The sequence below is a fragment of the Pinus tabuliformis genome, chromosome 7 (assembly GCF_031772625.1).
Source record: "Pinus tabuliformis cultivar Carrire ecotype Pingquan chromosome 7, CPIR1, whole genome shotgun sequence".
In the NCBI taxonomy this organism is placed as follows: domain Eukaryota; kingdom Viridiplantae; phylum Streptophyta; class Pinopsida; order Pinales; family Pinaceae; genus Pinus; species Pinus tabuliformis.
This window is the reverse complement of record NC_142293.1, coordinates 1,076,949,104-1,077,021,192: the sequence shown is the minus strand read 5'-3', so window position 1 is coordinate 1,077,021,192 and position 72,089 is coordinate 1,076,949,104.

Here is a 72,089-nt window from a genome sequence, read left to right as displayed (position 1 = left end):
AAGATGTCACTCGGAGTAAGATATACAACACATTCATGTAGGAGAATATTCCTAAGGACTTAGAAGATGTGCATGCATAAATGAACATTAAGAATTCCAGGATGCACAAGATTGCATGTAGATTCTCGGTCATGCCATGTGCAGAAGCTATTGAATGGATCATCACACATATGGATGACTCTCACCTTGTGCTTCGCAGTGAGAGTGGCAGTCATCTTGCCACCTATTATGGTGAGGATATGCAGATATATTATAATCTGATCAAGCCAAATGAATATGAAAATGACAACTTATACACAAGATGGGCTACCCTCAACACAAGAAATATTATAAAATCATGGTGTCAAGAACCTGCCAAGTTTCGCCATCACCCATCCGCACTCTATCCGACAAAGATTCTCAAAGACGTACATTAGTATTTGATAGCCATTTATTATAGGATGTTTGGGCACAAGAATGTTGAAGTGTTCCAAGATAATTGGATATATACGCTCAATGTGGTGGTGACACAAGGTAAAGCTTTCAAGTGGGCATATATATTATCATATGAATTGTAGCGTCTGGTGGGGCAGGCCAAAGCATATTTATAGGTGAACCAAGCATAATAATTTTACATGTTTACATTTCTCCTGGATGGAATCTGTGCACGACATGCATTCCCAAAATTATATTGGAACTAGACTTCTGAAGATAATTTCCCTATTTATTTCCACTGTAAGGTGTTATCAGAAGGAAGCTTCATAGGTGAATATGAAAGATTGGCCAAACACTTCTTTGTAGTCATCTTTTGTATGATATTCGAGACCAATCCACCGTACATGACAGATCAATTGAAGGAGTCACTTCAAGATATTGTGGAATGGTTTGTAGCTCCTAAGGGTACATACATCATATGATTCAAATGTCAGACAACCCCTTATATTAGGCTGCAATATGTGACAAACAAGGTGGTCATGCAGGAAGTGGAAATTCAATTGGACAAGGGATTGTCAGGACTTCTTTATAGGAGGAAGAAAGCCCCTTGGCATATCCTTCCATTGAGGGATGGATTATCTGAATTAAAGTCACAAGGTGACAATAACCGAGATAAAAGAGTTGGATCACCTACACTTCACCACCAAATATTTTCATGCATATGATCCCATGTAGATTGTGAGACAACATTTTCAAAGGATCGGTCATAACACGAGGTATTCATCAATGTCCAAAGCCAAAGATGAAAAGATAAAGAAATGGTACAACGCCATAATGAAGACAAATCCATGAAGACCAATTCACCTCATGATCCACCAGCTCAATACTTTCAGGAGGAGGAGGAGGAAACATCACCTCAAGCAATGAAGATAGCTCCCAAGAAAAGGATCAGGTATTCATTGTGCGGGAGAAGCAGAAAATGGAAGGTTGATCCTTTAAAGGCGGGAGTTATTAAAATAGAGCTGGAGAGGAAAGAAGGAGAATAAGAAGAAGAAGAAGAGAGCAGGAAGAAGGATGAGTTGCTTGAGAATCAACAGGAAGAAGAAGAAGAAGAGAGGAAACAGAAATAAGAAGAGTAGCAAAGGCAATCTCAGGAAGAGGAAGAAACACAGAGGCTAGAAGAAGAATAGTTGACTCAAGAACTAGAAGTGGAATAGTTTGAGGAAGAATAGACCATCTAACCCATGGATGATGAGCCAGTTACTCCATAATAACAACCACTCATAGGAGGTCATATTCCATTTGGAGAGATGGGGATTACACCTCCACCAGGAGATAGAGTCACAGATGTTTGCAGCGTAACATTTGATCAGCTAAAGAAGAGGATCATGTAGAAAAGGCAGATACTTTCCCAATGATCCTCAGAACTCGGTCTTAGTCGCTACAGAGAAGGTGGTAACCTCTAACACTAGAAGGAATCTAAGGGTGGTTATAGCAGAAAATATTGCATTTGTTACAACAACATAGGCTAACTCAGAGTACTTTTTGGGTGAGAATGCTAGGTTAAGAAGAGAATTGGTTGTGGTGAAGCAACAGGTAGAACATCTCGCAGTGGAGAACCAACAATTTTTATCATAGAAATCCAGTACCATAGAATGGCAATCAACCATGCTAGAAGAGTGGGGAATAATGGATGATACCATGGCACCATTTTATGATGAGATGGTACTTATACAGGAGGTCATGGCTCCTCTCATTGGCAATCAGAAGAATGTACAGTAATTGGCAAAGCTCCTAAAGATAGAAAGTAAAGCAGTTGACCATATGCGGGAGTGGGCTACCAAATATCTATATGCTTCAGAGCATTTGGAAAGGAAAGACAAGGTTTCCATCGAGATAGACAAAATTCAGTTGAGACTCCACGTACATAATTACTCTCATCTTGCAGCATAGTTGGTTAGTGTTATGGTTGTGTATAATCGGATGCATAATGAGTTTGTGTCTCTAACACATAAACATGGGATGTCTTCCATCGAAACTCTTGAAGAAATTAGAGACATGGAGGTCATGTTCCATGAGATTAGGGATACATTAAAAAAATCAAGCAAGCAACAAAATAGGAAGGCTTGGAGGTAACCAAAGACATTATTCAGCAGTATGAATTTGCACCAGTCAAAGCACACATGAAGCTTTCATGGTTGTGGAATAATGTACAGTTAAGATCTAAGAACATACTGATGAAGGCATTGGAGTTGAAGACGTGCTACAAAGGTGACTTTCCATATGAGATCGAAGACAACACAAAAGAGTTCAGAGCATTGAACACTTACATCACAAAGGAACTCCATGAAGAAGAAAATGATTTATCCATTTGATCAGTCTTTGTCCTTTTATCAGTTTTGTCTTATTAGGCCACAATCTCATTTGTAAATTGTCTTATGTAATAAATGTTATGTAATGAAGTCTAAGGACACATGTGGAATATAAAAAGCCACACATTGGAATGTAATGATTCATGCTAGAATGCAAACAATCATAGAAGTCATAGAGTCATGGGAATATCAAAGTTCATTGTGTTTGTTATAAATAGCTCCTCATAACTCAAGCAAAGGGATTTTTGGGAAGCTTGGCTTTGGCTTCTCTTGTACTAAGATTATTATTTGGAGAAGCAAGTCGTGGCTTTGTTTTCCACTATTAGATACAATTTTTCATCTGTGTAACAGTGTACTTGGGATCTTATACTTATAATAAGTAGCTCAATGAGCCAACGTTCCTTCATACATTTATCATACATGTATTTGGACTATTCTGGTTATTTTTATGTTATATGTTGCTTTATTCAAAGTCTTGGTTACCGGGTGCAAGCCCCGGAAGTGATGATTGATGCTGTGATTCATTTCATTAGTTTCAATCCCACTTCTTCACCCCTGTGAGCATCACCTGATGCAATGAGTGCTAAGTGAACTATTCAAAAATCATGAGAAATTAGTCAGTTACGACTACCTCTCATGGAAATGGTCATACGTGAATGACTTACTTAACGCAGTTGAATCCCAAAAATGATATCTAATATAATGCACTGCGTAAACCCCCTAATACTTAAATTCAAAAAGAGTGAAGGGATCTCTTCTTGAATGGTTCATGAGGCACAATACTTGCTAAGGTTTTGCAAATGGGGTAGCAAGCTAAGTGGGCTTGATTGTGGGGAAAAACTCCACAGTTAAGCGCGCTTGAGCCAGAGGCGTTCTGGGATGGGTGACCTCCCGGGAAGTCCTGGTTACCGGGTGCAAGCCCCGGAAGTGATGATTGACGCTATGTGATTCATTTCACTAGTTTCAATCCCACTTCTTCACCCCTGTGAGCATCACCCGATGCAATGAGTGCTAAGTGAACTATTCAAAAATCATTCGAAATTAGTCAGTTACGACTACCTCTCATGGAAATGGTCATACGTGAATGACTTACTTAACGCAGTTGAATCCCAAAAATGATATCTAATATAATGCACTGCGTAAACCCCCTAATACTTGAACTATTTTGTTGCTTAGCTATGGCTATAATTGAATGAATGTTGTTATGTTTTAAACGATTGTTGCTTACTATGTGGACTAATCTAAAGGTACTCCCGACAAGTCTTTCCCCTTATTTTTGGGTCCCCCTTTAGGATAGTACTATTATTTTTCTAACTGGTGGCTCATTTCCATGACCAGATGCGTAAGTCTCCCTGTATACCTTACATTGGGTGTCTCACAAAGCTCACATTATTGATGACATAAAGAAGGATTGTATTCTCTTGTGTCTAATTGTAACCAAGGCATATCCTGGAAAACCATTCCAATGGTGGTTGGATCGTATGACTGAATGGGAATCCTACACCAAATGGTGTGAGTTCTAATTGGGACTTTACATTGGGGGAGATCCCCTTACAATGTTGGCGGCATCCAACACCATCAACATTTTTGGCACTAGAAGGAGGGTCAGATTGCAATATGAGCCTGTGAAGTAGATTTGAATCTCTTACCTTCAATGGATTCATCCCAGATCATAATCATGAGGTGTTTTACAAAATCTTTAGATATTTCTATCCTGTTGTGGCCAGCAACACCCCCCCTTATTCAATTAAGTATCAACCATGATACTTAATTGATGGGGACCCTTAGTTAATTTTTAGGAAAAGCAAGAGTTTCTTTTTGAAGTTACAATCATACGCTTAGAAAAAGCCTCTTGGATATTTTAAGTCTAAGTCTATGATAAAGAGAAAACCTTTAAGGTCGCATTGCAAAAGGATAGGAAACACCTTCATTTCCCTTTTTATGCGCACCACCCTCGTGTTAATAATGACATCGCATCGCAAAATAGTAATGCTCATAAAGAAAAACTTAAAGATTCGCCGATCTGCGATAATGCCGATCGCTAGATCGCATATCGCAGAAAGGAGCCAGGCAAGATTTGATAAATATCAAATTTCTGCGATCTGCGATATTGCGATCGCTGCGATGCCACATCCATGCGATTTTCGATGATGCGATTAGCGATCGCGCGACATGCGAGATTACGTTAGCAAATCATAAATCACTTCGGTACGAATCCTTCGGGCGCGCCATTCAAAGAAAAACCACTTACTATAATCTAACCCGAAATCATGCGCTTTTAATGATAGTAAATGAATTAGTTGTCAGTTATTAAATGGATTAAAGACGCGTGCCTTGGTAGAGATTTGCTTCACGTAAGGTGGAATATTTGATTTATCTGTTGCATTTAAAACTCTCCCATCACCTTTCTGGATCAGTCATTTCCATTTCACTCGTAATCTGCAGGAACAATGTGCTAAGACGACTCAGACAGAAACGCAAAGAGAAATGGGAAAGAAAAATAAAGCTCAAAGCTCTGAAGCAAGGTAGAAGACCAAGGAGATGGTGCCCCTGTACACAGACACAACCTGTAACAGGGATGCGGGAATATCAACATGGGAAGGCATGTACAGGCTGCTAGAGGAAGAAAAGCCTAGAATAATGAAGGTGACTGCTGTCGCGGGTGCACCACGCTCTTCTGAGGCGTCCTTGGAGGACCTAGCATGTTCATTCCTTCACAGAATAACGGCAAGACCCAAAATTCTACCATACACAGATATGATCAAGTGGATACTGGATGATGAAGAATTGAAAAACAGACAATTCAAAGTTCATGGACATGGGCTCGTGGGATCGTTTGCTGCGCAAGATTTGAAGCTTATGTATCATCTTCCTGAACCGCAAGAGACCTATAATGCACAATTTGTTAAGAAGTTCGCGGCGGAGAATCCAGATCTATCAGACACCACTAAAGAATGGTCTAGAAGAGACGAGCCGCTAAAAAAGGATAAAAACGGTATGTACAGCACTGGTTCCCTCACCTCTCCATATTGTTTAGCTGCGGCCATGCTCTGTAGGTTATTTGGGATGCCGGATATCAACAAGTTTTCATCTGAATGGCTGCCATTAATTGATGCTGCCACTAACGTCGACATCCTAGATTGGGCCAAAATCCTTTCTGATACTCTATACACGGTTGTTCTCAATTACCGGTCTAAGAGATCCTTGTCTCAAAGGGTCTATCCTCCTTTTTATCTGTCTGCCTATATTATGGATTCTGTTTGTCTTGTATCTAAATTTCCTACTATGGGTTGGAAATGGACTACCCAAGACCCATTGCCCATCCATGTTTATCATAAGGTCTTATGGGATTCCCAGTTTACCCCTCACTTTTACCAGATTTGCCATGGGCTTATTTTTCCCCTATATAGAATGATATATGATAAGGACCCCCCAAGGTGCTCTCCCGAGGCCCAAATCGACATCATCCCCATCGCGAGATGTTTTGGGGAAGAATGGTTTACTTACATTAGAGTTTTTGGAAGCACTGTACCTCCACATGTCCTACCCCTATATGTCCTTGATAAACGTTTGGCCCGGGAAATCGCTTATCAAACCTGTTCTGAAGGCGGCCTGACCAAAGACCTAAAGGACAAGAAGAAGGCCATATGGCCTCAATTTCCTGTAGCTTGTGGGGCCTTCTCTTTGTTCGATGTAGGACACACTTTTGGCGAAGTGGAGAATGTGACGTGTCTTCAATTATTTAAGTTCCCAGCGAGGCCATTCGACCCAAATGATGTGGCCCAAGAATTCACAACGAACGTCAAGATAAGAGTGTTCTCTGGAAATAAGGATCCGTTTGATGATCTGTTTCAGAGTAAGAGTTCGCTCAAAGAAATTTTGCGGGAAGCTCAGTCGAGGTTGTCTCCAGATGACCTCCAAAAATTCACGTTATACAGAGAAAGAAGGCTGGCCAGTATTCCACTAGAGAGGCTGCGACTACCTACTAGAGAACCAACTCCAAGCATCAACCTCAGTGAAAACTCCAGCACTTCCAGATCTAAGTCCAATGCCGCACAAGAAGTATTTGAGCATCCTGAAGAGTCTGTTCACGACCAAGAAAAAAACGAAGAAACAACCAAAGACACAGCTCAGTCAAGTGCAATGTCTCAGCAGCAAGTTATCGCCTCACCACCAAGAGAGTGGGAAACCTTCAATGAATTGATCAATCTTGAAGGGCAAGTCCCGAAAACACCTGTGAATAATACACAAGTGGTGCAAGAAGTCGTTTCGACCATAGTCAGTAGTGCCACAGAAGGTGAACACCTTCCTATCGCTCCAACCTCAGAACTTCTACTTAACGTAGAAGAAATTCCCCCACTGGATGTATTCTATAGTCCCCAACACAAAGCAGTTGTAAGGAGACAGAGAAAGAAAAGAAAGCTTGAGAATACACTGTCTCAAGAGGCTGAACATTTGGACGTCTTATGGAAAGACCCCAATAATAATCCGACTGAAAATCTTACGAAGTTGTCTCAGATTGCAGGAGCATACGCTTCTGCAACTATTGATAAGGCCTCTGAAGTTCAGCAACTATTAGAGGAACAAGAAAATCATATACAACTGCTACAACAACAGTTGCAACAAGCCAACGCGAACACTAAAGCTTCCAGACAGCTTGAAAAGCTACAGGAAGACTTTCAACAGATGCGGATAGGCTATCAAAGGAGTCTCGAAGAAAAAGAAAAACATTTGCAGACTTTGCAAGAAACGCATAAAGATGAGCCTAAGCTGGCAGAGTTTATTTCAGAATCTATCGGCTTGAACGAGCAACTACTGCAGAAACAGGAAGAGTTGGGACGTAAAATATCACAGTGGAGTCACTATTGTGCACTGAGCGACAAAATCACCAGTCAAGTGGTGGACTTGCGGAGTGACTATGATCAGAACGACAAGAGGGTGACAGAATATTTGACTTGGCAAGATGATGAGGAAGGGAAAAGAGCAGGTGCACCCAGGATTAAAGAAAATCATAAAGAATTTCTCTTTAATAAATGGGACAATCAAATCAGGCGGGCGGAGCAAGCAAAAGAGATAGCAGCGACACAGGCAAGCATTCTTATCGACTGTGTAAATGAGAATTTACACAGGGAAAATTTAATTGCAGAGACCACCCCAGGGTACCTACCAAACAAGTTGCAACTGGAAACAGAATGCAGGCAGAAAGCACAGGCAAAAGGGAAGGCAATCCAAGCATTGGTCGGGCTGAATTGGGAATGTTACTAGACGTATTTGGTTAAATCGCACAGCCAATGGATGACGGTGAAATGCATTACAAACTCAGCCGAGAAGTTAGCGCCAGCTCTCGTAGATGCCGTTTTCGCAGCCCAGCTCAGCGCAGAAATCAGTCAGCCGACTCTTCTCAAGCCTATGCTGGACACTTGCAACTTTAAAGACCAAGCTCATAAGTGATTTCATTTAGAATGTTGTTTTTTCTCTTTTAACTAGATTAGAAAAAGGACGGTCATTTGAAAACCGTATCCTAAAATTTTGTAATGATACTATTATTAGAATTAGGAAGTACTATTTTAACCCTTCTCATTGCATTGGAGAAGGGTCCAGAAATTTGTCAAAAACTTGTCCTCGGAACATGCACTTCTGCACCCTCAGAGGAGGTTTTGATGAATGGAAGGATCGAGATTTATTTATGTTCGCATTTTTAATGTCTGCTACTGATGTTGCACTTCTGTACTCTTAGTAGATGTTAGAAGTAAGTACAGATAAATCATTATTGCTTGAGGTTTGTGAGTGAAAATCAGTCATAAATGGTACTTTTATCTCTTGACGAATTTCTTCTTATATTCTTAGAGTGATATGCAGTTTTAGTTGTTTATATGTTGATGTATGAATGTCTGGGTTACCATTTGGCACTTCTGTACGGTGGAATCATTTGTTTGTGCTTGACATATGAATGACTTATTATGCGATATGCTGTTCACAACTGTTTTGCCTAACTTTTTATGCAGAATGGTTCATCTTAATTGGTTTATATTCTTATGATAGCTGAATGATCTTTATTACCAGTTATTGTTCGAAATCTTTTTAGATCGCATAATAGAAGAGATATATCCCAGGTTAGCGTAGATTAGATGTGTTGTTTTCATTAGATTACAATAGCATAGAGTCAGTTTACAAGTTAGATTTAAATTAGCTCTAAACTACTTCTAAAATCAGCATAATCAAAATCTACACACACACACATCCTTTAGATTGGGAAGCTGGTCCCATTATCCCCAATCGGACCCGCTACACCAAACGGGCAAGGAGCCGCCAACCAGGTTCCAGACCGGGTGGGTATCCCCCTTGTTGTTGACCCGATTTCCGGGCCCTCAACATATTTGGCGCTAGAAGGAGGGCCTGAACGTAGTGTCTGTTGGAATGTTTTCCAAATTATAAAGCTTGAAACAGGATGGCTGCTCATAGAATTCCTATTTGGAGTTGCATCCATGTTCCTACCTCTTCCAACACTCCACCAGATGTGGTAAGGCTCTTGTCTCAGGTAAAATTCAACGGTAAGAATAATTCTTCTGCGTTTAATCATGCCCTTCAGTTCATTCAAAAAGTTTCAAGTTCTGATATTCAGAGAATTGATGAAGGCGTTTTGTACAGAATTTTTACTCTTACATTCACAGCGGAAGCTAGAAAATGGTGCAGAACCCTCCCAGTTGCATCAATCCACAGCTGGGACCAATTCGTCAAGACTTTCATTTTGGAATTTGATTGTAATGACTATGACCAAGTATATGATGAAATTGATTATCTACGGAAGCAAGATGAACCAGTAAGGGATTTTAATATGCGATTTCATCTTAAATGCCTAAAGTATGATCTTGAGAGTGAGCTCACGGATGAAGAATCTTCAGATTATGATGAGTATTCCCTACCTCCTATGTCTGATCAAGCAGAAATTAGTTCAACCTTTGTTTCATTTTCTTCTAATATGAATGAGCATTTCAAGTCAAATACACAAATCATCCGTAATGAAGAAAATCTGCAAAGCCTAGGAGTCATGCATGCTCTAATGCCAGAGAACAAAAATGAAAATGCTGAAAGAGAAACTACCTTGGAACCAGAAGATGACTCTGACACAAAGTCAGAAAATATCATTACGAATCAACAAATGCAGATGCCATGGTTAGAACAACGAACTATTTCTCTTTCAAAAAGTATCAGCGCACAAAGGTATGATCTAAAGCCCGATGTTTATGATGGATCTGATGAAAAAAGTTTTTTTATGATGTTTTCAAATGCATTATTCTAGATTCACATTTTTCTCTTTATCCCGATGTTTTTAGTGATGACAATTTTTCCCCTCTCAACATTAAATATATCTCAAAAAACACAGAGGTTTATTCAAACGACTCATCATTAGGTCTTCAAGATAAAGAGACAGCTTTAGCACATCCTTTGATCAATGTCAAACAAGAGCTGCTTGACCTCTCTTATCTGAAAATATATAATGAAAAAGAGGAACCTAGGGAAATCTGTAGAGTCTTTCGTGATAGTTACTTTGACAACGATGATGTTGTTGAGTTATCCCAAGTAACTCAACTAGGTTCAGATAATGAGAAACAGCTTGAATCAGAAATCATATCAAACGACCCTCATTTCAAAGTAAAAAATCATTTGGATGATTTTACTATCCAAAACAATACCTCGATCTATGATTCATATCATGAGGAAAACTCCACTCCTGTTCGCAATCATAACTTATTTCCTGATTCACAAGACCTGGCCAGTTCTTGTGAGGAGCAAGATGTTACAAGTAAGTCCCAATTGTGTTGTAACACTATTTGTACAAATAATCATTCATTTCTTTATCACTTGAACTCATTTTGTACAAAATCGGATTTCTTTTTAAATTTTCAAACTTTTGATAGATTATGTTTTAGCGATTTATATATGAGAACTTTCATTTCAAACGAAATCGCTAAAAGCCCAGTGTTAACAAACAACAGGTTACAAGCCATTGAAACTAAAAAATCATTTTCACAATCTGACTTGTTATCCTCCCTATTGCAAGATCATCAATTCATAACAGAAATTCATCCTAATTTTTATGATCCAATAGGTATCTAGTTGGAAAAAAGTTCTCATGAGAAAGGAAAATCAGACAGAATTCCAATTGAGGTTATATGTTCTTATTCCACAACCAATATTTATGATCCAAGGAAAGTTTGGTTCTTTACACTGATGTTTGGAAGTTTCATACGGCTAGGAATAAAAATGAATAGATGGTTCCATTGGAAATATCATTTCACATAGTTGATTCTCTGTATATAGTTAGAATAGGAGTAGGAGCAAGTTAGCTAGGTTATTAGGTTTGCTTTTAATAATTGATAGGCAAAGTTATTCTGTACATAACCATAGGGAATGCTTGCCTCTCATTGCGTGAAATATTTTTCTCCATAATAATGTTTGCTTTGGTTAACGGCATTTGGCATTTACTAAAGACACCTTTTCTCCGTTAAAGATTTTTTGAAACTTCTGCTTCTATAAACAACAAATCTTTTAGGAATTTGATCTTTATTATCAATAGAACTCTAACCCAGATATGATGATAGTTTCAACTGCAAAAAAATTAAAGAAAGTTATCTCAGTGAAGAATTTGTTTTAGGTCAGCACAATGAAAGGTATCAATATTAAAATAAAGATTCTCTGTAGAAACAGCCATTACCAAAACAGCCCTATCATTGTCGTCCAGAACTTTCTTAAGGAAAGAAAATTTGACTTCCTCCCTGCTAAAGGAAAACGCAGCATTCAGAGGAATAATCCAAAAAGACACTATATCTCAAAGAATAAGAGGTCTCATCGCGAGCCGGCTTATCATGATCACATATATTATAACTTGCTGACTTTGCCAAAACTGTCTACCAAAACAGGGCAATGACTCAAGATTGTTGCAATCAAAAGACAAGGGGTCTCATCACGAGCCATCTTGTTCAGCAAAAGTGTAAATCAAGTGAATGACTGTGTCATAATTTGGCCACCAAACCAAGACATTGTTCTTTAGAGAATAAAAAAGGAAAAAGTGTCAAAAAGGGATTTTCTCTGAAAAAGTTGTAAATAACCTTAAGCAGGATAAAGGATCATTGCTGGGTAATAGGTAACCCTGTCGAGGCTACGGACGCCTGCTGGCAGCAGAGGCTCTACCTGCGACAAAGGAGCATATTTAAAAAGGGCTGATACATAGGGAAGACTTTATTTTATGTTTTACAAGACCAAGTAATGACTGATTTAAATGCAGACACAAGCTGAAGACGCAAGTAATTGAAATAGAAATAGGTTGAAACGAAACATCATTGACAGTTTGAAGTATCATTTGCTTTATCTTTTTATAATAAAGTTCAATTTTTTCTTTAAGAAAATTTTCCAGGAGTTTGAAAGCGTCAATATAAAAGCAGAGATAACTGGTTCTCCCAAGTGAATCACCAATTGTTGTGGCCAGCAACACCCCCCCTTATTCAATTAAGTATCAACCATGATACTTAATTGATGGGGACCCTTAGTTAATTTTTAGGAAAAGCAAGAGTTTCTTTTTGAAGTTGCAATCATACGCTTAGAAAAAGCCTCTTGGATATTTTAAGTCTAAGTCTATGATAAAGAGAAAACCTTTAAGGTCGCATTGCAAAAGGATAGGAAACACCTTCATTTCCCTTTTTATGCGCACCACCCTCGTGTTAATAATGACATCGCATCGCAAAATAGTAATGCTCATAAAGAAAAACTTAAAGATTCGCCGATCTGCGATAACGCCGATCGCTAGATCGCATATCGCAGAAAGGAGCCAGGCAAGATTTGGTAAATATCAAATTTCTGCGATCTGCGATATTGCGATCGCTGCGATGCCACATCCACGCGATTTGCAATGATGCGATTAGCGATCGTACGACATGCGAGATTACGTCAGCGAATCATAAATCACTTCGGTACGAATCCTTCGGGCGCGCCATTCAAAGAAAAACCACTTACTATAATCTGACCCGAAATCATGCGCTTTTAATGATAGTAAATGAATTAGTTGTCAGTTATTAAATGGATTAAAGACGCGTGCCTTGGTAGAGATTTGCTTCACGTAAGGTAGCATATTTGATTTATCTGTTGCATTTAAAACTCTCCCATCACCTTTCTGGATCAGTCATTTCCATTTCACTCGTAATTTGCAGGAACAAAGTGCTAAGACGACTCAAACAGAAACACAAAGAGAAATGGGAAAGAAAAATAAAGCTCAAAGCTCCGAAGCAAGGGAGAAGACCAAGGAGATGGCGCCCCTGTACACAGACACAACCTGTAACAGGGACGCGGGAATATCAACATGGGAAGGCATGTACAGGCTGCTAGAGGAAGAAAAGCCTAGAATAATGAAGGTGACTGCTGTCGCGGGTGCACCATGCTCTTCTGAGGCGTCCTTGGAGGACCTAGCATGTTCATTCCTTCACAGAATAGCGGAAAGACCCAAAATTCTACCATACACAGATATGATCAAGTGGATACTGGATGATGCAGAATTGAAAAACAGACAATTCAAAGTTCATGGACATGGGCTCGTGGGATCGTTTGCTGCGCAAGATTTGAAGCTTATGTATCATCTTCCTGAACCGCAAGCAACCTATAATGCACAATTTGTTAAGAAGTTCGTGGCGGAGAATCCAGATCTATCAGACACCACTAAAGAATGGTCTAGAAGAGACGAGCCACTAAAAAAGGATAAAAACGGTATGTACAGCACTGGTTCCCTCACCTCTCCATATTGTTTAGCTGCGGCCATGCTCTGTAGGTTATTTGGGATGCCGGATATCAACAAGTTTTCATTTGAATGGCTGCCATTAATTGATGCTGCCACTAACGCCGACATCCTAGATTGGGCCAAAATCCTTTCTGATACTCTATACACGGTTGTTCTCAATTACCGGTCTAAGAGATCCTTGTCTCAAAGGGTCTATCCTCCTTTTTATCTGTCTGCCTATATTATGGATTCTGTTTGTCTTGTATCTGAATTTCCTACTATGGGTTGGAAATGGACTACCCAAGACCCATTGCCCATCCATGTTTATCATAAGGTCTTATGGGATTCCCAGTTTACCCCTCACTTTTACCAAATTTTCCATGGGCTTATTTTGCCCCTATATAGAATGATATATGATAAGGACCCCCCAAGGTGCTCTCCTGAGGCCCAAATCGAAATCATCCCCATTGCGAGATGGTTTGGGGAAGAATGGTTTACTTACATTAGAGTTTTTGGAAGCACTGTACCTCCACATGTCCTACCCCTATATGTCCCTGATAAACGTTTGGCCTGGGAAATCACTTATCAAACCTGTTCTGAAGGCGGCCTGACCAAAGACCTAAAGGACAAGAAAAATAACATATGGCCTCAATTTCCCGTAACTTGTGGGGCCTTCTCTTTGTTAGATGTAGGACACACTTTTGGCGAAGTGGAGAATGTGACGTGTCTTCAATTATTTAAGTTCCCAGCGAGGCCATTCGACCCAAATGATGTGGCCCAAGAATTCACAACGAACGTCAAGATAAGAGTGTTCTCTGGAAAGAAGGATCCGTTTGATGATATGTTTCAGAATAAGAGTTCGCTCAAAGAAATTTTGCGGGAAGCTCAGTCGAGGTTGTCTCCAGATGACCTCCAAAAATTCACGTTATACAGAGAAAGAAGGCTGGCCAGTATTCCACTAGAGAGGCTGCGACTACCTACTGGAGAACGAACTCCAAGCATCAGCCTCAGTGAAAACTCCAGCACTTCCAAATCTAAGTCCAACGCCGCGCAAGAAGTATCTGAGCATCCTGAAGAGTCTGTTCACGACCAAGAAAAAAATGAAGAAACAACCAAAGACACAGCTCAGTCAAGTGCAATGTTTCAGCAGCAAGTTATCGCCTCACCACCAAGAGATGTCCCCCCTCCTGTCATCGAAGCACCACTTGTCACGACAGAGCTAGATAAAGAGTGGGAAACCTTCAATGAATTGATCAATCTTGAAGGGCAAGTCCCGAAAACACCTGTGAATAATACACAGGTGGTGCAAGAAGTCATTTCGACCATAGTCAGTAGTGCCACAGAAGGTGAACACCTTCCTATCGCTCCAACCTCAGAACTTCTACTTAATGTAGAAGAAATTCCCCTACTGGATGTATTTTATAGTCCCCAACACAAAGCAGTTGTAAGGAGACAGAGAAAGAAAAGAAAGCTTGAGAATACACTGTCTCAAGAGGCTGAACATTTGGACGTCTTATGGAAAGACCCCAATAATAATCCGACTGAAAATCTTACGAAGTTGTCTCAGATTGCAGGAGCATACGCTTCTGCAACTATTGATAAGGCCTCTGAAATTCAGCAACTATTAGAGGAACAAGAAAATCATATACAACTGCTACAACAACAGTTGCAACAAGGCAACGCGAACACTGAAGCTTCCAGACAGCTTGAAAAGCTACAGGAAGACTTTCAATAGATGCGGATAGGCTATCAAAGGAGTCTCGAAGAAAAAGAAAAACAATTGCAGACTTTGCAAGAAACGCATAAAGATGAGCCTAAGCTGGCAGAGTTTATTTCAGAATCTATCGGCTTGAACGAGCAAATACTGCAGCAACAGGAAGAGTTGGGACGTAAAATATCATAGTGGAGTCACTATTGTGCGCTGAGCGACAAAATCACCAGTCAAGTGGTGGACTTGCGGAGTGACTATGATCAGAACGACAAGAGGGTGACAGAATATTTGACTTGGCAAGATGATGAGGAAGGGAAAAGAGCAGGTGCACCCAGGATTAATGAAAATCATAAAGAATTGCTCTTTAATAAATGGGACGATCAAATCAGGTGGGCGGAGCAAGCAGCAGAGACATCTGCGACACAGGCAAGCATTCTTATCAACTGTGTAAATGAGAATTTACACAGGGAAAATTTAATTGCAGAGACCACCCCGGGGTACCTACCAAACAAGTTGCAACTGGAAACAGAATGCAGGCAGAAAGCACAGGCAAAAGGGAAGGCAATCCAAGCATTGGTCGGGCTGAATTGGGAATGTTACTAGACGTATTTGGTTAAATCGCACAGCCAATGGATGACGGTGAAATGCATTACAAACTCAGCCGAGAAGTTAGCGCCAGCTCTCGTAGATGCCGTTTTCGCAGCCCAGCTCAGCGCAGAAATCAGTCAGCCGACTCTTCTCAAGCCTATGCTGGACACTTGCAACTTTAAAGACCAAGCTCATAAGTGATTTCATTTAGAATGTTGTTTTTTCTCTTTTAACTAGATTAGAAAAAGGACGGTCATTTGAAAACCGTATCCTAAAATTTTGTAATGATACTATTATTAGAATTAGGAAGTACTATTTTAACCCTTCTCATTGCATTGGAGAAGGGTCCAGAAATTTGTCAAAAACTTGTCCTCGGAACATGCACTTCTGCACCCTCAGAGGAGGTTTTGATGAATGGAAGGATCGAGATTTATTTATGTTCGCATTTTTAATGTATGCTACTGATGTTGCACTTCTGTACTCTTAGTAGATGTTAGAAGTAAGTACAGATAAATCATTATTGCTTGAGGTTTATGAGTGAAAATCAATCATAAATGGTACTTTTATCTCTTGACGAATTTCTTCTTATATTCTTAGAGTGATATGCAGTTTTAGTTGTTTATATGTTGATGTATGAATGTCTGGGTTACCATTTGGCACTTCTGTACGGTGGAATCATTTGTTTGTGCTTGACATATGAAGGACTTATTATGCGATATGCTGTTCACAACTGTTTTGCCTAACTTTTTATGCAGAATGGTTCATCTTAATTGGTTTATATTCTTATGATAGCTGAATGATATTTATTACCAGTTATTGTTCGAAATCTTTTTAGATCGCATAATAGAAGAGATATATCCCGGGTTAGCGTAGATTAGATGTGTTGTTTTCATTAGATTACAATAGCATAGAGTCAGTTTACAAGTTAGATTTAAATTAGCTCTAAAATACTTCTAGAATTAGCATAATCAAAATCTACACACACACACATCCTTTAGATTGGGAAGCTGGTCCCATTATCCCCAGTCGGACCCGCTACACCAAACGGGCAAGGAGCCGCCAACCAGGTTCCGGACCGGGTGGGTATCCCCCTTGTTGTTGACCCGATTTCCGGGCCCTCAACATATCCCCATGGACTTTTTACATAACTTTTCCCGATTTAAATTTGATGGAAAGGGTTGTTGTCTAGGTAAATCCTCTATGTAGACAGAGACGATCCCTCTAGCCTAGTGAGTGGGACTAGCAACCTACGTGACAATCTACTAGACACTTTCCTAAATTACAATCAAAATAAGAGAAGAGGAAGATGGGCTACCTCATTCTGATTCTATAACGTCCTCCTTTGTTGAAGAACTCGAATCTCTTGTGCCTTGGGCTCAGTCCTACTGCTCATAGCGTTGAATTCCTGCACAAGAGATCAAAGACACAACAAAGCATACAAGTACAAATAGCATAATCGAATGTAACCTACATAACAGATCAAGGAGCATTAAGATAAATGATGCATCAACACAAACATTTATGTAATTTGAACCAACAATTGTATATATTAATAGCAAAAAGGAGGAAGCATACAACCAATCCTTGATGTCAATAAGCTCTCCTTTATTGAATTTCGAATTCCAAGCTCAAGCTCTCCAAGCCAAATGAGTAGCATGCAGGAACAATCTCAGCATGAGGGTGCAAATAGCCAAAGATCAACCATTTGGGAATGGGAAAAGATGAATATATAGGCAGGGAAAGGGAGTTAGGATCTCTCCAAAGATATGAGAAGGCCCTCATCTCAATGAGGTAGCTCATAGGGAGAAGACCAAAGGGCCAAGTTGAGAGAACTCGACCTCATCCATGTTGAACAACCTCCAGCTCGTCTTTTCTAGAATCCTCTAGATCACGAAGCTTATTGTCCTCTTTGGGAAAAATTGCCTTTTAAGGATCATCGCAGGTATCCAAGCCAAAATCGCACTAGCAGCATGAGGCTAGTGAAGTGTAGCTAGAGACCAACATGGGTTGCCAATTTCAAGGGAGCGATGATCCTGAAATTACGGTTTTAGAGCCCTTTTCTTCAAGGGAAGCTCAAGTAATTTTTCCATCAGTGTTTTAGGGAGGATCTGAGCTGCATATATGGATAGGTACACTGCATGATTTCCATGTTTTAGGCACTTCTGGGTATTTCACAAGGAAGTGCAGAAGGTGTGACAAAATATTGTGTAACAGATGCCCCCTAAAGCATGAAGGTGGAAGAGGGAGTGATGGCTAAGATGCTTTACAATTTTTTGAAAGTATGAGAACAAACACTGTTAGGAACCCTACAAATCAAGGACGCATATACATATAAATATTTGATATCAAAACATGAATCCACATTATGGACGCAGCCATCCAGATAGTAAGGACTATGAAAAATATCCACAACATGGGCGCAACCATATGAATGAGAATGATCATTTGTAAATCTAAGATCCAAGGTATGGACATAGCCACTCGATATAGAAGGATCATCATAAATTTAAAGTCCCATGGTATGGTCACAACCATCCGTATAGAAGAAACATGTGTAAAATCATGAACAATACATAACTCCACACAGCCTGAGTCATATCAGACAAAACTCAAGGTCTTGCGCTCCATCCCAACCCGATCAAAGTATGAATTCTAACATGCGAATGAATGTGTCGAAGTGAAACATGCTAGAAAACCACCTGATTATTGGCTAATGATGTGTTCCATTAACATGCACGAGAGAAACCACCAGTAATTGTTATAGCACCATTTATCACCCTTGGTATTTGTGATGCTTGGTTTATGGCCTAGGGCAACCCCACCTTCCAGACTTGGTCCAAATATATTAAAAACAATGTTTTATTCCTTGTACGCTACTTTTACCTGAGATAAAATCATGTAAACATGGGTTAGTCAATACCCAACCCATGTATATGTGTTAAAACATTTAAAAAAAAATAAATTTCCTTAATTATGGGTGGAGTTAATGGGTTTTACCTGTTGATTACCTCCTATTGCCCGTGGCCCAACTGTTCCCAACTAAAAAAGTAATTGGGAGAAGTATAAATAGACTTCTATGGGAAGGCCTAAAGAAGGAAAGAGATAGAGTTATTATACTAATATTATCCATGATTGAGTTTGATGAATCCCTATGCCTCATGCACTTCCCCAAGCTTCAGGAAACCCTTGTTTCCTTGATTATAGATATTCTCCCTCTTGCTTGAGATATCATGGTGTTGGTTATGGAAGAATATTGTTGAAGGCTGGGATAGGACGAATCCGGAGGATGGTTCTGCTTGGAGCCGGAAGAAGAAGACTGAGGTGAATTCTCTCCATGTTATTTATAGCTTACTGCAATAAAAGAAATGTTGTCTTGTTTCCGAAATTAACTTTGTTTATGCATCAAATTATGTTGTAATTCATATATGAATGTTGTTTTGATGTATTATCAATCATTTGCTTATATGATATAAAGTCAAATTTCATGAATATGCTTTACTTCTATACTACTATGTATGTGCCAATTGAATTATTTTCAGGTTTGAAGGACATCGGGAGTTGCAGAGGGTTTGAACCCTATGGGAACTACTCGAATGAAAGAAATCCAAGTACGGTTGCTCTTACATAGTTTGTTTATATAAGCATTTTTCCTGAGTTGTATGAGTGTTTCTTGTTGTAGTTTGCTTCTGCTCTATTGGGGTTCTAACCTAAATCCCTAGGGTACTTATTCCCATAACAGAATTGGCGACTCCACTGGGGATAACAATCTTGTTATTCCTATTTTGGGTTGTTCAGTGTCAATCAGGGCTCAGTCGTTGGTTTGCTTGTTGTTATAGTCTTATTTGGTCTACTAGAGTCTTAGATCTTAAGTATGATATTTTTGATCTGGCTTTATTTTTTACTTTTCTTGCAAAGCTTTGTATACACCTTTTACTCCGTTTATAGTAGTGTACACACACTTGTTTCTGTGAATTGAACTTGCGTATACGCGAGTTTCCTATATCAGAAGCGCGTGTACACACCTCTGTGCTTGAACATAGTCACATATACCAATTTTTGCATTATTTTTTCAAATCTCTCTGCCCAGAAAGATTTGATGCCTGGTCTGTTTAGTCTCTAAGTGGTCAATTTCTGTCTAAAGAAAATCATTATTCTGCAAGCTTACTATTTCAAAGTCTCTTCCTCATTGAAAAGATTTGTCCTAGGTTTGCTTTTTGAGCAAGTTTGTAATTAGTGTTTTGGCACACAAGACTTCATTCAGAAGTTCTTGATTGTTCCGGTCCTCCAAAACAGGTGATTGTTTTCATTCTCAGTGTCAAGCTCAGTTTTTGATCTACTTGCTTTTATTTCCGTCATTTTGTGGCCTTATAGCTTTTCTTGCTTTTTGAAAGTCTTTTTTGACAAATTTGAAAGTATTTATTTCCTAGCTTCTTGGTCAGTGTGTCAATCTCTTTTCTGTTGTTTGGGTTGTTTAGTACAAGTTGAAGCCTTGTTGCTCAAGTTTTCGTTCATTTTTGAGTTTGTAACTTGTAAGGACTCCTTGTGCTCTTTTTTCGATCTTTGAGTTTTAGTAGCATTTTGAGTGATTTCAAAAATTTGTTTTGGTTGTTTCTTGAAAAAGAAAAGATCTCAAAAAACATTGGTTTTGTTTTCTTTTGCCAAGTTTGATTTTGGTTTCTTTTTGTTTTTGAAAGTGAATTGAGATCTTTTGCGATTTGTCCTTCTTGTTTGGGGAGAATTTTGTGTTCAAAATTTGTATCCTCTTCAATATTTAAGTTGGCTCATTGATAGTTATAAACAATTGCTTTCGTTTTTTTTAGAGTGATTTAGGATCTTGCATATTCATTATACCTTACATTAGGGTAGTTTGCATTGTTAAAGCATTCGTAGTCTTTTTAGTTTTTGCATGTGTGAAGTGTGTTTCAAGAAAAGAAAAGAAAAAGTATTTTGCTTTATAGAAGTTTCGTAGAACCCACGTAGAGATCTCTTTTCATCGAAGAACAAATGATTGCATTCATGTAGTTAGTTTTTCATTGATTTCTTTTGCATCATACAAACACCATTGGTTTCACTTCCATCTATACCCTTGACTTAAAAGAACAACCATTAAAATCAAGTGCTTAATTAAAATAAACTAGAACTTTTTTATTGTCATCAAAATACACCAACAAGTTTAGGTTTATTAGGGCCTTGGATTAGGTGAGAGGAGAGTTAACTCTTCAAGGCTGCTCTAAATTACAAAACATAGAAGTTTGATTAATGAGCGAAATCCAATAGCATTACAGAGACCAGGAAAGCTCTGTGATTGGGAGTAAAGCATGAGGGTTAGTGAAGATAAGGAAAAGAGATACCCCCTCTCTTACTTGTCGGATCCTACCTCACAACTGTTCTGCCCGACTTCTGATATGAGTTGGTGACCATAGTTGCCTATCCTAGGAACCACACAGGTGGCTGTGGAGGGGAATCACGTGGCACCTGAGGTTGATGTTGCATCACGTTCAGCAATACTTCTGGAGGGCACCCTTGCGAAGTTTGGGGGCTTGCACCGGGAAAGGCTGTTGTCTGGAGGTCAGCGTAACTATCTCTGATACCTTCGCTAGTAGGCATGGGGCATAATTACCCTAGCATATTTTCGGAAGGCCCTTGTTATTAACTTTATTGTATTTTGGTGTCCAGTCCTAATCACTCGGAGCGGAAATAATTGAGATTTTTTTTATTGTTGATATCTTTAGGGACATTTTAGTGAGTGTTCTTTGCTCCTAGTTGGCCTAATTTTATAATTTTTTGAGTTTTTAAGTAGATATTTTAAATAATTCAAAGTGTCTAACCAACCATCTTGACAGTCTAGGAGACTTCGTGGGCTATCACCTATGAGTCCGGAGCCTTCTCCTAGAAGGCGTAGGAGCGATTTTGCTAGTGGTTTTCAACCAGTGGCAGCAGGCACATCGAAGATTGATCCTCCACTTGGGGGCATTAGTTCACAAGATATACCTGGTACCAGTACAGAGTTAGAGAGGAACACACTAGTTCTTTCTTGAGTTCTCTTCCAATCGGAAGATAGTATCGAAGTAGAAGATCTTTCAGAGTCGGTTGCGGCTCTGAATTCTCCTCTCCCTCCTGACCATCTAGACGTTTTGTTATACGTTGGAACTATGACTCATAGGCCTTCGAGCCCAGGTTTACATGCATTTATTCCTTTGATGACCACTGCTAGAAGCATGGCATCTATGACGTGTGCTGCAAACATGCAAAATCCCATATCTGTACAAGGGGGAGGAACTATTTCCATCCCTTCTAGTACTCCCAGCACGACTATATTTGGGTCTACTTCCATTCCATCAATGAGTGGAAGTTCTCAAGCTAGTACATCTAGTTTTGTATTTTTCCCTTTTGGAATGTCATCTCAAGGTATTCCTTCAATTCCTTTGAACATACCATCGACTGCCTCTACATCCATGATGAGTGGATCGACGTTTTTTTAGGGTTTCCCATTTGGAAGTGGTTATATACCATGTTCCAATCTGACAGTAGGGTTAATGCCTTTTCCTTTTACAAGTCAAGGTAGTAACCCCTTCCAGAGTTGGACAAACCCTGCGTTTAGTGGAATAGGAGATGGGAATCAATTTTTCGACCAACAAGGGAATGTGTCGTATTCTTCAGTTAATTCATTTCAGAGTTTTCCACCCTTTGCTACTGCATGGAACCCTTATTAGGGGCTGTCAGCTCCTTTCAATACTTTGTTAGGGGGTAATTTCACTGGTTATGAAGGATTTTTGGCAGGAGTTGGTCAAACTCCGAATTTTGCTAGACCACGGGGATTACCTTTTGGTTCAGCAGGCTCTACGAGTTACTTTGGGCAACCTGGTGACTTTCGAAATCTAGGTCATTCTTTTCAGACCTTTGGGAACCCCGCCAACTCTAGATGGAATTCCCAAGGTCCCACACAACTTCCTTTTCTGGCCATGCTTAATTTTCCAGACTTAACTAAATTGATGAATGATCCAATTAGGTACAATCTGGCTTGGCCTCTGGTCCCAACTAAACTTCCCTCGGATATTCCAAAGTTCGAAGGGAAGAGTGGTGAAGACCTGAGAGACCATGTGACCATGTTTCACTTATGGTGCTCATCCAACTCCCTGATAGATGATTCAATCAGGTTGAGGTTATTTCAATGCACCCTAACCGAAAATGTGGCCAAATGGTATATAGAGTTGCCAGGGGGCACCTATACTTCTTTCACTGATTTGGCTAATATCTTCTTGAACCATTTTCAGTTGCTTGTCCACTATGAAGCCGGAACTGAACTTTTGATTAACTTTCAGCAAGACACTGCAACTCACATTTCAGATCACATCTAGGAATGGAGAAGGAGAAAAAGGCTTATCAAAGCTGAAAATTCCACCAGAGTTCCTTCTTGAATGGTTTCTCAAATCATTACAACCTGATATCTCAAAGGATGTTTCTCTTTCTGGTGTTTATTCGGAAGAGCAGGCTATTTTTCGAGCCCAACAATTAGAACTGATATATTCTTAGTCTGGGACTCTTCAGAAAATCCTACCTGATGCTCCTAGATCTAAGGTCAATTTAGCCAAACTAAAGCCAGGCCCTCACGCCGATGGTATAGTTGGATCAATTGACACGAATATGGTGAACCTTTTGAATCAATTGCAACAGTTGTCTCTACAAATTGCTTCTTCTAACCAATCAACAACGTCTACATCTACACCTTCCCAACCTACCTCTACAAACGTCATCTAGGCCTCTAACCCCAAAGGAAATCAACAATCTGATGGGAAGAGGAAGGGACGTGGTAAGAAGAAGAACTAGGAAGGGAAAGGAAATGAAAACAAACCCGACAACAATGTCGGTGAGGGTAGAAAAGAGTCCAAGGAAAAGGTTAAGTTTCCATGTAAGTTATGCAATGGAGATCATTTGACTCACCTCTGCCCTAAGATATAAGATGCTCAACGCTTATTAGTGCAGCAAGGGTCCTCTAGCTCCCAAGCTATTCTGACTAACCCTTTTCCCCAAGGGAAACAATTACTTGTTGGCGTGAATTCAAATGTTGGTACCTCTGCAGGGGGCAACCAGGAAGGGGAAAATTCCTCAAATGTTTATATGATGAACTCTCATGTTGACGTTGCTACGCGAGCACGTGATTATGGTGAAACGGAAACATCTAAGGCTAAATCTGTTCCTGAAACCACATACCCACTTCATATTGAGCGACCCTCTACTGAGTCTATACCTTGGATACCGAAAGGTTCCGCAAAGCGCTCGACTATTAACCCTAATGCTAGGGCCACCCAGAACTACTTGATTGTAGAAGATTTGGCTCAAATTCCTTGTGCTATGTTTGCTTTGGAGGTACTCCAGTGATGTCCTACTCAGGGAAGTGCTTTGCTTTCAGCAATCGGTGCAGTAGATTCAAAGAATTCTTTAGTGCTCACTTTTCATATGATGAATGTCAAAAAGAGACTTCCTCACCATATGGATTTCTAGATAAAGTCCACTTATCGAAAAACTAATATTTTTTGGACGGTTATAGATGAGGGAGCTTCCACATGCGTAATGTCTATGTCATGTTGGAAGGCCATTGGATCACCTTCAACTATTCCTTCACTGACTTTCTTGACAGCATTTGATGGACATTCTCATAGGCCACACAAGATTATATCGACCTTTCCTATATGTGTTAGGGGAAAGGTCGTAAACATTGAGGTGGAAATAGTTGATGCCAACCTGGATTATAACCTTATCTTAGGTAGGAATTGGATTTACGATATGGATGTCATAGTTTCATCTTTATTCTGCATCCTTTGTTTTCTTCATGAGGGGAGGATTGTTAAAATTGATCAGTTAGATTATTCTCCAGGTGACTCCCTCGCAGCTTCAGTTTCTACTATTCCATTGGTGGATAATCCCCGTCAACCTATTGAGAATTTAGGAGTTGGGATGTACTCTTCGTTAATGGGTATATTTGACCTTCCTGCTCCTACAACTAGAATCAATGCAATTTCATCCCTAGGGGACCTTCACGGAAAGATTTCTTTCGAACTCATTATTTTTCAGACCCTTCGACCTTACCTTCATCTACCACCACATTAGATGGAGGGCAAGTTGGTGGAATGGCATTTCCCATGTTTGTAGCAGAACTTAACTATCAATCTATCGTTAACTCTACAGAAAACCATCCCACTACTTTTTCACAAGAGGCATTAGATGGCGATGTGGCCCCAACTTGGACCCTTGACTCTAATTCAACTTTGGATTGCTTGGATACAATTTTACCATATGAAGAAGCAATTTTGGAGGCAATGATGGGTGTGGATTGACCATGGGAAGATTTACATCATTGTTCATATTTTCTTCCTCCATTGCATGAAGTTGAATCTAGGTTCTCCAATTTGCTTACTAGTGATGTTTGTACAGTTTCAAACCCTTTGGCTCCAGCACAATTATCTGCTGAAGGTAATATGTCGGTTAGCTCACGAAATGTACCTATAAACATCTATAGGAATCCTAACATTATAGAAAATGTCTTCATCAGAGCCAATTGTTCCCCTGAAGAAATTCAAATTTACACTGACCTCTCTAAAGAGTTTCGAGATGTGTTCGCTTGGTCTTATGAGGAAATGCTTGGAATTGATCCATTTATAGTCCAACATGAGATCAAGATGTATGAAAACGCCAAACCTATTTGTTAGAAACTTCAACCGGTCAATCCTCAGAAAGCGGAAGTTATTAAAACTGAAATTGAAAATCTTCTTAAGGCAGGTTTCATATACCCCGTTCCTCTAAATGAGTGGGTTTCCAATCTAGTCTCGGTAGATAAAAAGCAAGGAAAGATCCGAGTGTGTATCGAATTTATGGATTTTAATAAAGATTGTCCAAAAGACAATTACCCCATGCCTTTTATTGATAAAATTGTTGATGAATGTGCGGGTAATGAAATTTTTTCGTTCATGGACGGATTCTCTGGTTACAATCAAATTACTATCTGTCTAGAGGACTAGCACAAGACAACCTTTATTTGTCCTTCGGGCACATTTTCATACAAGAAGATGCCTTTTGGTCTTAAAAATGTTGGAGTTGCTTTTCAGCGGGCCATGTCTTATGCTTTCCACGACATCAAACATGTCATCAAAGAATACCTGGATGACTTAGTTGCTCATTCTCAAAAGAGAATTGATCATCCCAGCCACCTTGGGTTAGTTTTTGAGAGATGTAACTTTTATAAAATCCAGTTGAATCCCAATAAGTGTGTTTTTGCGGTCACATATAGTCAGCTGTTAGGATTCATCGTATCGACTGAAGGGATTCAAGTTGATCCTTTCAAGGTTGAGGCAATAATTCAGTTGCTTCCCCCATCTTCCATTCGTCTACTTCAAAGTCTCCAAGGAAAGGCAAATTTCTTGAGAAGATTTATAGCAATTACACTGAGATTACCAAAGGATTTATGTGTTTGCTTAAGAAAGGAGTTCCATTTTTATGGGACGACTTCACACAATGATCTTTTGATGCTTTGAAATAGGCATTAATCTCTACTCCATTGTTGATTCCACCAGATTATGACAGAGATTTCCTTTTGTATCTCGCTGTGGCAGAATCAACCATCGGTATGGTTCTGGTTCAGGAGGACGATGCCCTCAGTGAGCATGTAATATACTACTTGAGTTGAGGCTTAGTAGGACTTGAGCTACGCTATTCTCCTATTGAGAAATTGGCCTTGGCAGCTATCCATGTTGTCCAATAGCTTCGTCATTACATTTTGCTGCACAAAATGTTCATCTTAGTGGCTTTCAATCCTTTTTAGTTTGTTCTCAGTAGGCAAGTGATTGGGGGAAAATATAATCGATGGATTTTTATTTTGCAAGAATTCAATCTCGAGTTCTTTTCAGCAAAATCTAAGAAGTCATTGGTTTTTGCTAAATTAATTTCAGAGCTGCCTTGTGAGGAAGCCATTGTTTATGAGGAAAAATTTCCCGACGAACATTTATTCCTCATTTCTTCACAAGATCCCTAGTACGGAGATATCATTATATGTCTCCAAACTTCAAAGTTCCCACCCGCTTTCTCCAAAGATGAGCGTCGAAAGTTATGTCACCTTGCCAAAAACTATGTTATCATTAGTGATACATTATATCGCAGAGGGGTTGACTCAATCCTTAGGCGTTGCTTAACTTTGGAAGAAGTAGAGTCTGTACTTAATGATTGCCACAGTGGAGCTTATGGCGGTCATCTATCAAGGCTTGCGATAGCCCAGAAAATTTTGCGTGCATGCTACTTTTGGCCTTCAATTTTCAAAGATTGTATTGAAGCGGTTAAACGTTGCCACCCTTGTCAAATCTATACTTGGAAAATGCGTGTGCATCCAGCTCCACTTTTTCCTGTTCTGTCGGTCCATTTACGAAGTGGGGCATTGACTTCACTGCTTGTAATCCACCTTCAGTGGTGAATCACAAGTATATCATTGTGGCCATAGGCTACTTTACGAAGTGGGATGAGGCCATGCCTACTTACAAAAATGATAGTGAAATAGCAGCCTTGTTTCTCTTCAACCAGGTTATTTCACGATTTGGTATCCCAAGAGAGATTATCACTGACCATGGCAGTCACTTCCAGAATCAACTGATGACCGAATTGGCTCTCAAGTTGGGCTTCTGGCAAAAGCATTCGCCTCCATATTATCCACAGGCCAATGGGCAATTCGAAGCCGTGAATAAGTCCCTTAATACTATCCTACAAAGGACAATTGACAAAAATTGATCCAATTGGCACATCATGTTGTACCCAGCACTTTGGGCATACCGAACCTCAGTGAATACTGCCACTAGTTTTACTCCTTTTCAATTAGTTTACGGGTTGGAATCTATTTTTCCAATCTAATGTGAAATTTCATCCCTTAAGCTAGTTGTAGAACTTCTTCCAGAGATATCTAGTCTTGAAGAACACCTCGTTCATTTGGAACATCTCGATGAGCATCATTGAGATGTCACCATAATAAATGATGCCCATAAGAAGAGGGTTAAAACTCAGTATGATAAAGTTGTCCGTTCTCGGGTTTTTTCTGAAGGCGACCTTGTCTTAGTCTATGACCAAGACAAAGACGCCTTGGGGACAGGCAAATTCAAGTCTATGTGGCATGGTCCCATTGTAGTCAAGTGAGTTTTGGGAAAATGGGCCTATGAATTAATTGATTTTGAAGGGAACAAGCTGACAAAGCCCTGAAATGGGCTCTACCTTAAGAAGTATTTTTCTTAGATTTCAGCTCAGCAATTTCTTGTTTGTATATATTATATTTTTGTACATATTTATCTGGAATTTTGTATCGACATTTTTTGATCTACTTTGGCAGGTGTTGATGGATGATTCAATATTTTTCAGATTTGTCGATGGTGCTAGTCAACACACTCAAAATCTTGCTTCCTCAACTTGGGTGATTTATTATCCATCTAGCCAGTTAATGGTGTGAGGGGAGTATGTGTTGGCCCTGCTTCGAATAACATTGCCTAATATACTGTCGCTATTAATTTACTATCCAAAGCAATTTCTTATGGGATTGATTCGTTGATAGTTTATCTAGACTCACAACTGGCGGTGTCGCAATTAAATAACATTTATCGGGTTCATGATCCTTATTTATATCACCAATTTTTGAGAGTGAGAATGTTGCAATGGTCATTTATTTATATTACATATGTTCACATTCCACGATCTGAGAATTCATTAGTAGACTCTAGTGCTAATCAAGCATTAGATTGGCACATTAATCATTCATCAAATTAAACAATATCAAAAAATTTGGATTTGTATATATATAATAAAATCACCTGTAGATAGATAAAGTGTTCAAAAAATAATATACAAAATTGGGACGAAATGCCCTCAAAATTTGGGTTCATGCCCATAATCATGTCCAGTCATACTTTGGTCTGTCTATCAACTTGGCTCAGGATGAGTGGCTAAAAACTTAACTACTGCATTGGTTACACACCGAAGTATGTGGACCCAGTCCCGTGGTACCCCTACCATGCGGCGCTGCATCTCCTTAGGTAGATCCTCTATGGCTATCATAGGTACTTGGTGAGTCAGTCTCACCAAGTTTCTCTGAACTGCATATAGGACTCTCTCTGTCTCAGCTGTTGCCTCTTCGGCACCTCTTTCGTGACGTCTATGCCTCGAAAATCCATCTGGTCTCACTGGACCCACATCTGGAACATGGTCATTTTGTCAGTATTTTGTCTCATCAAAAATATTTATAAGTTCATTTCATATTTAAAAATCCAAAAAATCTTTAAAATTTACAAAAACTTAAAAACTTAAAAAATTGTTACCTATGTCTCCCCATGTTGCGTTTGGTGGCAACACCAAGTCTAGATCTCCTCGGAAATCCATACCAGCATACGGGTATTCATCGACTTCGATGACCTGTTGGTCCCACCAGGAAAAAAACTTATCATCAAAAGTCATCCTAGGCACGTCCCCACCTCCAAGGCATTTCATCAAGTCAACCCATCTGCCCATTCGTGGATCTTAAGGGCTTATGATGGAGATAGATACTTTGGGACGTAGCCCAAGTACCTTCTTGAAGAAGAATGAGCATAAGATAGTCCCATATCCAAAGTAATTTATCTGTCCCTTCTGAATAGAGGTCAATTGGCTCTTCATGTTGGTCAGAAGAGGCGTGCACCAGTCAAAAACTGTGGTAAGGCATTCCACTGCCAGGCTCATGGACACTCGTGATGCCTGATGCAGTGAAGCTGATCCATTTACCCTTGCAATGGTAAATAGCAGAATCCTCAAAGATAAACTTTCCACATGTTTGATTGGAATCTGACTTCCAATCTTCTCTAGGTGTCCAGGATAGTATATATGTACATAGTCTTCTACTGAAAGACTACTTCTTGTCCTGCCAGTTGAATGCATGACCTCCCCTCTTCGGGAGAGACCTGTAATAAAGTAGATGTCTTCAACCTCAATCCGTAGAGGCATCTGGTCTATCATGAAGGCATCATCCTTTGCACTCCAGTAGTGGATCAGTAGTTCAAGCAGGTGTGTGTTGGCTTTCATGTTTTCCATTTTGAAGAATTTCAATAAGCCACAACCTCTCAATGCATCCTGTGCATTTTGGTCATTCATTACCTCATTTTTAATTGTGGTATGCTCTCTTTCTCTCCATGTGATGGTCATCCTGCAAAAAAATTGAGTTTCAACCGTTATTTTTTGTGTTTAAAATTTAACACATGTACACGCGGGTTCCCTTTACACACAGTCACGTGTAGGGCTGTCGTATACACGGGTTGATCACATCCAACCCACGTGTACGTAGAGTTGGATTTTGTGGCATAAATTCCCATGGTCAAAACTTTAAGAAAACTCATAAAAACTATCACAAAACATTACAAGCATGATTTGAGGGTTACCCGATAACTTTGGTTCGATTTGAATGGTCCAATTGTTCAGAGGAAAGCTTGATCCTTTTTGATCCACAGCTCTTTGCTCCAAACAGAAATGAAAAAACTATGAGCCCAAAAGTCATTATATAACTTTGAAATTGCAAAATATTTTTTCAAAAATTGATTTTTGTCTCATGTATTTTTTGACCTGTGGGTTTGGATTTTCGAGAGTGGGTTGTTTTTTCAGGATATTTTGGAGACTTCTTCAAGATGTTATTTCGGTCCCATGACCGTTGACTTGTCATGGCATGTATCGTTCACTCACTAGCATATAGGTTAGGGAAAACCATTTTTCCATTGCATCTTACATACTAGCCTCCGTTTAGCGATACATTAGCCATAGGGTCGACTCCATCGTATCTTGGTTAGCAAACCATTTTCACTCGCTGATTTTTAAATCATGATGCAATGGTAGATCCATCCTTTACATGGGCATCTTAGTTAGAACCTCGCTAACATTGATTGCCCATGCTGCTATAATGATTAGGCTTGAGAGTCCTCTTTAGTTCCGCCATGACTTATGTGTTGAAGACACATTCTCCCTTCTTTTGCACTGATTTCTGGCCTTATACCCTAGAGGCTCCTTTGTGTTGAGTTGTACTGTTGCATTGCATTTTGACTATTTGCACTTTTTGGCCTTGATCCGGCTTCACTCGGACTCGTGTTTAAGCCAATTATTTGACCATGTATTCTACAAAATCAACCATGCAATAACTTAGCTTCTGCAACTTGATGCATCCTTTTACCCATGGAAAGAACATCCCTTTAAGTGTCCTTGACTAGTTTCGCCTCCCTGCATTGAGCATAGGAATGTTCCCCTCCCAAGAACTAGATCATCTATTTCTCTGACACTCGTTCTTTACACTGTACTATGGCATTCTTTTATTCTTTTTCCAGCTTAAAGAAAAAGACAAAAAAATTATATATTCCAAAAAGAGCGAGAACAAGACAAAATTTTCATATTTTGTTGGCAGCTAGAGTCAGTCGTGTCACCCTTGAACAAAGCACTCAAAAGAAAGTCTCTCCTCCATTTTGGGCAGGATTTATTTTGACTTAAATATGCCTTAACCTTGTTATGGAGTCAATACTCCTTCGATTGGTTACCTCTTCCAATCATATGGAGAGTTTTCTCATGCCTCCTACATGACGAACTTATACAGAGTTATCATATGGTACCATATAGTCATCATTGTGTTGTGCTTTATTTCAAGGGAAGCAAGCCTGAGTCGACCTCTCTGCAGTGTCTCCTGACCTATTTTTCAGTCGGCCATCCCTGGTTGTCAGTGTCATGTTTGTCATCACATCAGTTATATTGGTCCTTTGCTCGTGTCGGTTTGAGAAGGTCTCCATTGACTTCTTGCTAGCGGGTCTTTATCGATGACGACATATTGCTCTGAGGGCAAGCCTAGAGCCACACCCTAGCCCTATTTTCATTATTGATAGGTCACCTTGTGCTCAGCATCGATCAGTATCATGGGTCTTTGACTGAGTTGTTTCCCTTGTGTTCAACATCATCTTTCATTATCACACATTTGGATTCATGTAGTGCCTTGGTTTCCATTTGGCCCTATTGGTGGATTCCTCGCCTCTGTGTCAACTTTCATTATTGGTTGGTTTAGAGGGTTTCTATTGTGTGCTAGCTACATCTTGTGTATGCCGAAAACGTGCTTTGGTTGGGTTACTACATCTTTTTCGTCTGATTCCTTCCACATTATTGGCCTATGGGTTACAATCGCGCTAGATTGATTAAGGATGCCTTAATGCCTTCCTTCTAGTGGATCTTTTCCTATCTACTACAACTTATTTGCTCTAGGACAAAGATCTAGAGTCCATTTGGCAGTACCTTTGGGTTTGCAGTCATTAGTGGCATATTCCTTCACTATCGAAAATGGGAAACCATCATTGTCCTCTGATTGATAGATTCTTTCAAGTGTTCGACTTCATCCCATTTATTCGCACTTGTTAGATTGTACTGGGTACCTTGACTCTCATTTTCATTATCGGTGAGTTGTCTCGCGTTTTTTAACAATATACATCAATGGTCGGTTATCAAATTACTTCTCACGTGGTCGACCTCAGATCATTTATTTCCATTATGTAGAAATGTATTGCGGCGGTCGGTGAAGACCTCAGGTTGCATCAACATGTTTTGGTTCACTTTTCAGTTGCTCCTGTTGCTGCTAGTTGATACCATCCACCTTATATGTTGCAGTTCTTCACAGCAACATCTTATATGTTGGCATCTGAGTTGTGATGTAGTATCATTTTATTCCATCATGTTCATTTGGTACTATTGGGATCAATTTTTGACATCAGTGATCAGCTTCATCCTTCAACATCATTGATCGTCTTCTTATATGTGATATTCAGACATGTACTTTTTTTATCATGATCAGATGATCCATTATGTAATTTCAGTTCTTTATACTTGTATACATATTGGATCCACGTGTACTTTATATTTGGACATGCTTTACTTTATCTGAGAATGGTTATGCCCGCCTTAGACATCATTTTCTTTCTGATCTCTTTTGATGGCTTGGCAGGCTAAATTCTAGTGAAGTCCTTCTCAGTTTCGACAAGATTCTTTCCATACACTTAATACATTTCGACCATCATGTACCCCTTTTAACCTCATATATTAGGGGGCATCTGTTATAGCACCATTTATCACCCTTGGTATTTGTGATTCTTGGTTTATGGCCTAGGGCAACCCCTCCTTCCAAACTTGGTCCAAATATATTAAAAACAATGTTTTATTCCCTGTACGCTACTTTTCCCTGAGATAAAAGCATGTACATGCGGGTTAGTCAATACCCAACCCGCGTATATGTGTTAAAACAATTAAAAAAAATAAATTTCCTTAATTATTGGCGGAGTTCATGGGTTTTCCCTGTTGATTACCTCCTATTGCCCATGGTCCAACTATTTCCCAACTAAAAAACTAATTGGGAGAAGTATAAATAGACTTCTATGGGAAGGCCTAAAGAAGGAAAGAGATAGAGTTATTATAATGAGATTATCCCTGACTGAGTCTAATGAATCCCTGTGCCTCATGCGCTTCCCCAAGCTTCAGGAAACCCTTGTTTCCTTGATTATAGATATTCTCTCTCTTGCTTGAGATATCATGGTGTTGGTTATGGAAGAAGATTGTTGAAGGCTGGGATAGGACGAATCTGTAGGATGGTTCCGCTTGGAGCTGAAAGAAGAAGACTCAGGTGAATTCTCTCCATGTTATTTATAGCTTACTACAATAAAAGAAATGTTGTCTTGTTTCCGAAATTAACTTTGTTTATGCATCAAATTATGTTTTAATTCATATATGAATGTTGTTTTGATGTATGATCAATCATTTGCTTATACGATATAAAGTCAAATTTCATGAATATGCTTTACTTTTATACTGCTATGTATGTGCCAATTGAATGATTTTCAGGTCTAAATAACATCGGGAGTTGTAGAGGGTCTGAACCCTATGGGACCTACTCGAACGAAGGAAATCCAAGGACAGTCGCTCTTATGTAGTTTGTTTATATAAGCATTTTTCCTGAGTTGTATGAGTGTTTCTTGTTGTAGTTTGCTTCTGCTCTGACCCCAAGCCCTAGGGTACTTATTCCCATAACAATAATGACAATGGTTCTCAAGGTACTATAGTACAATCTATGAATGTGAAAATGAAGCTAAATTCGAACACTCGTGGAATCATCTGATTGAAGGCCAATGATGAAAACCTATCGTAGGATGCGTAGAACTTGCCATTAAGGCATGCAAGCTCTAAGGGAATGAAAGGGAGTCTCTAAGTCATATTCTTCAATAATGAGTTGAAGTCGACAGGAAGTGACCTGTCGAAGGAGGGCCATGATGATTCCTCCATCATCGACACGAAAAGAGGAATAAAGTGGAATGAAATGAGTAGGATCCAACGCTATAGAAAAGAGTTATACAATGTATAGGTAATATACTGCAAATAGTACTTCTCTTGAACATTGACAGCACGACTCCGGAGTGTGGTAGCATTTGACTCAACATAAGACCAAATGTCATGATGACGAAATGGAATAGGCAGATGAGAGGAAAAATGGATCACGCAAACCCAGAAGGACAAGTCACTAAGTGAGGATATCCCAAACCCAACACGAGAAATAGATGAGTGTCATGTTCAAGAGAGACACGCTGCCTATACAAGGGATGTTTCACTTTCATTTTCCCCCACTATTTTTAGTGAGTACCCCAACTATTTTTAATCACAATCTTGAAGGGGATAGCATATGCTTGTCATATAAGTTCATTCTTTCAATGAATCCATCCTAGTAAGTTTTATGAGTCCTTGGAAGGAGAAACTCGATCTCGTCATGGTGACAAGTCTTTCTGTGTAAACATTTTTATCAAGCCTGACAGAAGGATAACTTGGTATATTTTTTATATTTAGAGAGTTTGAAAAAGAGACAAAAAAGAAAACATCATTATTTCCCTTTTCGTAATTTGTCCCTCGAACCCGAAAAGGTAGAAAACAATATTCGAGAGAACCTCTTGACCTTGTCAACCAAGGTGTACCTTTTTCCGTAAATAGTCAATCTCAGCCCAAAAAAAGGGGTAAAAGTATACTGAGATGACATTAAATAATTTAATTTAACAAGTTTGAAAAGACAATTACTTGGTGATATTTTCATATTTTGAGAGTCAGAAAAGAGCTTAAAGATGACTCCAGGGGGGTTCCTTTTTCGTTTATTTTTAACGAGTCTAAAAAAGAGATAAAACAAAACTCGTTGAATTAGTAAAAAAAATGATCACCGAATCCACCAAAAGGGACCTGTAACTACACAAAGACAACCACACATCACTGGTATCGAGAAAAATAATAAAATATTGGAAAAAAATAAGTTTAAAACTTATAAATAGACCAAAATTTTACCATTTCACTTGGAGTAACTTGGAGAGTGCATTTTACCCCATTTTCTTCAATTTTTCAGGCAAGCAGTGTGGGAGATCCATGGCATCATTTCATAAACCATCAATTGAAGGTAAGAGCTCTACCCTTTCTCTTGCATTTCATTATGTTTTCATGCTTTTTTCATTGAGAGTTTTCTTTCTATAAGGGAGGATTTCAATTTTTTATAGCGAGGGTGATCATCGCAGGTTTCCTCGTCGAACTCGCGATGGTCGCCCTTGAGCCCAAAAGGCTCTCGCACTGGCAGCATGAGTTTAAAACAAACAGACAAAATGGCGGTAGGGCGATAAATTTGAAGAAAGACTTCCCCTTATAGCGAATTTTTTGAGTTTTTATTCATTAAAAAGCATCTAATCAACGTTTAATGGTTGTTTTGCAGGAGATTTCGACAACATGGTCACCAAATGGAAGGAGAGAGGCCATGAGGAAGGAGATCACTAGGTTTCCCAAGATCTGAAATGTGTGAATGCTTTGAGGAACTATGGGCTACTAAAATTCTTCTGAACCACAGGACTAAGAGCCCAAAACAAACTGCTACACTACATGATTAGTTTATGAGACGTTGATCGAGAAATCTTCATTATTGGAGACCAAAAATTAAAGCTGGAAGTAGTGGAAATCTACTTCATTACTAGATTATCTAGAAGAGGGCAAAGGGTTCAACTCTGCAGATCTTGTTCTGGAGGTTTGATCACCAATGACCTAATCAGGAGACATTTCCCGGAAGCAGAGACAATAGTGAGTGGGAAGGTGAAGACACTGACTATTGACAATATTCCCCTAAGGACGATTCTACACACCATGGCTCGTATAGCCAGGTCACAAGATTTTCACGAGATTTCAAAATTTCAATTCTGGTATGCGGTAGACTGCCTTACTCCAGTAGTATTCAACTAGTGTGATGGGTTGTTGGCCAATATGAAGAGGCAACTGACCAAAGGTAAGTGGGGAAACCTGAAGCAGTTCGGCTTTGGTTCAATCTTGGTCACTTTCTTTTTGGAGAGAGTGCCCCTATTTTGGTATCAATGGATAGAGGTGTCAGATCCTGCTCCATAAGATCCAAGGTTGGTCAGATGGAGTGAACTCATGCCTCGTGGAGGAGGGGGCCAATGGATGCATTTCCCTCTGTAGTTTTTCAATTGGTTGCATCACCAACTGATCGTTGTGAATGATTATGTCTATGCAGGCACACATTTCAGATGGGATCTAGATCTACCTCTGCCACTGGGTGAACAATGGACTAATGCAGGTAAGACTTGTTTTTTGGATTTTTCAAGTTTTATGAGTTTTTTTATTAAAGTGTATATGAGATTTTAACTTATGATAAATGTGCATATGTTGGACTAGAAAGGCGTCCTGGCATGTCGCCAATAGCATGACGAGTATCACATCAGATAAAAGATGCTTCATATGAGGAAGGAGCAGATCCCATGGTGGAGATGGAATGCAATTTGGAAGTGATCACTAGAGGGATTCCAGAATATGCGAGTATAGATGATGTGCCACTGCGATACCAGAGGCATACAGTAGGAGTGTCTCTGATATTGTGTCAGTTATTAGGCCGAGTGATTAGAGTGGTCTCGTGTTATCACAAGCATCATGTGGGCGAATAGTATTTATAGTTGTTTTTGCACTGTTGTAGGCTTTTGAAGCCATGTGTTTCGGAACACTTTATTTTTTGAGATTTTGACTGAAAAACTCTAACAAACGCGATATATATATATATATATATATATATATATATATATATATATATATATATATATATATATATATATATATATATATATATATATATATATATATATATAGATATATGCATGTATTATTTTCTACTTATGTGTCCATGTACCATGATGATATGATTAGTTTTATAAATTACGCAAATGTCTCTCAAGAACATAATTTTCTAATGCATTAGTTAATGTATTCATTTACATGGAATGTGTTGATATGTGATAGAATCAAAATTTATTTCTAGTAATCGAACACGTAGATACATACGCAGAATTTGTGGATTTCTTACTAAGTAATGATTATTCAGTTGTAACACAACGAGTTGTGAATCTAATTTAACAACTAAATTCCTAATGCCAATAAAAATTGCTTCTAATAACAGTTCAATAACTGCACTGTATTCGGCAATATTATTAGTTGTTTGTCCCAGGCAAATACCTTGTAAATCGATCAACTTTCCATCAGGGCCAAAGAGTGCCCAAGTTACCGAAGACAAGTTCCATGTGCTAAGGGTGTGGGCGGGGCTCGCAGTTTGTGATTATAAATCTGACATTCATGGCACTTCTGAAGGACTAGAATACAATCCTTGAAAATGGAAGGCCATAAATAACTGGCGTGAAGGATCTTCTGAGCAGTGGCATAGCCTGACATGTGACCACCACATACCCCAGAGTGGTAGTCATTCAAGACTCGTTCAGCCTCTTCAAGTGTTAGACATCTGCGAAGAACAGAATCAACACCGACTCGGTATAATGTATCACCAATAATCCGATAACATTGAGACTGATGTCGGATGCGGCGTCGGTCAAATTGAGACAATTCAAATCAGAAAGTTTGGGTTTGAAGATAAACAATGATATCTCAATACCACGGGTTGACAGTGCTAATGAGAAACAAAGTTTCATTAGGAATCTGCTCAGAAATATCGGTGGAAGTGTTTGCGGAAGGAACGGCGCAAATCAATTCGGAAAAAACGAGTGACTTATTTGATTTGGTGACAGTAAATTCCGAATCAAACTCTTGTAGGATAACAATACATTTAGAGTATTTTACCCTAAGCAATTGAAAAGTCAAAATATAATTCATGGGGTTGCAGTCAGAAATCACTGTGGTCTTCAGTAGAAGAATGTAATGACGAAATCGTTGAACAACATGTACTGTTGCCAAGGCAAGTTTCTCAACATAAGAATATCAAGTTTTAGTGTCAATGAGATTTTGAATTAAATAATAAACAACATGTTCATTGTCATCGTCGTCATCATGGACCAATACAATAGCAATGGTATTGTCGGTTGCAGCCAAGTAGAGGAATTAATCGCGGTGATAGTTGGGGGGATGCAATAAAGGAGCACTGATGAGCATGTTCTTTAGGGCACCGAAGGATTGTTGGGAAGTGTCATCCCAAATGAATGGGATCCCCTTTTTGAGCAAGCAAGTAAATCCCTTGGTGAGTTCAGCGTAGTTAGGGACAAAGCAATGAAGAAAATTAACCTTTCCTTGCAAACTTTGCAATTGATGCATTGATGTAGGAGGGGGTAAATTTACAATAGCCTCAACTTTTAGAGGATCTATTTGGATACCTTCTTGGGACACAAAAAAACCTAAAATCCGACCAGATTCTATGCAGAAGACACACTTATGCAGATTAAGACGAACATTATAGTGTCGACAACGTGAAAAGATGGCTTGAAGGTGGTCCGTATGGTCACAATGCTTAGCAGAATGAGCTGGTAAGTCATCTAGATAAGGTTGAGCAATGTTAAAATATCATGAAAAGCATTTGATATTTCTCTTTGAAAGGTAGCATTAGCATTTTTTAGATTGAAAGGGAGATTTTTATAAGAAAAATTCCACCATGCACAAATGAAGGCCGCCTTGTGTTAATTAGCGGTAATATATTGATCTGGTTGTAACCAGAAAAACCATCCATAAAAGAGAAAATCTCATTCCCATCACACTCATTAATGATTTGATCAATAAACGGAGTGGGATAGTTATCTTTCGGGCATGCGTGATTGATGTCGCGGTAATCAATACAAACTCAGATTGTGCCTTGCTTTTTAGTAACAGGTACAATGTTAGAAACCCAATCTGTCAATGGGATAGGGTAAATAAAACCATATTTTAGAAGTTTTTCCAATTCTGCCTCAGTAGAAACAAACTTCTTAGGATGCATGGGACAAAGCCATTGGCGAACGAGCTTCGCATTAGGATACATGGGTATTTCATGCACCACAATAATTGGTTCAATACCAAGCATTTCCTCATATAACCAGGCAAAGAAATCATGAAATTCTTTGAAAAGGTTGGTTTAAACCGTGATCTCATCAGGAGAACTGGAAATCCCAGTGTGAATGTTCTCAAAAATTTTAGGTTGAATAGAAATGTCATGGTTGCAATAATATTTCCCATATTACCTTTAGACAAGACTCTATGCACCAAAATAGGTGTTTGGAGGGGATGCATCGGGTTATGAGAACGAAAGCCCAAAAAAATAAGGAATCTCACTTAGGCTTGGAAGAAACGAGGAACGATGATGAATATTGTTCTAAGGAGTTTCTTCAAGAGACATAACCTCAACAATACTCTCGTCAGTGGGGAATATCTCATTCAAAGGATCTGGGGAATCCCAAGAACCAAGCCAAGGATATTGCGCATAGGTATCCAAGTTCATACTGAGAACAACATGACTTTCTGAAGCAGCTGCCGAAGCCGAGACAATTTCATGATAAGCATGTTCCAATGGACTTAGAGGCATGGCATCACCAAATGAATCAATCTGATTTGGGGAAGGAATAATCCAAGGGTCTGTAGAAACAAATATCATATTGACCTAGGCGATATGTGGAGGTGGGAGAGAAGAAGTTCACGTTAAAGCAGAATATTTTAAAATACCTGCCCCATGCTCTCATACGGAATTTTGGTATTTCCCACATATGGGGCGTTTTCGTTCAAGGCACCAAAAGAGAAAAAGGACAATTGGTCGACGGTGACAATTTTTTCTTCATGAGGAAAACAGAGCACCCAGAACAAAGAGGAAACCACACAAAACATGGCATGGGTCCAACTTCACCCAAGTAGAAGGTTGTAATTCAGATTTTCATCTACAACTTCCACTTCTAGCTCGACAGTCTTCCCTTCCAAAGTGATGGGAAAACTTGTGAGAATACCATAAGGACGGGAGCCTCTGCCATCAAAGGCCTCCAAGGTGTTCAGGGACTGGTTAAGGGGTGGAGAGCCAATGTCTTTCCAACATGAAACAGACATGATGCAGGTGGAAGCACCTTCATCAATGACAGTTTGATGGATCATCTTTCCTTTTATAATAACTTGAATCAAAAAGGCAATCTGATGAGGAAGATGAGGAACATGGTTTTTGAGATCGAAAGTAATAAAACTAGAATCAATAGGATCAATGCCTCCTATAGCATACAATAATGATTTCTGCTACGATGGGCATGTTTGGAGAACTTCCAAAGAAGACATCGTCGAAGGCGCTTGAGCTAAATCTTCAAAAATACTGTAATTTTGAGCAGCTCTAGCATTCGTATTATAGGATGATTTTCGAAGCACACCTTTGGGAAGTGGTTGGAGAATGGATTCATTATTAGGTCTCTCAATATGGAGAGGACCAAAACTGGGTGGAGTAGAAGTAGAAGGTACATCAGTGGCTTCTTTCTCCACCATTTGCTTTTGAGGGGTTTGATAATCTTTCGATCAAGTAGCAACAAAGATAGGCAATGAAACCATCATCAAGTAAACTTGAGAACCAGATGAGGAATAGGATTGTGGTTGGTCTACCAACTGAGTCTGTTGAGATGGAAATGGCTCTTTCAAAATAGCTGGAGTCCCTTTCAATAAACGACTAACTTTAGCATGTCGGGGACAATCCTTGGTATAATGATCTCCCTCAGAAATGAGGCAAGGATATTTCGGCTTTCATTTGGAGGCATCATTAACATATGTCTTGGGAGGAGCCTGTTTCAGTGTATCAAAATTTTCTTTTCCTTTACCCTTTTTCTTACATTTTGAGGCTTTATTTGTCGTGGTAGAATGGACGACATTGACCTCAGAGGTTTTATTAGGATTCGATGGATTTTTTGAAGGATGACTAGAACCAGTATTTGAAACTGAATCTTTCTTGGAAGAAGTTTTGGTGGAAGTTTGAGACACTGATCTAATTATACCATCAACAGGTGGTACATAGGGATACTTTGAAGATGTCAGATCTGAAGATGGTCTTGGAGCACCAGGTAACATTTCATATAGAGTGTCAAACTGGGAATAGACTAAGTCCAATTACTAGGCACGCGCAATAGCTTGGTCCTTGATAACACATCCACCCATCGTTATATATTTAGCAATTTCTTTTACGAATGATTTGGTGAACCATTCAGTTAAAAACTCATCAGGAATTTCAAATTTGATGAGGCGATGCCTACGTCTCAATTCATGGATGTGATCGGAAATATGGGCCGTGGTATCTTGCTTCACAGAGGTAAGCAAATGAGTACTAGTTTCATATCGAACCAACAACTAGAAGTGGGTGGGGAAGGCCATAGCCAAAGAATTAAAGTCTGCATAGGTACCTCGAGGCAAATCAACATACCACTTTGCGATAGAACCTATCAAGGTTCGCTGAAAGAGGCAGAGACGAATAGAATCGTCAACATAAGAATTGGAATAACACCATAAGTGGTATGTCATCACATGGGATTGAGAGTCCTCGTTAGGTTTTCCTTAAAACTTGGGGAAATCGCTCAGAATTTTAGTAGGAACTAGAGGCCAGTAAGGTGAATGACGAATGGGATCATTAGTAACACTCGAGACATAGAGCAGTTCCAACATAGCTAAAAATGGAAATTGCGAATTAAAAGGCATATAAGGCCTTTGTGGAGGCCCAACTTGCGGGTTCCAACCTTGTTGGTAAGAATTATGCCCCCAAAGTGGAGGATTTTGATCATAGGGGGTTTGATTATGCCCCCACTGAGCGGTACCTTGACCATAAGGTGGATTCTGTCCAAGGTAGGGTTGATATTGACCTGCCATAGGCCATTGATAACCATAAGAAGGTGTTGTACTGTACAACAACCCCCATTTCAATAAAAGTTTTATACAAAAATCATAATATCAAATGGGTCCCTTTTAAAATAAACTTAGCTAGATGTGTAAATAAGTTGGTATTAACCCATCATAAGAAAAACCCTTATCAAAAGGCTTAACGTAAACGAATTATTTTAAAAGCCTTTTGAATAGAAATAAAATGTGGCTTTAAAATATTATAAAATTCTTCGTTATTGCGATAAAGCGATCGGAAGATCGCATATCGCAATAACAAAGGAAGCATGCGCAAAGACACATCCATTCTCTCCGATCCGAAAAGGCAATCACAATCGGATATCGGAAAAGTTAAATGCCAAAGCACAATGTAATAGAGCCTCTTAAAATCCTCTGATGTGATAAAGCATATCGCAATCAGAAAATCGACAATGATAGCAACAAGCCAACACATGATTGAAGGCAGGCTCAAATCCTCCGATGCGATAAAGTATATCGCCATCAGTAATCGGCGAAACTACATTGACACAACAATAAAACCTGAATCCATTCCCCGATTGCGATGCATTAATGAGGTGCATATCTCGAGAATATCTTTAAAAGGTTTGCATGCATTTTATCACCTTTTGGTGATCGAAGATGTTTAAAACAAGCATTAAAGCCTTTCCTTTCACGTTACCGATCGCTGATTTGCGAATTATCACTGATCATCCATCAAACAAATCTAAGCCACACTTGAATGAATCATTCAGCATATAAACGACATGATGGGCATTTAAAACCTCCTTTACCACGATTAACAGGTTAAACGGCTAATCAATGAAGCAGTTAAGGGTAGATATTTTCTTTAGATTTTATCCATGGCAATCTTACTATATTCCATTATTACCTGCTGATCGACGTAACTCTTTTTCATTATCATATTGGTCTATAGCAGCATTTCTCTGTATCATGTTTTTCAAATCACTTATGTAGAATTCCGCTGAAATCAGAAATTTGAAACAAATCAAAGAAATCCGTAGCAGCGGCTCCTACAACAACAACACAGCCAGCCAAGGATCCTGGACCAAGCAAAAAAGGGTTAATCTCAGACACTACGTGCCTCGGTCTAGGAAACACTAGCTGGGAGAGCATCTACAATCTAATAGAAGTAGAAGAGCTTGAGGAAATATCAGAGGAAGCCACAGCTGACTCAAGTAACAAATCGGAAGCATCCATCAAAGATTTAGCTTGCTCCTATCTGCATAGAATAGCAGCACGAGAAAAAATCCTCCCATATACTGACGTAGTGAGATGGGTAGTAGAGGAAATTCTAGTCTCAAACAGAACATTTTGCACAGCTGACAAGAGGATATTTGGCTCATTTCAGCCTGATGATCTAAGGAAAATGTATTACTTACTTGAGCCTGAAAAGCAGTACAACAAAGCCTTCCTGGAAAAATTTGCAAATGAAAACGAGTCAAAATCATCCCCGATTAGGCAGTGGAGACATTTTCTCGAGAAGCACAAGCACAAATCATCAGGTAATTACTCTGTGGACTCATTGGCTTCTCCTTACTGTTATGCCGGAGCTATGATGTGTAGAATGTGGGGAATACATGATTTTGCTAAGTTCACTATTGAAATGGTCCCTCTGATGGAGGCAACAATCAACAACTATGTGACAAATTGGGAAAATATTTTGTCCGACAAATTAGCCATAGCAATTCTCGAATTCAGATCAAATGCACGTAAAACTACCAGGACCATTCACCCTTTTTATTATAGTGCTTATATTATGGATACTCTTTCTTTTAATTCTGAATATCCGTTACTCGGATGGAGATGGACTCCCCAAGACCCTAAGCCAATCCATATTTATCATCAAATGTTATGGAAGGCTCACTACAAAAATCATTTGTACAAAATTTGCAATGGTTTTATGTTGCCTGTCTACTATGCTATTTTTGATAAGCCTGCCCCCAGGATTTCCGAGGAAGCAGGGATCGACTTGACTATAGTAGGTAATTGGTTCGGAGAAGACAAGTTCACTTATATAAGGCTTTTTGGTAGCCTTACAAAACCCCACGTCCTTCCCCTGTATGTGCCCGATAAGCTGTTAGCTCGGGAATTGGCCTATCAGATAACAACAGAAGGGACATCCAAAACCCTTAGAAATTCTAAGAAACAGGTATGGCCTACATTTCCTTTAAGATGCGGTGTTTTCACTCTCCATGATTACAAACATGCAGAAAAGGAGGTAGAAAAAATACAAATGCTCAATCTTGCAACAATTCCCAATAGACAATATGATCCTAGAAAAGTCGTCTATAATGTTCTTGAACAAGTCAAACCTACAAAGTTTGATCATGAAAAGGATGAATTTGATGACCTATTTTCCTCAGCATAATCATTATTTCAGGTAAAAACATTGGCAAGGATCAAGTATCAGGATGAAGGGCTGGAAGTATTTAATATGCTTAGAGAACAGAGGTTGCAAACTCTGCCTCTAGACTTATTATCCACCACCCCAGCAAATCATTCAAGCGAGCCTAAACAACAAAATGTTAACAAATTTCCTGTTGTGGAAAAAATTCCTGAGAAAGAAAAAGCGCCAGAACAGGAGAAAGAACAGGGAAAAGGCAGTGAACACATGGATATAGATACTTAGATTGATCCCAAGCTCCTTAAAGAATGGCAACAGTTCGATTCCATTATAAGAAATCCTGAGAATTCATAGGGTTTTAGCACGCCTGAAGTGACAATTGGTCACAAGACAGCAACAAATATGGTTCCAACTGAAGGAACCAGCAGCCCACCCATAAGTCAAGATGTAGAGATAATTCCTAAGGATCCATCGGATGAAATCGTTTTGCATATAGAAGAAATACCACCTTTAGATGTCTTTTACAACCCTAAGCATAGGGTTGTAGTAAAAAGACAAAGGAAAAAGAGAAGACTTGATCAATCTTCCCTTTTACCTGCACAGACAGAGATGGCTAATGTGGTATGGAAAGAAGAATTCAATCCTTTCGAAGACCTCACAAAACTCTCTCAATATGTTGGGGCATACTCGGCAGCTACTATGGATAAAGCATCAGAGATTAGCAATTTACTCAAAGAAAAAGATCAGACAATTGTTTCATTGGAAGCACAGGTATCTGAAAGACAGCAAAGAATAGAGCAATTAGAATAGTAGTTAGCAGCACAACAACAATTAAAAAACCAACTAAATGAGCAATTGCTCAAGGAGAAGTAGAGGATAGACCAAAGTGCAGTTCAGAAACAAAAAGAACTATCCCTAGCACTGGCCAAGCTGAAATCAATGAATGAACAAATGAGCAAAACAAAATATGAGAAAATCGCTCAACTATCACAACAAATAGAAAAGTTCAAAAGTTTTCCTCAACCAGCAGAGTTCAGATCCAAAGCTCTCCAGATCAATAAGGCATTGATTAAACAGTTAAATTTACTATGTCATAATATTTCCCTTGTTGAGCCCCTCTGTGAGATTTCTTCATCAATGATTGACAAATCAGTTGACGCAAGGCAGAATTTGGAACAGGTCGATGAGACATTAACAAAATTTCTTGCCTGGCAAGAAACCAGTGAAGGGAAAGTGGCAAATCTGCCTAGAATTCTATAATCACACAAGGACATTCTTTCCCTAGAATGGCAATCACAATTGATGAAAGCAGAAAGGGAAACTTCAAGATGTAGATCAGCAACCGGTAATTTGATTGAGTTAATTAATGATACTCTTTATTTGTCTAATTTGATTTCACATTGCACTCCAGGTAAACTACCATCAACCAAAGCATTGGAACAATCATGCAAACAAGATTTCAAACAAAAGGATAGATTAATAGCAGGCATCCAAAGTTTAACTTAGGACACCTTTTGGTTCTTCCTAGTTAAACCATACAGTCAAAAGGCAGCACTGAAATGTTTAACCAATGCAATCAGTTACATGATTCCCGAAATTCATGATGCTACATATTCAAGCCAACTGCATTCACGTTTGAGTCACCCTCCAGAATTACAACCAATGCTTGCTATCTACCAACTCAAGCCAAAGGATGATCGCCCGAAACAGTGAATCATTCTACCTACTGCAAGCATTCCCATTTCAAGGAGATTTTCACAATTTGGTTATACCACATCATAGCATTTTTATTTCATAATCAGTTAGCTTAGATAGTATTTATAGACCCTTTCATGTCTTTAGAAAGGGTCCTCAATTTTTGTATAAAACTTGGATCGGGAGTCACACTATTGTGCTTCTGATATATATTTTTTATGAAGACTGGGCCTATATTCTGAATTTTAATGAAGAATACTTTGATGAGATATGCACTATTGCTTTTTGTGAGAGTATTTCTGAGTTAGAAGACGGAATCTGAATGCGATTGATATCGGAAGGGATTCAAATTACATATGGTACTATTATCTATGTCTTTGCTCCACTCTTTTATATGAATCAACATTTATTCAATCTTGCTATCATTTGATATATGTATGTGTTTTAACAACACTCCTTATACTTATCACTATTGAATGTTTAAAGAATGTTATTCTTTCAATCATATTTATGTCAATGATATATGAAGAATAGTGTAATAATGTTTTAATGATTACTTTGTTCAACTACTTGAACAAAGTAATTATCATATGAATGAATGTCTTTGTTTATCAATGGAGTCATCTATATGCCTATTTGTAGATAAAGATCATCAAAAGTTGCACTAAAGTGGAAATTTCCCGGGATAGATTAAGTTGTTTATAATTTTGCATTCTAGAATAAATCATCCATCATTATCATTAGATAATAGAAAATCAACCACTTATCCATCCTATTTACAATTCATTGGGAAAACGGTCCCATTATATCCAGTCAGAGCCACCACACCAAATGGAAAAGGAGATGCCTTTAAGGTCCAAACCGGGTGGTTTTCCTCGATGTTGATGCAGTGATTTTCGAGGCACCAACAGAAGGATAAAAATTATATGCGGCATATGGATTGTAAGGTTGTTGCACCCACTGGCCCTGAATATGAAGTGATTGGCCCTGCTGCTGCAAGGGTTGACCTTGTGTCTGTAAGGATTGACCTTGTTGCTATATCAATTGAGCTTGATGCTGCAAGGGTTAACCTTCCTATTGCAAAGGTTGGCCTTGTAGATACAAGGGTTGGTTGGGTTGTTGAACAAATTTTGTTTGTTGTTACAAAGGTTGTTGATACTGCTGCAAAGGTTGCCCCTATTGCTGCAAAGTTTTCCCTTGCTGTTGTAATGGTTTTGGATAGTTCCTTGAGGGATTCCCTATGGGTATTGGTAAGTTCCAAATGGGATTTGGCCATATGCACCAAGAATAGCTGTTTGACCAGGTTTCACATGAGCACCTACTTGTGGAATATAGGGTGGATTTTTCAATGCTTGTGAACCATATGGAACATAAGACTGTTGGAGTGGTATCTGGGCCATGTAAGGCTTTTGATATTGGATATTACCTACCCCAGATGAACCAATGAGATAAGGAATACCATTAGGATTAGGTTGAATGACTCCAACCGTGTGAGGCTGTGATCCACTCACATAGGTTCCACTTAACACAAGAGGAATGTTTGGGTTTTTCCCCCCAGTCTGTGAATAAGGCAGTGGTACATTTTGTCCACTTAACAGGGGGGCTGAGGAACTTATAGACGCATGAACTGAAACAGTTGGTTGTACCAGAATGGAAAGTTGAAACGATGGTAAAGGTTGTGATGGAATCATCAGTTGAATGGGAACTAAAGTAACAAAAGTTTGCACAGGTATTTGAGAGGTCACGTTAGGAATAAACAGACCAGAAGTAGGCATAGAATTTGATGACCAAATAGGATTTTGGTACAAAGAGGAAGCACTAGGAGTTCCTGAAACTAATTTAACCAAGGTTGTATAACCATGTGGAAGCATAGGCCCACTGTTTTCAGGAAGTGTTTGAGACGTAACTATTCCCATATAAGGAAAGCCTTCAGGAGGAAAGTCATATTCAAGCTCTTCATCAACATGAGGAGTGTGAGTAGCGGAGACCTCTGGAGGACCTCGAGGAGAGGTTGGAATCTCACCTTCTGAATCCATGGGTGCAAACAATTAGTGAGGAGGAATCTGAGATGTATGAGGAGTTAACTCCAAAGGAACAGCAAGTAAATTGTATGGACTATAGGGATGTTGAGGAGATATCACAAAAGGATCAAATAATGGATTTGGAGGGTATAAGACAAACCTCTATGGAATCTCAGTGGTTTCAGGATCAGACTCCTGAGGTGACAAAAACTCTGGAGGTGGTGGACGAGAAGCAAGGGGTTGAATGCTTGGGACAATCCCAAGTTCAAAGCCTTGAGCTCCAAGTGTCTGTGAAAGTTTAGGATGAATTCCTTCTGACGACCCTTCAATATCAGACAATAAAGGGGAACTGTGGGGTGAACTTAATGGTTAAGCCACAATGACTTTCTCTCAAGAGCAGAAGAAGAAGAGATGATTCGTTAAGGGCTGATTATTTTAAAATTTACAAGGAATTACTCAACATGGGGCTAAGAAGCAACTGCATGGGTTCGACATGTTATCATTGGAAAGTAATTTTAGGACATGAAAAAATAAATAAATCAAAATGGGTAATACTAGGCAAGAGGGTTTACCAAGTAACTGTGAACCGCTATATACACCTTAGCCAAAACCAAGGACTTGATGTATGATGTTGATCTCCCAGAATGTTGTGTTCAGTGTATCACATTTACAAGGTGGTTGACTTGGTTACCTGTGGCTAAAGGATAGAAACCTAATGGGTTCTCCCAATATATACTCGACGGTACAAGAGAACAAGTCCAAGTTAGCGTTTTCTAATGCAAAACCATTCGATGAGAGCGTCCCTTGTTATAGACATATTTGGGCACTGCAAACCCAATCATACATGTCCATAAACCAAGGGCTTCTAAGTCCCTAAAAGTGTTGTTTCATAGCCTAAAGGAACAAGGTCAGCTGATTACATCATCTCCCAGAAGTTCTCCATGAGAAACTACTTAGAACTGGTCAAAGCGGGACCATACAGACTGCCTAGTGCTAAAAGTGTGATGCATCTCACCTACCAAATGCAAAAAGTGCAATGCATACTGGAAAGCCCTTCTATAGGGTGCGATGAGCGAGAGCAGACAAATGGCACAAGCAGTTTGATAGGTGGAAACCCAAAGAATCTTCTAGAAACTACTCATTTGACACTTGCCTCTCTGAATTCGCCCAGGGATGAGTAAGAGATCTAAAATCTCCATGTGGAACCAAGAACTATCAATGAAATGACACTAATCAAAATCCCAGAAGCTGACTCACTCCCCTGTAAACATCTATATATGGATCCCTCATCCAAGAGATCCAAAGGTTGGAATTTTGTAATTCGCAAGGAAGTGTTGTTGGTTTCTCTTTGAAGACATTGTTGGGTGATCTTGCTTTGTATGAGGTGAAGAGGGCTTTCATGCTGGGAGGATGGCACTGGGTCAGACCAAGTGGTTGTAATTCTCTCTTCTACTACTTTTACTAATAAATCTATTTGAGTTTTCCTCAATATTCTTGTGTATCTCTGAATATTGTGTTGATATATACATTTGTATGGTCAATATATATCTGATCCTATATTGTTTATAGTGAAAGATCTCTATTCTTTGATGGGATTATGCTGCTATGAATCTACAGGTGTTCTTTGAAGCGGGGCAAGTAAGGAAGCAGTGGCGAGATTCTGTCAAAGGGGAAAGGAAACAAGAAAGGAGCCAAGTGGAAGACTGAGGTTGGTACTCTTTGCTTCTTTCTCATCTCTCTCTCATAAAGGAAAAACAAGTGACTTTAATCTGTTTGTTTCTAAGATAGCTACCCATCTTAGTGGGACTAGAAACTCTGAACAGACACTAGATTTCCCGATAACAAAATGGCGACTCCATTGGGGAGCGATTAGTTTGATTTCTTGTCTCTATTTGTTTGATTCATAAACCACAGATAGAGCCTGAAGTCAAGCCAGCTAGCCTTTGAACTACATTTGCTATGCAAGTGCAAAGTAGATCAACGCTGCTTCAGTCAATCTCCGGGCTTGTTTATGAACTAAACAATTGACTTGCAAACATCCTAAGTGCCCTAGAGGTAGCTTGATTAACCTCATTAGATTAGCCCTATACTTTGTAGTTACTAACTATCATTTGCTCGGCCTAAATCCTTGAACTAAACTGCAAACTGTGACAAAAAACCAAGTTAAAGTCTCATACCTAGACCATCGCACCTTGTCTTCTTGGAAATTTGGATGCATCGCACCTCCCGTGTGCAGTAGGTGGGATGCATCCCTGTTTCCTTGTGTTACAGGTGTGATGATCAGACAAGACTAGATCTGCCTCCAGATTTTGGTTTTTTCTTCACTGTCTTCAGTTTTATTCAGGAGTTTTTCTTTCTATGATCAGTAGACCATTATAGAAACCCCCTTCCTTTGCATCATTTAGCCTCCATTGTACAAATATTTGTGAATGTTTTTATGTATTTTTTGCCATTCACAGTTCTCATTTACAAAATAATAGCTTAATCGAATTGTCGTCTTTTGATTTGAAAGTGTCACAAGTGTCGTTTTCAGTCAAAGAAAAGAATACTTATATTTTCGATAGTCGATTACATTGTTACGCTTGTATTTTATCTGAATTTATAAGTATTTCAAGTGTCGAAAGCAGTTTACAATTCAAAATCGCAAAGTGTCATCTTGCCTTCCTCCTCCTAAATCAAACAAAGACTCTCATATCGGTGATGGCGTGATAAGTATGACGAGCATGAAATCGACAAAGGCTCCATCTAAGAAACCCCGTAAGATTTCTGATAAAAATGCAAAAGAAGAAATTCTAGCCTCGGAGGTTAATGCCGTGTCAACTGACAAAGGCAAAGAATCGAAGCAACCAGGAGGCAAGAAGAAAGGGAAGAGCCAAAAGAAGAAACATGATGATTCGTCTCCTGAAAAATCTTCTGCAAACCCTTCTGGGCAAAATAAACCTACTCAGCCATGCCTCATATGCGATGAGGATCATTGGATGAGAGATTGTCCATATAAAGCTGAAGTTAAGAAATTCTTTAAGAATTCAAAAACCTCAGCAGTATTGTCTGATCCGCTTCCAAACCCAGGAACCAATCTGGTTGCTAGTGACAATGCTTTCCCATCCCAAGTTCTTATGCTATCCATTTCAAAACAAAAAAAATGATGCTTTGATATCGACAAGGAATAAAGATTACGGGAATCCACAACTGTCGAACAACAAGGCTACTGATCAACCTAGTAGTTCAACAACAACTTCGACCGAAGTTGTGCCACCCATCATTCTTGAGCTAACGATAAAGCCGCCAAAGGGAGTAGTACACAAATCGACATTTAATCCTCATGCCAGAGCGACACAGAATTATAATATAGTAGAGGACTTGGCCCAATCATCGTCCACTATGTCAACACTTGAAGTACTGAAAAATTGCCCCTCCCAAAAGCAGGCCCTATTATCAGCAATAGGTGGGATTGACCCAGCGGATTCCGATCTTGTGACCTTTAATCATAAAGGATATGAACCTTAGTTACTAGCTCAACTCGCTTTCCTCATTCAAGTGAAAACCCTCAACAAAACGTTCATCGAACAATTATTGATGAGGGGGCATCTACATGTATTATGTCAATGAGTTGCTGGAAAACTTAGGCTCACCACCCTTGTCGCGATTGTGGACGACATTAAAAGCATTTGATGGATGAACATACACTCCATACGAGATTTTAAGTAACTTGCAAGTCGAACTGGGGGGCAAAACAATAGAAATTGATGTGGAAGTTATCGATGGAAACCTCGATTACAACATCCTACTGGGAAGGCCCTGGATTTATGCTATGGCTGCCGTTGTGTCGACATACTTCAGAAAGATTGCATTTCCCTTCCAAGGGGGAATTACAATCATCGACCAACAGACATTCCTCCCCAATAGTTAGCAAGTTACGGGAAGCATTCTGATGATCCACGGAAGCTCTCAGTCGCTTCAAAATATCGGAGTAGGCCTACTAAAAGACCCTACATTGATGGGTACTTTTGCCCTACCGCCTCCAAATAACTTGGCGGAAATGACAACGGTGGGAACCTACAATATGGTATCTTCCATTTAGAAGATGTTTGAACACAATATTAGCATGGATCATCACCAGGTGTTGCCTCCAAGCCCAATAGAAGTATTGTAGCAGTCAATGTTCTCGGCATGGGAGGCAAACCCCAATGAATGCTCATCAAGAATTTGGGTAGATAGGTCTAAGGAGTATGGTACCTCTTTAGATCCTTGGTCGCATGTACATTCTACAGATGAAGGAATTGTTTAGTCAATGAACATACAGGGGGCACCATGGGAAGATTACCACCATCATTCCCATCTTCTAGATTACAACGAAGATTACTCCAGCGACCTTAATCATCCATCAGTTTTTGATAGAAAATAAAATACAGTAAACACGGTGGATTCCGAGCGAAATTTGTCCAATATTGAAGAAACTATCGCCATAAATATCTCAACTAAACCAGATGTTGTAGAAAATATTCATGTTGGCAAATCTTGTTCTTCTTCAAAACTTGAAATCTATTACGCTCTCTTTTGCGAGTTTAGAGATGTCTTTGCATGGTCATATGAAGAAATGCTAGGCATTGACTCGAGCATAGTTGAACACAAAATTAGGATGTATCCAAATGTCAAACTGGTAAGACAATAGCTTCGCCAGGTTCACCCGAAGAAAGCTGCTGCCATCAAGGCAAAAGTTGAAAAACTTCTCCATGCTGGTTTTATTTACCCAGTTCCTTTAACTGATTGGGTATCAACATTATTCCTGTGATGAAAAAGCAAGGGACAATTAGAGTGTGCATTGATTACAAAGATGTAAATCAAGCTTATCCAAAGGATAACTATCCTACACCCTTCATCGACGAGATAATTGATGAATGCGCTGGATGAGAAATCTTTTTGTTTATGGATGGATTTTCCGGGTATAATCAAATAAATATCTGCCCACAGGACTAGTCAAAGACTGCATTTATTTGTCTGTGGGGCACATTCACGTACTGTAAGCTACCTTTCGGTTTAAAGAACGCAGGGGCAACTTTTCAGTGGGCAATGAATTATTCCTTCCATGACATCAAGAACATCGTTCAACCATACCTTGACGATCTTCCAGCTCACTCGCGAAAGCGGACCGATCATCCGCATCATTTGAGAGCAATATTTCTACGTTGCCGACACTACAAAATAAGACTCAATCCGCAAAAATGTGTGTTTTGCGTTGGTTCTGGTCGTTTACTTGGCTTTGTAGTTTCAAAGGACGGAATCCGTCTTGACCCGTGCAAGGTTCAGGCAATCATCGATTTTCCTCCACCTTCAAATTTGCTTCAGATTCAGAAACTCCAAGGGAAAGCAAACTTTCTGAGGAGGTTCATTCCAAATTATGCCAAACTTGCTAAAGGTTATACACGTCTTTTGAAAAAAGAAGTACCCTTCAACTGGGATCAGGTCGCGCAAGCTTCCTTTGATGCTCTAAAGGAATCCATAATAAAAGCATCATTAATGTACGCTCCTGATTATCAAAGAGACTTTAACCTGTATCTGGCTGCAGCAGATACAACCATCGCAATGGTTTTAGTTCAAGAAGACAATGGAATCAAACATCCTATATATTATTTAATTCGAAACTTAAATGATACAGAAAGAAAATACTCATATGTTGAAAAGCTAGCTCTCGCTGCTGTTCAAGCAATACAAAGATTTTGACACTATGTTCTCTTTCGAAAAACTATCGTTTTGTCAGATTTCGACCCCATGAATTACATCTTGTCGCGACAGTTGCTTGGGGGCAAATATTCAAAATGGATAGCAATTTTGCAAGAGTTTGATCTGGAATTTGCAAAATCCAAATCAAAGAAAGCATTAGTATTCACAGAGTTACTATGTGATTTCCCATCATCGTCCAACGATTCAACATCCAAAGCAATAATCATGGATGAATCTTTGTTTTTGATATCTTCAAGCGATCCATGGTATGGAGATATAATCATTTATCTCCAAACCCAAACATATAGGTCTAATACCTCTCGCTCAGAACAACGACGTACTCGATACCAAGCAAAAGACTACATGATCGTCGGTGATACACTATACCGTCGTGGTGTCGATACTGTTCTGCGAAGGTGCCTCACCCATGAGGAGGCCAAAAAAGTCCTGAATGATTTTCATTCAGGCGCATGTGGGGGAACCAATCTAGTTATGCTATGGCACAAAAGATTTTACGAGCAGGATACTTCTGGCCAACAATGTTCAAAGATTGCATAACCACAGTCAAAAGTTGCCATGCTTGTCAAATCTTCGACCACAAAACCAGAATGCCACCCGCACCTCTACAGCCAATAGTTGCTGTTGGGCCATTCGCCAAATGGGGCATATATTTCATGCAATGTAACCCCACCTCGGCAGGGGGGCATGGGTATGTCATAGTCGCAGTTGACTATTTTACGAAATGGGCCGAGGCACTGCCTACATTAAACAACAGTGGCGAAACGACCGCTCTTTTCTTTTTCAATCATGTAGTTGCCAGGTTCGGCGTTCCACAAGCTATAGTCATAGATCATGGATCGCATTTCCACAATCACATGATGGTTGAATTGGCTGCCAAATTAGGACTGTCCCACGACAGCTCTACTCTGTATTATCCACAAGCGAACGGGCAAGTTGAAGCAATCAACAAAGTCCTGAAACGCATGCTGCAAAGGATGATTGGAGTCCATAAACGGAGTTGGCACCTAATCCTGTACTCAGCCTTGTGGGCATACCAGACATCGGTGAGAAATGCGACCGGGTTTACACCCTTTCAACTGGTGTATGGCTTGGAAGCGATCTTACCAGTTCAGTGTGAGATTTCGTCTCTCAAGCTCGCAGTTGACCTCCTCCCCAGAACTTCAGAGGAAGAAGCTCGTTTCTTAGAATTAATCCAACTGGATGAAACTCGTCGTGACGCTACCTTGGCTAACGAAGCACATAAGAAATGAGTCAAAGCGCAATTTGACAAGAATGTCAAACCCCGCGTTTTCTCAGAAGGTGACTTGGTCTTGCTCTATGATCAGGAATCTGATAAATAGGGAGTAGGTAAGTTCCAGTCTTTATGGATGGGTCCCTATATTGTTAAGCGTGTAGTAGAAAAAGGAGCCTACGAGCTATTAGATTATGACGGGATTCCACTGTCACAACCCCGAAACATGTTGTACCTTAAGCGTTATTATGCTTGACTCAACATGGTAACCTCTTCATATGCTTTTGTTACATTTTTGTTTTCATTAATAGTGATCGTTTTGGTTAGGTAATCCACTTTTTCATTTTGTTTCAGATGTCGAACCCATTGGAATCATTTGTTGGATATGCCGATGGGGCGAGTCATAGTACGCGGAACCTATCTTCTACAGCTTGGGCCATCTTTGATCCAAGCAGCGAGTTAGTGAGTTTCAGAGGGGTGCGTATTGGTCAATCAACGAACAACATCACTGAATATAGTGTGTTGATAGAACTTCTCTCTGATGCCATCGTGTATGGCATACGCCGACTTGTCGTTAGGCTAGACTCATAGCTCGTCATTCTACAGCTTACAGACATCTATTCCGTTCGGAATCCAACTATCTATCGTATGTTCCTAAGGGTCAAGATTTTGGAAAGGTAGTTCGATTCTATTCAATATCAACATATTTCCAAAAACTTAAACACATTAACTGATTCATTAGCAAATTATGTGTTAGATAGACATTTGCAACATTTGTAAAAGAAAAGCATTTTATCAATAAACTGCATCAGGATAATATAAATTAACCAAAATAAAGCTCCGGAAATCAAAAATATATATATAACTGTTTATAGTTTGTACATAGTGTTCTGTGTCCAGGATAAAATCGGTCATATGACCCAAAAACTCAAAATGCAAAGGGGAACCCTAATCTAATGGTGCTCGTGATAACTAGTCACCGCCTGTGCAATCATGCATAAGAGCCTGGTCCATCGGTTCGGCACGCTAGTGGTATGGCACTGTAATCTCAGAGGAAGCTCATCGGTCCTCACATCCGGAATACCAAGGGTGAGACCCTCGATCTGATCCTGCAACACTGCAAGGGTCTCAGATACATCCAGGTCGCGAAGAATGGCCCTCCCTACAGCCTCTCCTGCTGGAACGACAGCTGCTCCTCTCAGACGTGCTGCTGGTCGCACTGGCCGAATATCCACATAATGACATGAGTTTTAATTAGTCTTGATAAACATTTAAAAAACACAAGAACATTGTGAAAACAATAAACAGAGATGTGGTCAGAGATTTTTACCTATGACACCCCACTACTCGCCAGCTAATAGCACCAAATCCGGGTCACCCCGAAAATCCATCTCAGCATATGGATACTTGGCATAAACCACCTGCTGACGGTTGAACTACTCAAAGAAGGCATCAGAGAATGAAACCTGCGGTTGACCAACATGTTTGGCCATAAGGTCGACCCATCTCTGCATTCATGGCTCAGTCGGTGGTGGTAGGCCAAGTGAAATGTACTATGGCTGCATCAGTGGGATCTTCTCCAAGGCGAAAGCAGTCAGAATAGAACCATAGCCAAAGTTATTGGATCTTCCGTTTTTCACCTTGGTGAGTTGTTCTTTGATAACTAGAAGTACTGCATCACACCAGTTGAATACCTTGGGTTCGAGACTTTCCAAGGCATACTGCATATAGGACCTATTAGCCAAGTGAAGGGCCGCGCTACCAGCCAATCTAGCAAAGGTGAATAAAATAGTCCTCAAAGGCTGGTCGATGACATCTCGGATACTGACCTTACTGTCCCCGCTCTGCTGAGATCCTTCCCTACAGTATTGGCGAATATAATCCCTCACGGATTCACCCCCACGAGCAGAACCTGAAAGTGAGAGAGGGGCACCACACCTCGATAAACCGGTCAAAAAGTAGATGTCCTCAATATTCATGGGGATGGATTTGCCTCTTATCTGGAACACTTAGTTGGTAGGATCCCATGCATCGAGGAAATATTGCAACAAGTTGATTTGTTGCCTCATGCTAGAAATGCGGAAGAACTTGAGCAAGCCACAGTTTCGCAATGCAGTTACCGTACCCGGATCATGTAGGGCAACCATGTTCTCTTCTTCATGCTTGCATTCATGCCATGTAATGACCATTTTGCTCCGATGAATCTCTGAAAAACAAACAAGAGAAGAATCAAGGTCCTGATTTGGCAAAAAAAAGGCAAAATTTCCATGAAAAATCAGTGCAAAAGTTTTTCTCCTTGCGCCCATCGCACCCTAGCTGTGAAATGAGTGCGATGCATACATTCTAGCCAGTGGATAGTTTAAGATGCATCGCACCTTTCGATATACACTAAGTGCGATGGGGGCAGAACGAAATGTTCAAACCCCAGGGGCCCATAAAAGTAGGAAAACATGCTCAGAATTCAAAAAGGAAAGAATGCAATTGAATAGCTCAGGTTTAGCTCCTACCTAGTCTAGACGGCGTCGAAAATCGTCCACAAAATCTCTCGGAATCAGTTGGTGAAAATCAAAGGGGAAAACACCTCCAGAGCTCCAACAGTCACAACACCAAATGAAATGGTAAAATGAGGGGTAAAAAACTATTTTTAAGTTACCTTTCACGTAATTTAAGTAGGGAATTGGTTTTTTAACTCATTTTTCAAGCATATGTCCTCATTTCTAATTAGTTTGATGGAGAAATTGAATAGGTAGTACGACCATCAAAAGAACCTAGTGTCAATGGTGAATCAAATATCAATGACCATTATCATGAGCAGTTTTACGCGAAGTTCAAGCTCGTTAAAAATTAAACCTAGCAATGAGCATATGTTCCACCAAAGTTTAAGCTCATTAAAAAATGAACCTACCACTGGTAAATAACAATTGATATCGAATTATTATCATCTTTTGAGCCTTGGTCGTGTTCTCACCATCACCTCCACTCTATTTTAGCTGATCATTCGCCTCCATTTGATTGTTTACCCCTTTTTAGGAACAACTGCGACGAGTGATCCTATTAGCCACCTTCTTTACACTGACGTGATTGAAAAGTTCCAAACATTACCTGGAACCAGCTGCTACCTGAAAACATCACTCGTTCTTCAAAAAACAAGTCTCCTTTAAGCTCTTTTCATCTGACTCGTAAAATATGAAAAGATTTCCGAGCGATTGGCCTCCCCAACTCGTTAAAGTGATTGGAAGTGCTATCCCTCCTCTAGATTTTAATCTTTTTGGACCTGAGGGATTATTACACAAAAAGATCGAGTGTTTGTCTTGTTCGTCTCATTAAAACTATCGAAAAGTCATCCCTTTCGCATTATTTTATACTTTTTCGGACTTAAGGGATTATATTACGAAAAATGAATATTGGAGTCTTCTTTCCGTCTCTTTTCAGACTCTCTAAAATTGAAAAGAACCGAGTTATCCTTGTCGTTAAACTCGTTAAAACAATAGCGACAAACTTGTCCATTCAGACAAGAGCGAGTTTCACTGTCGCTAGGCTCGTTAAAACATAGCAACAAAATTATAGAACAAGCATATGTTATCCTCCTCAAGCTTGACAAAAATAAAGAGGTACTGGTCAGAAATGACTAGGGAAAATTGGGAAGAAAAGTTGAAGAAACTTTATTGGTAGCAGGTCTCTCTTGAACATGACACTTTCACTCCATCACCATGATTGAGTTGGGTTGGGTTATTCCGTTCACCGGTCATACCACCATTGGTCCACCGTACCATCCACTTTTGGGATTAACACTGCTAATCCATTTCAGTGTCGCCGATATGTTCAAGAGAAGTTGTTCAAAGAATTCACCTACCCAGCTTGTGTCTCATCCACTGCAATACCTTCACACTTCATTCTTTCATGACTGCCACCCTGAACCTTGTATCATCAGATCGTTTTCACCTCTACAAAATCATTTGCTCCATTCCGTGTCATAGATGTGGGATCCATCAATGCCCTCCTACGACGGGTCACTTCTTGTCGACATCAGCTCATTATCCAAGAAGCTGACCTAGGAACAACCCTTTCAGTACTTTGAAGCTTGCATGCCTCAATGGCAAGTTTCTCACTTCCAGCGACAAGTTTACATTAATGGCCTTCGACCGAAAGACTTTGCATGGTGTTCGACATCAACTCATGTATTCACACCACGTGAATTGTACTATAGTACCTTGAGGGTCATCATCATCATCATCGGTGATTCCTCTCGCACCTGTTAACAGCTTACATCATTGGCTGGTAATTAGGCGATGTCTTTCCATGTTCGACATCAGAACATATTTTCACATGGATCGACTTGTACTTCGGGCAAAGATTGAACGAGTTTTGAAGACCCTGGATCTAGTATCATCCATCCGGGCTGCAATATATTCAGGAGAATAAAGACATCAAATGTACATCATTGCTTCACATATAATCATCGAAACTAAGGGATGATGGCTCTAACAGAATCATCAGTCTGCACACAGACGATTGTCTGTCCTATGTACATGAAAATGAATTTATCAAAGCTGAGCATGGGAATGCAAGCCTCCGGTAGATCATGAAAAATATTATGAAGATAATGTATTGTATTGTATCTTATTACAGGTCACCTTCGAGTTCGAAAAACCTCGAATCCTCATTATAAAGCATTTCACCCGACATCAAAAGGATTTATGACTTCATGCTTTAGGGGCCAACTGTTATAGACATATTTGGGCACTGCAACCCCAATCATACATGTCCATAAACCAAGGGCTTCTAAGTCCCTAAAAGTGTTGTTTCATACCCTAAAGGAACAAGGTCAGCTGATTACATCATCTCCCAGAAGTTCTCCATGAGAAACTACTCAGAACTGGTTAAAGCAGGACCATACAGACTACCCAATGCTAAAAGTGTGATGCATCTCACTTGCCACATGAAAAAAGTGCGATGCATACTGGAAAGGCCTTCTATAGGGTGCGATGAGTGAGAGAAGACAAATGGCACAAGCAGTTTGCTAGGTGGAAACCCAGAGAATCTTCTAGAAACTGCTCATTTGACACTTGCCTCTCTGAATTCACCCGGGGATGAGTAAGAGATCTAAAATATCCATGTGGAACCAAGAACTATCAATGAAATGACACTAATCAAAATCCTAGAAGCTGACTCACTCCCCTGTAAACATCTATATATGGATCCCTCATCCAAGAGATCCAAAGGCTGGAATTTTGTAATTTGCAAGGAAGTGTTGTTGGTTTCTCTTTGAAGACATTGTAGGGTGATCTTGCTTTGTATGAGGTGAAGAGGGCTTTCATGCTGGGAGGATGGCACTGGGTCAGACCAAGTGGCTGTAATTATCTCTTCTACTACTTTTACTAATAAAGCTATTTGAGTTTTCCTCCATATTCTTGTATATCTCTGAATATTGTGTTGATATATGCATTTGTATGGTCAATATATATCTGATCATATATTGTTTACAGTAAAAGATATCTATGCTTTGATGGTATTATGCTGCTGTGAATCTACAAGTGTTCTTTGAAGTGGGGCAAGTAAGGAAGCAGTGGCGAGATTCTGTCAAAGGGAAAAGGAAACAAGCAAGGAGCCAAGTAGAAGACTGAGGTTGGTACTCTCTGCTTCCTTCTCATCTCTCTCTCGTAAAGGAAAACAAGTGACTTTAATATGTTTTCTTCTAAGATAGCTACCCATCTTAGTGGGACTAGTAGCTCTGAATAGACACTAGATTTCCCAATAACATCCCTATATACATATCATACTGAAGTGCCTCCTATATACTTGAAAGTATTGTAGAACCTTCTATATACTTCCATATCGGGACATGATTTCACCCTCGAGATACACTGTAGGCAGTTAATGACAGTTGCTATGTTTAAATACGCTAGAACACGTCTCTAGCCTAGATCTCTAAATATTTGTGTTAGGTGAAAAATGCTCCTTAGGTTAATTGAGGTAAATTTTAAGTTTATCTTGGATTAAGTTTCAATTTGAAGGCTCGACGATGTCACCTGAATTCCTATAATGTAGCTAAATGATGAAAATGAAACCTTTTCATTCGATGGTGGCTAAACTAACGAAGGAAGAGAGACAACCAAATAATGCATCAAAACACAATTCTTTCCAATGAAAAATGTAAAAACAAAATCTAATCTTTCATTTCACTAAAAAATGCAATGCCAAGATGCAATCGTATAAGAAGTGAAAATCACTTTCCTTTGACTAAGATGCACTAATGATTTTCTTTCACTTTGATTCAACTATGCAAACTAATGCAATGAACAAAGGAAAAATTCACTCTAACTCAATGAAAATGAAAGTTTCTTTCACTTTATGGTTTCGAATGCAAAAAATGTCTCAAAAATACTTAAATGATGAAATCTTTCACTTTTTCTTTTTGAAACATAAGAATGAAAACAAGTGCTCTCTTTTATTCCAACCAAAGCAAATAATTTGTAATCTATGCCTGACAATGGAACTAAAACAATCTTCAAAGCATCAATATGACTTGAAAACTAATGAAAATAACTTCACATCAATGAACCAAAAGAAACTTGAAAAAGATGTCTTGATTGCAAGAAGAGTCCTGAATGGAAGCAATCAATCTTAGGAAAGTAGACGAAACAATGAGTGAAGGGTGACCTAGAAGCCCTAGAAACCCTAAAAAGAAATGAAGCCTCAAACACACATAAACAAAGTCAAGAGACAATTGCAGTCATACAAGCATAATAAACCAAGAAAAATACATTGTAGACACATTGGAAAATCATTGACAAAGGCCAAAAACACCGAAAACAAGAAGAAACTCTAATTTTTCTCCTATCCTCTAGGATCAACACGCCTGTTATAGGAAAAAAGGCAATGCAAGAGATATCAACATGACTGTAATTAAAAAATAAGTGATGATAGTGTGACTATTAAAGAAAAACACGTGATGAGTGAGAAAAATGGGGAAAAATAAAAAATCTTCAAGACCAGAATAGACTAAGGGTTCTCAAGCAACAATCAGTGAGTACAAATAGTTACAGTGATACAAATAGGCCAACAAACGACCAGTTGGTCAAACTCATCATAGAATATGATTGAAGGAATGGATGGCAAGAGTTATAGCTTCCCCAGTGGAGTCTTCATTTTGTTGTCTAGGTAAATCCTCTCTACATACATAGACGATCCCTCTAACCTAATGAGTGGGACTAGCAACCTACGTGACAATCTACTAGACACTTTCCTAAATTACAATCGAAATAAGAGAAGAGGAACATGGCCTACCTCGTTCTGATGATATAGCATCCTCCTTTGTTGAAAACCTTGAATATCTTTTGCCTCCAGCTCAGTCCTACTGCTCACAACGTTTGAATGCCTGCACAAGAAATCAAAGACACAACAAAGCATACAAGTACAAATATCATAATCGAATGTAACCTACTTAACGGATCAAGGAGCATTAAGATAAATGATGCATCAACACAAACATTTATGGAATTTGAACTAGCAGTTGTATATATTAATAGAAAAAAGGAGGAAGCATACAACCAAGCTTTGATGTCAATAAGATCTCCTTGAGTGAATGTCCAAGTGCAAGCTCAAGCTCTCCAAGAACTCCTTCTCCAAGCCAAATGAGTAGCATGTAGGCATAATCTTAGCATGAGGGTGCAAATAGCCAAAGACCAATCATTTGGGAATGGAAAAAGATCAATATATAGGCAGGGAAAGGGAGTTAGGATCTCTCCAAAGATAAGAGAAGGCCCTCATCTCAAGGAGGTAGCTCATAGGGATAAGACCAAAGGGCTAAGTTGAGATAACTCGATTTCATCCACACCGAACAACCTCCAAATCGTCGTTCTAGAAGCCTCTAGATCATGAAGATACTTGTCCTCTTTAAGAAAAATTATCTTTTAAGGATCAGCACAGGTATCCAATCCAAAAGAGCATTGGCAGTGCGAGGCTAGTGAAGTGCAGTTAGCAACCAGCACAGATTGCCAATGTTAGGGGAGCGATGATCCTCAAATTAGGGTTTTAGAGCCCTTTTCTTCAGGGGAATATCAAGGCATTTTTCCATCCGTGTTTTAGGGAGGATCTGAGTTGCATATCTGGATAGGTACATTTCATGATTTCCATGTTTCAAGCACTTCAGGATATGTCACAGGGAAGTGCAGAAGGTGTGACAAAATATTGTGTAACAAGTGTAGAACAACCATCCTTGATTATGTTGTTGAATTTATTCAATTCTTCCTCTTGAATGGTGTTTATTCAGAATAAATACTTACATAATTGTTTACCCTTACATTGGATGGCCGTGCAAATAAATGGTGTTATTCTCTACCCACTAGTTCTATCACATCTTTCAATCACTTGGTTAACAAGCTTCATCAAGATTTTGATAAATATGAATATCATGATGTTATTTATGAAATTGATCAACTTAGAATGGAATTGACTGAATATATTGAGCATTTTGTTGATCAGTTCCTTCACCTTTGTTATCCATTTCTAGATGAGGACATAGATTGACAGTTCTTGGATGAGAAGTTTTAATTCTTAGTCCGGATTTCAAGGAAATATTTTGAATCAGATCCTCCTAATCAGGAAGAATTTTGACATCCAAAGGAAGAACTGGATATGCTCTTTGTCCTAGTACCATCTTTTGGATGAAGAATTTATCTTTCTTTCACATCTCTCCTCCGATGGTGACTCATCTGACCTCATCAATCAACCATCTTCAAACCTTGATATTCCCCCATCAATCTTTCATCCTTTAATTAAGATGAACCCTTGGATGATCATTACCCCGATGATTCTCTTCTCTATGAATTATATGGTAATGGTTGTTCAAGTAATTTGGATCAATCTTTGTTCCTACGTGAATATTTGTATGTGCAGGAGATTCAAAAGGAGTCTGACGCGATTATCGAAGACTTTCTTTCAGGTATACCTCCTTTCGATCAAGAATATGACATGCTTATCATTGAATATTTTTGCAGTAGTCTTGAACTTCTATCCTCTATTTAATCTCATGAGTTAAATATTGAATCTTTCTTTGATAATTAGCTGACTGTGTTTTCCCATAATTCAAAGGTAAGTCAGTTGAGTAGGACACTTCATCTAAGGTTGATGGTTATGTCAAGTTTATGTCACTATGGATGCATTTATGATATTGGTCAGTTCCTGATTCTTTTGCATAATTGTATCTCTCATGTCATCACATGGGATGTTGAGTCCCTTCTGAGGGATGCTTATTTTCTTCACGTAAAAAATTTCTACCCTCAAGGAAGGAATTTAATTTGACTATCGATCTTCCACCACTTCATCCCATTTCAAACAAATCTCAAATATGTAGTGTAGAAGCAAGGAAGAATCTTAATGAATCTTTTACATCATCCATCAAAGAATCTCACAAGCATGACAACTCAAATTTTGGTCAACCTGATGACATGGCTTATGACATGGATTTTTCTTTTTTAGCCTTCCTTGTATATCTTTCCTTAAAGGTTGTTTCCATGATCCTACTGTAGATTCATTAGAAGAGTCTTTTAAATATGGACCCATATCTTATGTCATGTACTTGCATGCACTTTGTCAAGTCATATGTGGTCATAGGCCCAGTGATTATTGTTGTTGTGAAATTCCTCTTTTGGTAGAGAATTTGAATATAATACGCCATTGTGGTTACACTTCTTGTTTCCATTGGTCAGTGCAGATGCTTGCACAATTTCTCTTTTTCACTACACTGATTTTTCTTTTGACTTTCCATGATCATATCCTTTGGTCTAAATGCATAAATTAATGCGTAGATTCAATATTGCTCATGAATTTTCTAAATCACAAGACTTGAAGCTACTCTACTGATATGCAAAAGTTAATTAACCATCTAAAACAAGAATCATAAATGTGAAAAAGGAAACATCACACATACACATAGATTTATCTAGGGGAAAGCAACTACTCAAAACCCCTTACTATCCGTATTACATTAACCAAATAATAGAAAAGAAATACATATGCTTTCTCAAGCATGAGCACACCCTGCAATACTATAGTCTATCCCTATGCTTGACTGATTGAACATGGCCAAGACTTAGCCAATTTCAAGCCTTCCCAAGCTCCTATTTCCTTGTGTTTTTCCCTTGGGAATTAGGCCCCTATCAATTAGGAAATTACCTCATATGGATTGCACAATTATTGTAGGTCCTTCCTCTAACTGCATGCAAGACCTGTATGCATTGGGATATGCTACAACTGATAGTACACTACCTTGGAATCTCCATCTAAACTAGGTAACTCAAGTTAGTTGCATGCATGAGCTCATTTAGGTTGATTGATTACTTATTTTCATGATCACTGAGTATGGTTGAAGTTTCACTTCCACAACTTGACCTTCCACTAATTCCTCTAACAATTAGAACTAGTTTAATTGACCATAACTCAAATTAACTGAATTAAATTGCTACAACTGAAATTAACTCAACCTAGGCTCCTAAAATTTAGGACCCCACTGCACACAACTAAACTTCATGTCCCTAAATCAAATTAATAGATCTAGACTCCTATTTTTAGGAATTAACTCAAGTAAACCGAAATTCAATTTATTAACTCAAATTGATTGTCCTTAATTGAGTGACAAGTGTTATGTCACCTCAGTTAACTCCTCCAAGTTGTCTGCTAATGTGGAAATTCGAATTTTCTCAATATTAATTAAGGAAAAAAACAAAATTGAGACTTTCTTTTTGCATTTTCAACACTAAAGGTCAAGAGCAGCTTTTGTGGCTGCATTGGAAGTTCCACTTTACATAATTTGGCCTTGAATTTTTTAGTTTAGGTTAGGTTAGGTTGCATATAGTTAGATGCATTTCATTATAATTTCTCTTTCTCATGCTTTGGTTTCATTCTTTCGGTTTTTTCTATCTTTGAATAAATCAATTTCAAGCCTAGAGACAATATGGCTAATCTTTTGTGGAAGAAAAGTTATAGCAGCATGCAACCATTGGCTTATATGTTACCCTCTTCGTTGATTTAGTTTACATGTTTCAAGTCAATGATTTTCCGATGGAAAATACAATTCTTCAACTAGGAAGTTGTAAGCAAATCATGAAACCCATATCTATTTTGGATTCTCATACCCGCACTCAGTCCTACTATGAATGGTGTGTTATTTCTTATCTATCTATGTAGAATAAGGTAAGGGGGATAATTTTAGCGATCAAAGAATCAAGGTATAAAACCTGTCTCTAAAGGAACAACCTCTTCTATGCTCAATAAGTTAGGAACCCTCTTCTATTTGTTTAAAATAATAAGTGCTTATGCATAGTCCTATGAAATGAAAAGAAAAAATAAAAGGGTGTGAGAAGAGAAATGCTTCCTGCGGAGGGAGGTGAAGCAAGTGAATTTTCTAGGGTACTGTCCAAGCTTGCTGGAAGTGAAGAAACATTTTTGTTCCTGAAGTGACTTCGTTGGGGTACTATCTAGGACTACTGGAAATGGAGCAATGTGAGAGATGTAAAACTCATACTCTGAATGTTTTGATTTATCCATACTATATTACCCTTACTTACAACAACAGGATATTGATATAGATTGTTATATATGTTGAGTTACACCAAATAGTAGAATGGGGAAGGTTATATCTTTAACTGGGTAGAGTGGGGAGTTGAAGGTAACTCATTGATAGAATTAATACTTCTTGGAGAAATGAGACTTTGTGCTTACAATGATACCATTTCATAGAAATCATGGTTCTCTCAATGTGTCACCAATGTTGTCACTGTGACAATGACCCTCCAAAAAAAATTTCTCGTGTCATTTTGGAGCCTACACCAACTGTCATTTCAAGCCCCCTTATGTCTTCATGTGGTTTGATTTTTTATTTGTGTGCTTTCTCCTAATTTCACATCCTCCTAAGTCAATTTTTCTTAAGTGTCTTCACTTAACCATTATAACTATTTGAGTTAGTAATTTTATGGTTAGGTGAACTCACAATATTTCTAGACTTAGAAAGTTGCCTTCTTGCCATGCACACACTCAAAAAATTACAAAAAAGCAGAAAAAGAAAATAAAAAGCAAGAAAATCACTCACAAAAGAAAAATGAACTTTAATTTGATGAAGACATGTACTTGAGTTGAGCACACTCCTTTGGGCTGAAGGATTGCACCCTCCTTAAGCACATTTATTCAGGTTGAAAAGCGTGCCCTAATTGGGCATGCTCCTTTGTGTCAAAGACATGTGACCTATCTAGTTGCATGCATGAGCCAACTTGTTGCATGAGGGCGCACTCCTATAAAATAGGAGCCCCCTTAACTCCTCTTAAATAACCCTTTCATGCAACGACAAGTGGAACTAATGCATGAATCAATTTTTCATGTTAATTTCATTAAATAACTTAGTTAATCATTCTTTGCATAATCATTTCATCTAAGTTGAGCACACAACTAGGGAATCAAGAAGCTCTTCATCAACCAATGAAGCAAGTAAGTCTGCATGCTCGATCACTTTTTTTGCAGTTTATTTGCTGGTGTTTTTGCTTAATCTTCATCTTGCAAGTGTTAATCCACTATTGCATGCAAGAAACTCTTCACATTCTTGAAGCCTTCCATCTTCCACAATGCATGTGACAGTGGCTATAATGCCTTGCAGATCATTCTCCTCCTCATCTAATCATCAAATTCCATTGTTAAACATGTTCCTGAGCTTCTAACAAGAAAATCACACTCTTTGAGCTTGAAGCTCCATCAGCCTTGAAAACTACACCCCGTGTGACCAAGTTTTCATCCTGAGCACGAGCACATCACAAAGGCATGAATCCTTTCCCTTCTACCCTTTGGAGTGCTACAATGCTCCCTATTTTCCTTAGAGTTCATGAGTACATCATGAAGGCACAAACTAGCATTCATTCAGCACTTCGGCATTTGACAGCATGCCCTCCTTTGCCTTCGGTGCATAGGTGCATTGTGAAGACCCAAAGCTTTGTTTCTCTCATGCTTCATCCCTTTGGAGTGCAACATTGCACCCTCCTTGTCTTGTTGAGTGCATGGGCACGTAGGGAAGATCTGAAGGCCCATTTTTCTCCCCCCTTAGACCCTTCAGGTTTCGAAAATGCACCCTTGTCGATTTTTCTTCCTTTCTTGAGCACATGAGTGCACTATGAAGCCCCAAATGACCATGCATGTCCCCTTCATGATTTGAAAGTGTTCCCTCCTGGTTTACATGTGTATTTTATCTTTCATGTAACTTATTTTATGTTTTCATTCATAGTTTTTCATGATCTATCATATGTGCTCATTGAATGTGATTTACAAGTATTCCTGCATAGTTAGTTGTTTTAAGCTAATCTTGTCGTTATCAGTGTGATTCCACAAACATGTGTTCATGCCACAAGTGTTTTCACCTTTTAATCATCTGTTGGAGACATGTCGCCTCGTAAAGTACCCTCTAAAGAGATTTCAGAAGAAATCATTAATGAGTCTGTCGAAGTTACAAAGAGAAGTCCTATATATGCAGACTCTCAGTGTTGTATTCACAAGACTACAGAGGTCACCTGGAGCAATATCTTTGTGTCTTATTTGTGTGTGTGTGATATTATTTTTTCAGTCTCTAATTTTCTGCATAATTTCCATTCACATGCATGCATTAATTACAGTTAAATCTACAAATATTAAAGTTTAATAAAATTGTAATAGTGTAGAATATCATATTTTTAATATAATATTATCATATTTGTTGTGATGAATTGTCTAGTGGAATATCCATGGGTATTTACAGATCATTTGGTATCAGAGCATGTTTCTTTGATTATTTTGTGGAGATTGCAGGGATGGATCAGCGGAGCCAAAAACCGTAAAACCCTAATTATGGTTGATGAATTTGTAAATGAACCTCGTGATCTTGCATAGGTGAGGTTTACGCAGTTGGAACAACAAGTCGCAAATATCAATCGAAATGTAAGCCTCCTCATGGTGGCCTTGAATAGAAAGCTGGGGTTATTTGGAGAATATGGGGGTTCGAATGTAGAGGAAAAACCTAAACGAGGATCAGAAAATCAGGAGAAACGAAGAACCAATCAAAGAAAGAATCTAGAAAAGATCAAACCGGTTCGAGTGCTATCAATCAGTCCTTGTTTATAATGGTATCAAAATTCGATATCAAGCCATACCATGGCAAGATCGATGCTCTAAAATTGAACCACTAGTTGTAGCAACTGGAATTTTATTTTGGTTTGCATTAGATTGAGGAAGGAAAAAATATCTCATTTGCGCAGCTGAAATTAGAGGGCCATGCACTAACTTTGTGGGAGATCCACACGCAAACCCTGAGGTTGGAGGGAAAACCTCTAGTTACTAAGTGGGATGATTTTAAAACCCTCATTAAGTCACAGTTTTATCCCATTGGGTACATGGAGGACTAATGGATTTGGTGGCATTACTTCAGGTAAAAGTCGGGTCAAAGCATGTGGGAGTACATCACGGAATTCAGGAAGATGGTTATAATGTTTGGTATCTCTCCAAAGAACCTAGACGTACCCCTCAATTATTTGGGGGGTTTGCACCACCATCTACATGAGCAAGTGATGTTGTTCAAGCCCAAATTGATGGATGAGGCTTGTGTACAGGCACGATACCTAGAGAACATAGGCTTGAAGAGAGCGCAATCAAGTGGATTGGAGAAGAAGGAGAAACAAGAAGCTTCTAAGGAGGGGAAGAAGAATCAAAGAGGGGGAAGATAAAAGGATGGCAGCCACAGCACATGAGTGCAAAAATCCTAGAAACCACTGCAACCATTACAACATTGATGGCCATACAGAGGAAAAATGTTGGAAATTGTATCCATATATAAACCCAAAGAAAAAGAAGAAGAATCTCATGGCCATTGATTCGAGCAACCAAGTTGAAAACAACTTGCATGTAAATGAGAAGATCATTTGTACGTCATTACAGAAGGAGGTGAATCTGAGTAGCCTTCAACAACAGGAAGAGAAACAAATGACCAAACTATTCAATATAAAGATACGGGTCAAGAAGACAAAGATTGATGCTTTGTTTGACTCAGGATCGCAGGAAAATATCATTGTAGCAGAGTTGATCAAGAAGTTGGGGTTCGAAGTTCGTGATCCTCCAAACCCATATCCATTGGGATGGGTAAATAAGAATGTCAAGTTGAAGGTAAAAAAACAGTGTAAAATTAGATTTGCTATTAGTGCTAATTTTATTGATGAAGTAGAACTAGATGTGGTTGCCCTTGATGTATGTGGAGTCGTGTTTGGGAGTCCATACATGTACATGTGTGATGCAATATTCATGAGGAGAGCCAACTAGTATCGCCTCATCAAGGATGGAAAATTGTTCATCATCAACATGCACAAAGGAAAGTCAAAAGTATTGCTTGTAAGTGACAATCAAGCCAAGAAATTGATCAGTTCCAGCAAGAAGTATGTTTTATTGCTTTTAAGAGAAATTTAGTTTGAATAGGAGTCAATAAGAAGCAAGGCAACCCTAGAAGGGTGTACTAAGAAATATAAACAACAATTGAAGGAGTTGTTACAGGCATACAAGGATGTGTTCCAAGAGCCTAAAGGGTTACCACCTAAGAGAGAAGTAGAGAACATGGTCCAGCTATTGTCAGACTCCCCATTGCCAAATATTGGGTTGTACAGGTGGTCTATTATAGAAGAAAGTGAGGTGAAGAAATAGTTGCAACAGCTACTGGAATAGGGTGTCGTTCGACTAAGCACATCACCATGTGGGTCACCCATCACCATTGTGCTAAAGAAGGATGGGACTTGGCAGATGTGTATATAGTACAGGGCATTGAACAAAATGACACTCAAGAACAGACACCCCCTTCCCATGATATATGATTTGTTGGATCAATTGCAACAAGAAAATTACTTCACCAAGCTAGACTTGAAGTCTCGATATCACCAGGTTCATGTTAAAGAAGAAGATACTTGGAAAACTACCTTCAAAACTAGGCAAGGTTTGTATGAGTGGTTAGTCATGACATTTGGCCTATGTAATGCACCATCTACATTTATGATAATAATGAATGATGTATTGCGCCCTTTTATAGATTCAATCGTTATTGTCTATTTGGATGATATATTGGTTTATAGTGCTACCTGGGAGGAGCGTATGTCACATTTTATGCAGGTGCTGGAAACATTGAAGAAGAACTAGCTGCTAGCAAATCTCAAGAAGTGGGAGTTTTCATAATAGTCTTTGGTGTATCTTAGGTATGTGATAGGTGGAGGAAAATTGAACATAGATCCTTACAAGATGGAGGCCATCATGAAATGGTTAGTGCCTACTAATGTTTCTAAGGTCATTAGTTTCTTTGGGGCAGCACATTGCATGAGGAAGTTCATAGCCTCATTTTCAACGGTAGTAGCACCACTCCACACCATAATAGCAAGTGGAAAGAGTTTTCAGTGGGGAAAAGGTTATAAAAGGGCTTTCGAAGAGATAAATAATAAGATCATCCAAGCACTAGTTATGGAATTACCAAAATTGCAACGACCCTTTGAAGTGGAGACAAATCTGAGTGGCTATGTTATGGGAGTTGTCTTGATGCAGGGAGGAAGGCATGTATGCTACCATCGTAAAGTATTTCATGGGGAAGTCCTTAACTACCCTACCTATCACCAGGAGTTGTATGCCATGGTGTAAGTTGTGAAGAGGTAGAAGCACTATCTTATGGGAAAGGAGACAGTAATACACACAGATCACTAGTCATTACAGTATTTGCAGGACTAGAATAAGCTACAACAGACCAAGCATCACAAGTGGATGGGGTTTTACAGCAGTTTTATAATAGCCCTAGTAAAAATTCCATTTCATAAAAGTTAATAAAGGAAAATTAATAACCATGGTTGATGGGACACTTATTCCAAGTTGAATGTTGGGCAAGACATCCTAGTGTGGGTGTTCATTTCATTTATTATGACTAAGGAAATTGGAAAAGGAAATGGCTAAGGCTTT